This window comes from Prinia subflava, chromosome 1 (genome assembly GCF_021018805.1).
Source record: "Prinia subflava isolate CZ2003 ecotype Zambia chromosome 1, Cam_Psub_1.2, whole genome shotgun sequence".
NCBI classification, from domain to species: domain Eukaryota; kingdom Metazoa; phylum Chordata; class Aves; order Passeriformes; family Cisticolidae; genus Prinia; species Prinia subflava.
In genome coordinates, this window is record NC_086247.1 from 139,607,382 (window position 1) to 139,677,101 (window position 69,720).

The 69,720-nt window shown below is 39.5% G+C and overlaps 2 protein-coding genes across 8 annotated transcripts in view; both read right to left on the reverse strand.

Annotated features, from left to right (window-relative positions):
- Positions 1–319: 319 nt before the first annotated feature.
- On the reverse strand, positions 320–34,396 carry KIF5B (kinesin family member 5B). 2 transcript variants are annotated; one of them, XM_063414862.1, is made up of 26 exons: positions 34,023–34,396; positions 26,563–26,650; positions 24,944–25,017; positions 24,418–24,522; positions 23,968–24,016; positions 23,630–23,685; positions 23,431–23,518; positions 21,868–21,992; positions 20,204–20,308; positions 19,666–19,811; positions 17,727–17,875; positions 16,223–16,416; positions 15,225–15,293; positions 13,940–14,146; positions 12,005–12,148; positions 11,175–11,360; positions 10,203–10,320; positions 9,829–9,890; positions 9,611–9,720; positions 9,333–9,434; positions 7,239–7,299; positions 7,060–7,131; positions 6,787–6,891; positions 6,070–6,286; positions 4,244–4,373; positions 320–2,870 (listed from the first exon to the last, which is right to left on the reverse strand). In XM_063414862.1, the coding sequence occupies exons 1-26, from the start codon at positions 34,146–34,148 to the stop codon at positions 2,864–2,866; spliced, it is 2,895 nt and encodes a 964-aa protein (XP_063270932.1). In that variant the 5' UTR covers positions 34,149–34,396; the 3' UTR covers positions 320–2,863. The 2 variants fall into 2 exon arrangements, with proteins under 2 accessions (XP_063270932.1, XP_063270923.1); XM_063414853.1 differs by having other exon boundaries at positions 11,175–11,363.
- A 32,622-nt stretch (positions 34,397–67,018) lies between these two features.
- Positions 67,019–69,720, reverse strand: part of EPC1 (enhancer of polycomb homolog 1) — a 69,297-nt gene continuing 66,595 nt past the window's right edge. For all 6 annotated transcript variants that reach the window (XM_063414914.1, XM_063414925.1, XM_063414895.1 and 3 more), the window contains one exon: positions 67,019–69,720. This exon is cut by the window's right edge and continues 2,739 nt beyond it. The gene's annotated coding sequence lies outside the window, so the exon portion shown is untranslated.

The following is a 69,720-nucleotide window of genomic DNA, read 5'->3' on the forward strand; positions in this document are numbered from 1 at the left end:
ACAGAAATACTGGAAATGGATTAATCTGAATCAACCTGAATGAGGGCTCACCAAATCAGCAGACACCAAGTTTGAAAAAAGAGAGGTGCACAAAGCAAGTGACAACTCATGGTAATTCCTTTCCAACAATTTTACGTGGGTTCCGGAAACACCTGTTCAAGCATGTGGATAAAAGGAGAACTTCGAGCTTCACCATACAGAGAACTGACAACACACTCAGGAGTGCCCCAGACACAACACAACACACCTAGAGAAGATTGCTGCATCATCACATCTCACCACATGTCGAGATAATAAATGGGATAAATGCACAAAGAAGTCCAAAGATTTTTCTCCTCTTTATTTAAACACAAATACATTTACAGCATGCAGGTAAGTTAAAACTATATGGCGTCTTCCCCAAACCAATTGTTTTAATGCATCTTAAGTGTACTGAAGTTAAATCAGATTCCACAGGTAGACTTGTCCTCATGTCAAATTTAGAGTTACACACAGTAGTGAGTCAGCATTTAAGTTATGTAAATAATTTAGTTGTTCACCAGAAATAAATATTATTTCACCAAGTTCCTATCCTAAACCATCTTTTAAAAATATGATCTAGAGGAACATAAAAGTAAGAACCATTCAAAGACTGCAAGTTGAAATAGCAGTGTTGAACATTCCCCGTATAGACTGAGTATTTTCATTTACAAAATACAGTAATTGTCCTGTCTGGCTGACCTATGACAGCCAAACCAGAAAGCAAAGAAAGGTGTGTGGTTTTTTCCTTTTTTACATTTTAAGAGGCAGTTCTTGGTAAACTTCATAAAAGGTTTAAAATAAAAAAAAGTTTAAATATAAAAAAGGTGATGTACACTGAGCTACATACTAGTTACTATTTAATCTAATTTTTTTAAACACAGCAATTTTCAGCACCAAAACCCATGACAATTACCTACAGGAATGAAACCCCCATTCACAGGCATGAGAAAAAAATCCTGCTTCATTTGAGTGTGTTGTTTTGTTTTAATGATTGCACATTGACAAATGAAGGCCTGAAAACCTGTAGTTAACATTGAGAAAGATAATGGACAGTGCTGATTCCACGATGAGAAATTTAACTCAAATTATTTGTTGTTTTGGGTTTTTTTTCCTCAGTATGCTGCCTTCAACTGTGCTCTAAAACAACTGCAAATCTGGAGTGTTTGGTGGCCTTAGTGAAGAAAACTCTTAAAAGCTGAGAACTCCAAAATAGTGGAATTTCCAACTGATACACTCAACCTTTAAAAATCCAACTATTAAAAATTCAGACTACTGTAGATATAGAAAAAAAGTGGTTCAAGGTCTAAAATTTGACTATACTCCATCATAATATAAATATTTTGCCTATTTTAAAATAGAAAAAATGAAAGTGATTTGCTGTCTGAACAGTCACAGAGTTTCTACTGTTTCCACAATAACTGAATACCCAGGAAAAAACTCAAGCCAGAACAAAAAGCTGTATCAACCAGGTCTGAGAAACTCATTGAATTCTTACAGCAATACTAAATTTCTTGTTTCTTAAAGACCTGGTAAATAGTTTCTATACAGAAGGCCGTTCTAAAAATTATAGTGGCTAAACCCTATGAATAAGTTAAGGAAATTATACTATAAAACTTTAAACCCCGGATTCAACTCAGTGAGAGTACCGGAGCTCAAAACAAACAAACAAAAAATAAAAATAACAAAATCAAAATTAAAAAAAAAAAAATCAAACCCCCATGTTTTGTTTTGTTAGCCACTTTGCAGGACTTTATTGCAAAGAAAGAAAAATATTCAACAACTACTACTTTGGACATTTCATATACCTACTTACAAATGGATTACAAATACAATTCAGGTAGCACTTTATTTTATTGTTGTTTTAAACATATGCCTCTGGCATTTCTGGATACATCAGTTTTAAAAAGTTGTGTCCTTTATTTACGTATCTGAATTCATTGGCCTGTTGCTGAACAAGGCTTTTTAAATTGAAAATTAAAATTTCAGCCAAAATTTCCAGTACTGTATGTAGTGGAATATAAAGTTACAGTTTAGATTGCCCTCATTTCACTATTACAAAATAGCGAAAGTGAACGTCACAGAGACAGACAAATGGACAGATAGGCTCATCAGAATGAAGCAGAATGTTTTCACTCCACCAGGCTGTACTGTGTGCAGAACCAGGAACAGGACAGATGGGATAATCCACTGCCCAAGTCTTTTTTGTAAACTCAGGTTTACTCTTATTACTGTACAGTATTTAATTCTAAGTCACCTGGTGGCCAGGCAATTGATAACAGTTACAGAGCCTCGTTCACACTGAACTCCTCAGGTCAGCAGCCGTCCTCAGCCCTTCAGGATCCCCACACTGTACAAACACAGCTCCAATGCTCTGTGCAGCATCCCAGAAGAAAACTGCAATGTAGAGTGCTGCCCTAATTCAGTGGGACATGTAGTGTTATGTGAAGTGATAAAATGAAAGTATATTTAAACACTGTTGCACATTCCCTAAGACAATAAGATGTACACAAATTAAGCTAGAAAATTTGAACTAAGATTTGCTCAACGTACATTCAGCTTGGCACAGTGCAGACTAAATTTAAGACATGAAAGACAAACTGTGTAATAAGCAGAGCTACACTTTAAGTAACATGTCATTTTTCAAGACGCCAAAATTGCACTCTAGTTGGTTTTTTTGGGGAATCAGTTAGCAGAATTTGTAGACGGGGGAAGAGCTGTACAGGCCAGGTATAATTTATACAATTTTCAAAAAATAATCCTACAGTCCCCAAAAGGAGAGATTATTGTCATGGAATGACTCCCTCTACACAATATCCAATCCTCCTCATGCCGCACTTATTTTTCAGCAACTGTAAATGAAAAAAAAAAAAATCACAGAGTTAAGCCAAAAAACCAAAATTATTTACATTTAGAGTAAACCAAATCACTATTTACACGGCCTTAAAGAGCCCAGTTCTTAAGCCACTCAGATAAGTGCTAATAAAAACCCACTTTAAAATAAGAAATCTCACACCACAAAGCATTTAAGCAATGCTGTCTGCTATCAACAAATTGACAGCATGACAAACTGACTGGGTATGCAATCTTGACTGCAATAATGGAGTAAACATTACAGACAGAAAGCACTTGTAGCCCAGCTCCATTTTCCATGATTGCTGCTGCTTTTCCTGGCTAGTGGCAACTCCTTGGTCATTCAAGGCAAATGTTATTCAAGGTTGAAGTACCCATCAGTTCAAGCTCTTATTTACTAAGAGACATTACTGAACAGAACCAGGTACCTTAACCAGTACTACAGCCTAGTTTTCTCTGAACTGGAGAAAAAGCTTGGAAAAGCCGGTCAGCTAACAAAAAGAAACAAATAGAAACACGTTTCACATAAGCTGTTCAGGAGCCCTTCTGAACAGGAGCACCTCGATTTCAAGCATGCCACCCCGTTTTAGATGTATTTCAAAGAGAAGATGCAGATAACTAACTAAAGGAATGTCTAGAAGACATTTATAGACACATTCAAAAGTGAAGATGACAACAGAAAATATAAAGCAAAGCATTACTGTTAGGTGAACAACAGATCAACCCACTATAAAGCAGATATTAATTAAAAAGATGATTCTGTAAAGCAACTTAAACATTAAATATCATGCAACATGCAATTACTTTGGAGATTAGAAATGTTTTAAAGTAAGTGCACACTTAATTTCAATTACTGTAACTGCATTTTAGCTAGGCTAACATTTTAAGTTTACTGGATGAGGACATGAATTCTTCTGTTAAATAATTCCAAATCACTGACACATGAAGCAGTGTGCAAACACAGCAAGAAAAGTAAATAAATAACATGTAAAAACACAGTGAATTTTATTTCATCACTGAATGTTTTCCTGAAGAAAACCGTATTTAAAAAGATACTTAAAATGTCCACTCCTTTCCCAAACTGTAGCTACTGTCTTTGACTGGTAACCATCTCCAGCTGATTGCTTCCACATGTTGTTCTACACCTGGAGAACATCAGAATCACCATTCTACAGTAAATACATTTTAGAAGAAAAGCAGCAGCATCTTTAGTCTGGTGTACATTATACCATTCCACTGGCTATAAAATTCTGTAAAAAGGAGGAATTATTCTGACTATTCAAGTGACTTTATGCCACAGAATGAACTGTAATAAACCTAATACAAAATAGTTTGACCACACATTTTAAAAAACGCTACAAGTCAAACTCACACTTTGTCTTGCCGTCCACCTCCGCGCAGCACAACCGGCTGGCTGTTCTGAGTGAATGCACCTCCACCACGAATTGCACTTGGATGAGTTGGAGAAGCTGCTGGATGCTGGCCAGGGCGGATAGGCTTAGCTGCACGATGAGAAATGTGACTTACAAATATGTACACAACAATACCTTGGATTATTCAAATTTACTAACAGCATGGCCCAAATGTAATAATCACAACTGAATGCACTTTGAATAAGAAAACAAGTTTAGAGGATGACATTCTGAGAATGTAACAGATTAGTGTCAACTACAACAAACCCTGGAAAACAGACAAGGTTTTGCTTTTATTGTTCCCTGCTAAAGCTTGCAGAGCTTCTGATAAAGATTATCTTCACAACAATTATCTGTCCCACCTAATGAAGTACCTTCTATGAATTCTATTTTTGGCAATAAGATCTCAAAACAACACTAGACATTTTCCTGAGAGTTATGTATCAGTAAGGAATCGTTATACTTGCTGTCCTTCCCACATCTACTTGATTGATAAAGTCACTTGTTACTCTCCCTGCAGGTTGTTCTGTGTACCAATACTTCACAGATAACACTGCTCCATCAACCTACCACCACATAAAAATAAAGCTTGCTCTATAGCCAAAGTAAAAATCTGGCAGTTTTGACAGGTCATTCACAAGCTGCATACACTTAATAAACTGTATTTTCAATCAGTTTTGTACTTAGCTCTTAACAGAACATGCATGTGTAGGTCCTCACAAAGTTCTGTAATAATAAAGAGAAGCACTTAAAGTTTCAGCAGGCAAAAAAGAACCTACAGGCAGCAGCTGCAGTAGAGGAACACTTCTCAATTACTGCCTTATAGGAAGCTGATCATATAGGAAGACATGACTTGTTCATCTAGACATTTAATCACAAGAGGCTGTATACCTCAGGTGGGACTACAAGAGAACTGTTTGTTTTCTTGGAGACCACTTGAGAGAAAATTAAGACAGAAAAGCACCTGTCTGCAAGCTGCCACTTCATGAGACCAAAAAATTCTAACTATTCTGCAACAGCTCTTTGCAGACCTGCAGAATATGAGCAAAATTTAACTGCAATGCCCATTTCAGTTGCATTAATGTTTAAGAGAAGTGTATCGATGACTGAAGTCCTTTAGCTCCACAGCTGTAGTTTAATGTGCACAGTTAAGTTTCAGTTCAGACAGGCTACAGTACTCCAAAGGTCACACACCTTCCTGGTCCTCAGCACTCCACAGGAATGGCAGGTGGAGGAGCAAAGGAATATGACTATTCTGCCTCCACCTTCCCACCCCAGTTTTTCTGTTATTTTCCCCTAGAGAGGGCTGTGGATACTGTATGCTTTGGAAGAACTGAAAAGGTAATTAAGGACCTTTGGATATTGTGGGTTTGTCTCTGCTCTGTAAGATCAAGTCAATTTTGTTGTTGTTGAAGTGATGGGTTAATCTTTCTTGTTGCCTTGAAATATCTATTTCGTCTTAGAAACTGGAATGGAGTTGGAACGATCTAAAAGATTAGGACTCATATGCAGTGGACTGTTTCTTCTAGGAAATGTAACATATTCAGGCTAGAATTCTAGGTTGGTAAGCCTTATCCAAAGCCATTTAAAATAAGTAAAGAGCCAAATAACCATAAAGTATCACCTCCACACACAGTCTGTTAACTAAAATACAACTCACAGTAGAAAACAGATCACATTGATAGGTACAGTTTCAACAAGGGCTGAAAGATGCACATATACACAAAAACAAAACAAAAAGTAGGAGACAGATGAAGCTTTAGGGAGCAAGGGAGTCTTTACTCACCAATTTGTGCCGAATGTCCTCTTCTGGCCATGTTCTTGGATCTTACAGCTTCCTTTATACGATCCACCTCCTGCTGATACCGCTTGCGATCACGAGAAGCGTTCTCTTTGGCTTCCTTCAGTGCAGATTCCAAAGCTTTGACTCTTTCAGCTGTAGCTCTAAGTCGCTTCTCCAGTTTAGGAAGTTCACAGCGAAGATCAGCATTATCACGTACCAGCTACAAAGGCAGAAGTGATTATTTTCTTGGTATCTCTTCACAGGGAGAGCTAACCAAACACCCTCCGCACCCCTAGAGAGGCAATGCAGTGGGGTTACTGTATTAACTTTGTTTAAGCTTTCAGTAAATCTATGGACGTCGGTGACACTGAGACTGTCATTTGAAAAATCGGTTACTGCGGAAGGACCTGCTACCCAACAGAGGCACCTCTTTCTCTGAGACAGGCAAGCAGCCCCAGACTCCATATATGAAGTCTAAACATGAACTTGGGTCCCTTTCAGTTTAAATGCAGTTATTTTGTTATATACCCAGATGTATTTAAAACAGCTAATTCATTTATGTTACAGAATAATAGACTAAAGTTTTCCTGTATCAAAAGACTCACTGAAGATGTAGAAGTATTTACTTATAAAAGTTACTTTATGACCAATAGGCAGTTGCTTCTGTAATAATGAATCTGGAGTGGTTTTATTAAAATTTGAAATGAAGTCTTATTGTACCTGCTTGTGAACCTTTGTAAGCTGTTCAAGATTATTCTCAAGGAAGGAAATCTTCTGTTTCTGTGCAGCACTGCCTCCTGTATCATCTGAGTCAATCTCAGCACTCTGCAGTAACAAAGGCATGGGGAGGGAGACAGGAGGCTGAGTACACATCTGAACTTGCATATTAAAATCAAACCAGAAAAATTAAACCAAAGAATTATCAGTTCCTAATTTAGTTCTAAACTGGAATTCATGCAGCAAACAACACGTTTAACTACAGCACCACATTACCTTTTTCACTCTAGTAGCCAGATCTTGAACAAACAGCTTCCGAAGATTGTGAAGAGTCTGGAGTTCTTTTGCCTACAGTTAAGGACAAGAAATTAACAAAACAACCCAAACAAACTCTGAAAGAAAAAAAAAAAGACAAATATTGACATTTGCTTTGGAATATATGCTGATTATCTTACCACAGTCTCTTCCAAACCCTTTAAATCTTGCCTTGCTTGTTCCCGTCTGTCCTGCATAACCCTAAAAGAGAATAAATTATTCCTGAAATATCCTAGAAAAATTAGGAATTTTCTTTTAGAGGACTAGAGTAATCAACACGGTGTGGTACAAATGAAAAAAGTCTTTTGGTTGAAGTCTTAAATTAAACATATACCCAACAGATGACAGTCAGAAATCTGTATGGCATGGGGGTGGTGGGATTGGGGGAGTTGCAAAATGAAAAGAGGGACGTAGTTTTAATACTGAATACAAGCAAGTACATTCAGATGCATAAATTATGAAAGTTTCTAGAATAGTACAAGACAAGAGTTTCAGAGTCAGCTTCAGAGTGAATATTGGGTGAGATCTTACCCTACAAATGTTCTTAGCTCTGACCAGCCACAGTAAGTATCATGTGCCAGATCAAAAATTTTCTCTTTGTTTGCTTTAACACCTCACCCTCAATATGTTGGCAAAACCAGTATCATAAACAACACTGATTATTATCAGTGTACAGAGCTTCTGTCTTGCCAGTTAATGTGAGAACATTTCCTGTGCAGAAAATGCTCTTTCTCAGAACTGTAAGTCAGTGCAGTTATCAAGACAAAAGAATACAGGAAAGGAACATGGACTTTTCTTTTTATGACCTGAGATTAGAGTAGAAAGGCCACGGAGTGTAAGAAATTGAAGTGTTCCTGATAAATACTTTAAAAAGCTTCTTTTCCTCTTGAAATTTCTCCTCACTCAGACAGTTTCACTACTAGTTCACAGTTAAATGAGCAAACATTTGATCTAATAGAATATTCTAAATAATGTCACTATCATGTCCATTTTCCAGATGTCTCCAGAAAAATAGTTCCAGGCATCTAAAACAACTTCAAACTGAAAAAATTAAAATGAATAATCCACATTGTCCTCGGTCTGCCATTTGCCATGCACATTTATGGTATTCAGTGGAAAATAACTGGATTCAAAAAGGCTGGTGGAGGACACAGAATACAAAAACTTTTAAAACCTCTTTGCAAATCTTTTCAAGAGGAATGTTCTTATACAGCAAGTGCTTTGAAGTGGTCAATGCTAGATGTAGCTGAGCTTGCAAACTGAAATAGAAAGCAATAATGTGGTATATATAGCAAATCTTACAAGACAAGAAAACCGTATTTTTGTTATCTATTTGTATCTACTGTAGTTAATGTAAGTTTCGTAATCACTGTTGCATATATAAAAAACAAAGTAAGACGGATTTACGAGACCAGAGTACTGTTAAAATTTTAGTCAGTTAAACAGAATAATAATAATAAAAAAAGGCAAGCATTGCTTCTTAGTTACCAGCACAGATCAGTCAAGTCCCTCTGATTACTTCAAATTCCATGATAAAAATGTCTGAAAAATCACTGTGTGTGTTTTAAACATAGCCAAAAAGCACTTTTCAAAAAGTACTTTTAAGTATAATGTATTTTTAGCTTCTGTAAAGATAAACTTGCACGTGCCAGGAAGGGGTTACAACTGATACACTTTGAAAGCTTTCTGGTAGATTAAGGTCAGATTTCTAGAAGCTGAGACTTGTTTTTGAGCTTGACTTGGATACTTACCTGCAAGCAGAAGGTAACTCCATTTTTACACTAACTTTTGAGTCTCTAATTCACTAAGACATTTTATTTAGTTAATCAACGAAGTATGCAACTATTTAATTTTAAGAATAAACCAATTAGAGCCACCTAATAGGTTAAATCATATAAGAACCATAAAAATAATAAGGGAACACAAGAACCAGAAAAAGAGTAAGGGGAATTGTTAGAAACTCTTGCAGACTTACAGAATGCAGTATTTAACTGCAAATTGAGAAGTTAATTTCTCCAGTCCACAGCATAATAACAAAAAACCTTTTATGGCCTTCACATCTTTCATTAGTTCCTATTTTAAGTATTCATGCAGTGCAAAGGTTTTAAAAAAGGTTCAAGAAGGCCTCTTTAGTAAGCATAGTATAAAGTGAGAGGCACTGCATCATATTACGTCACTAGTTTACAGAGAAAGTGCCCCCACACACATTTGTTTTATGCATCATTATCACTTACGTAAGCTCATGAAGTTTTCTGCTTTTTTCCTGATCAGTCGCTTTCAGCTTCTCATGCTCTACTCTCAGACGTTCCTGTTCAAGCATCATCTTCTGATTTTGGCTGAACACAGAAAGTATTTGGTCAGCTGAAACTCTGAGACAGATATTCAGTAACAAAATGGAAGACAGTAGGACTGTTCTAGAGGAAACTCTCACCACTTCCTTTCACTGTACTGTGCTCCTGTACTTGCACAGTCCAGAGCCATTTGGTGCCACTGAACGAATGACAATACTTACTCTTGCAGCTCAGTGATGAGCTTCTCCTTTGCATCAACTTCGTCTCTCAGGCTACTGATTTGCTTCTGATGAGTCTCACGATGGCTCTGAATTTGCTGCTCCACAGCTTGCTATTAGAAAAAAGCAGAGAATATGAAATACTCTGAGTTACCACTAGACTTCAATCTGTAGGGATTTGGGTTGTCAGTTTTCTTGTTTAAACAATGACATTTACTTACCTTGACTTCATTTGCAGTTTGAACCTTATTCAAGTGCTCTTTCTCCATCTCATGGACCTTTTCTAGAAGGGATAGAGAGCAAAAACCACATTTCAGCCAGGTATCTACACAATCACATCCATGATGGCACTGATTTCCCTTGCCAACACCTTACACCACCCAAATTAATTAAATTAGTAACATCTTTAATCTTATCAGTAACAGTTCTTTCAAACAGCAAACATGTTTTACCATGGATTAATTCTACATGTTCAGTAGCACAAAGCCTTTCTATAACTCTACCCTTCAACCTAAACAGAACAGAGCAATACCCTATTTACCACTCTGTTGTTAAAATGGTGGTGGTGGGTTGGGTGTAGGGAGGCAAGTCCTACCCTGTGCTCGGAGTTGAACTAATTCCTCATTAAGGGAATCCACAGATTCTTCCAGCTGCCTCTTCTTCTGTTCCACATTCTGAAGATATTCAGTCAGTGACTTGATCTTGGCTTCATGCTTGTGGAATGAAAAGATTCATTTGCTTTGGAACTACGTACCATGGAATTACATCTGCATGAACAGTTCACACTTACTTTTTACAGAACAAGTAACCTCATCTCAAAACAAAAATGGTGCCAACTAGACTATTAGAAGAATGACTACTCAAGAATATCTGTAATGTAGCCTTTAAGACAATGTCTTTATTCTGGATTGGAATGAAATACATTTTTGGCTGGGACATGTTTTGAATGTTAAACACTAACAGAGGAGAGAGCAGCCAACTGTATTTAGAAGATTGTCCTGAACCATGCATCTCCTGATTTTAAAAAATACGATTATCTGTATGAAAAACAAAATACAGAAATATTAAACTGCATATCTAGATTACAGTTTTCAGAAGTGTTAGAAGTCACATTACTTATTTCTTCTAACAATCACACTAAATTGGCCTTTCTCACATTAGAAATTAATTTTATCTGCTATGCAAACCTCCTGGAATTTTACTCTGCTATTATCTCTCTGACTACTAGCTTGGGGCATTGGCAGGCGGAGTGCTCACTAGCCACTGCTTCTGTAAGACTTGTAAAGAATCCTGTGATGGAGAACACACAGGCTCCAGTATTTAATACAATTGCTACAAAAGCATTAGCAGGCTACAGATATATTGCAGAAATTCTGACATGCTGTCACACTGAATTACTTAAAAGCATCCAATCCAATGAGAGTACTAAGGAAACAGCTGAGTCTTATGACTGTTCACTCACAGTGTGCTTTGTTAGGTGCCAGAAAAACCCTGCAACTCTTTTTTCCCCAATAGGTTATTGAATTCAATTTATGAAGAATGCTGCACACTGTAGAAAAATATTTACCTGTGAGATCCGGAGCTGGCAGGCAGCCAACTCCTTTTCATTTTCTTCCATTTTCTTATTGCTTTCAGCCTGTGTGCCTTCTAACTGTTTGCAACGTTTCACCATTGTTTTTACTTCTGATTTCATTTTGCTAATGTACAGTCTTGCAACTGTGAATTCTTCATCTATCATGCCAGTTCCTTCAGGCTGCTGAAAAGGGGGGAATAGCACATTTAGAAAGCTCAGATAACAAAAGTGAACTAACAGCGTACTGGAGCATCTTAATGCCCAGGACACATCCCCAGCCTCAAGTGATAACCACAGAACTGCAAAAAAACCACCCTTACATTTTGGTATTTAAGTTTTCTGATTGATTATTCAGAAGGCTGCACAAAGAAAATGAGTTGCTTGAAGAAGGAAATACAATTCACAACTGACTTCTAATACTGTTTACATTCTTGCCCTATAGCTATCTTCTAGACTTATCTTTTATTTCATGTCCTCATCCTGTTTTTAATACTAGTATCATCCTGATCCTCACTGTAGGTCAATATTAGGTTTCCAAGACAATGCTGTTGATTAAGACCACTTCATACAGCAGTTTGGTAACATGAATGAGAACACTGCTTCAGAAAAAATCATGCTGCTCTTCCTTGTCTATGCATAACCAAATTCTGTCTGGGACCTGGTTAAGCCACAATATAAGCAATGGAGAAGCTTATGTCCAAATTATTAACATACATAAAGCTTCCTGTGGTGGTAATTTTTACCATACTAAGAAAATGCCCCCACCTATCCACAGTGTATGTGTTTAATACATGGCACTGAAGACAGCAGTGATTAACTCTTACCTTGACATCATTATTTCCTACTGCAATTCCAATCTCTGCAAGATCTTTTAGTAAGGAGGCCATCATCTCTGTTGCTCGTTTCTTCTGATGGTTGGTCATTTCTTTAAGTTTCTGAAGCTCGGCATCTATACTGGCTAAAGTGACCTATAGTAAAAGAAGTTACTCTTGATTAAACAAAACAGACTCTTGTTCTTGGAACTAGTCTCATACTATTTACAGAGCAGCAGCATTTCTCCTGAAAGAACTAAAAAGTACTGGGGACAGAGACTTTCAACTCACTAAACAGAATCTTAATGTGCAGCAAAATTATTGTTAACACTGTTAAACAGCATTTAGAGTTATATACAATGACATACTGTATATTGCAGGGAATCATGCTTATAGAAAAAGGGTAAATGGACAGCAAGTCCAACACTTCTCACCATATTTTCGTAAATGAAAACAATTTCAGTTTTATCTGCAGAACTCTTAACTCTTCCCTACTTTGCAAATCAAAAAAATGAGAGTACTCTCCCAGTACTGAGATTTCATAAGCACAATACTTGTTCTTGAGCACCTTTTCAGGTGCTTTGAGCTCCTGCAGTTGTAGCAGCTGCAGCTCAGCAGCTCACATGCTCAAGAGTCTGCTGTTTGTTGTCCAGTTTTAGAAAAACACCAGAAGTTCTACAGCAGGAAAGTTTAAGGCAGAGATGCCAAAGGATGGTTACTGCATGAGTTAGCAGTGCCAGATTGGAATGTCTTAATTTTATGACACCTCTGAACAGTTGTTTTCTTGCAGACTGAGTTACTCATGACACTCCATGGATGTCAGTTATAATATCTAGAATCACTACCTATAATTTAAAAAACCGACATCAATAAAGCAAACAACAACAAAAACCCAGCAAAAAACAAACTATACACTTCAGAATCATACCCACACACAGAGCAAGCCTACTCCAACAGATTTTAACTGCTGCTCATAAGACCAGACATTCCCTGACTTTTGGCCAAATCCTCAAGTGACATAAATTACCAGAAATGATTACTCAAGCTCAGAATACTCAGAAGTGTAAAGGGAAGTTTTGTGATCTTGTGAACTTTAATTACATCACTAATGTTCTAACAAGTCAAATCTTAGTAACTGAAAATTGAAAGCCACAGTCACTAGAAAACCCAGATCCTCTTATTATCATCTTCAAGAACAGAGAACAGTGAGACTTGTGCCATTAATACTGTCTGCAATGCCAGCAAACATACTGATCCTTTTTAGTACTTAGAATTTTAGGATAGTAGGTGGAGCGTTAACTGCTTAAAACTGATTGAGGTCTGCCAAATAACTGGCTACCAAAACTGCTGGTCAGTTCAGAAACTTTGCAGGTATGTAAGGAGGTGCACAGTATTCTGTGAGACTGATGCTGATTCTGTGAGATCTGTATTTTAATCAGGGTTAACTTTTGCAATACATCCTCGACCACTTCTTTTAGAAAGTAAACCAAACTGCTTATTTTTGAGGCATCAAGCTGAGTTCTCACATTACACACACACAGCAGGAAAATACACATTCCTTCCAAGAAAAGCTGTAGCATGCTCACTGCAACTTCAGGATCAGAAGAAGCAGATTCTTAAGTCAGGATTTCCCCAATTGCACCAGAAAGACAAAAAAAACCCAGCATGTAATAGAAGTGTTAGTTTTGACACCTAGGATACTTCTGAACACTCTTCAGGTAGTAAAATGCCACAGACACTAAAAAGACAAGTGATATCAAGGTCAAAATTCATCGTAAATTTTTTCTTAAGCTTACAGGTATTAGAAAATCATTTCCCAAAAACAAGTTTTAGACTTAGGCTATCATTTTCCCTTGTGAAAGACTTTCAAATGACTTTAAGAAATATGGGTAAGGCAAGCAAAGTGACACTGAAGACTGTTAGTAATTTCTTATCCCAATTGCATACCGATTTTTGATTGAGTTCATCACTAAGCAGTTCATATTCCTTTGCCTTATCTTCTACTTCCTGAGACTTCTGATCATAGTTGACAGCTAATTCTTCAAGGGCTTGTAACACCTCTTTCACTTCCTCTTTAGAAGCATCATTTTCAGCCTGAAGGCGATTCAACTCTGCTTGCAGGTTGTCTTGGTCCCGTCTGGTTGATGCCAGAAGCTGCAATATTAATAGAGATTTAATAAAAATACAACAGTAAATAATCATGAAGAAAACTCAACACATATCTTGAATTCTATTAATGCTTTCAGCTACTACAATAGCTTATATCTACATTACTAGTGGCTAGCTCCATGCAATAAGGATACTAAGAACAGAATATAATGAAAAAAACCTAAATTTACCATCTATATTCAGTTCTTTCAGTTTTTAAATATCTTAAAAATGGAAGTGATTACAAATGAAGATATATAGGAATAGCCATTAGAAATGCACATGGAATTTTGCAAGTTCACAAAAAAGCCACTGAACACTACTCATGAGTCTGAAATTGTCAATAGTCTAGGACCTAAACTTCCAGCATTTTAACTCTGTTAGCTGCTAAAGACTAACTAGACAAGGGGTACAATTGTAAAAAAGCAGATTTATTTATCTAAATCAGATTCAACAGTAGCTCCAACTTCCCTAGTTCTCAGCCCATTTCCTTCTGAACATGTACACATTTCTTTAAATCTCTGTCCTACAGACAAATAATTTTTCTAATATTTTGGTTAAATTAAATTATCATTATTGATAGGAATTTCCCCCACTAATTTATATCCCCGGCAACTGATGTGCATACTTGAATATTCTAGCAAGTATAGTCTAAATAAACACACAGATATTTCCTTTTTCATTATGGGCCAATACATTTCCCTCCTCTCTGTACAGCAACTGACCAGAAGTAAACCTTAAAAGAGATTTTTTTTACATTAAATGAAGTTATCTTCAGTCTTGACAACCAGCTAACTTTTCATAGGGAAGACAACGGTGGCTGTCTTTGCATAAAATACTTCAATTCTTTTAATCTTCACAGATACTTAAGATCCAAGTGAACTGGTTTCAGTTTGGCCATCAGCACAGTGTAAGTGGGAGGAATGAATAGGCAGAGCATTTAGATAAGGCACAGAAGAGAACTATTGCGTAGTAGTAAACTGTCATTCAACTCCCTGGTCATAAACTGTGACCTATTCCAAATACCTCCAATTTCTTTAAAGGAAAGACGAAAATCAAATAAAGATGCAAGAGCAAAACTCACCTCTTCCTGATCCAACATCTGTGTCTTCAGTTTTTCTACTAGTTGACTCTGCTGATTAATTTCTTCATCCTGCAGTTGAAATATGAACATATTCATAGAACTGACAAATACCACTCAGAAAAAATAATCAGAGACAGCAGGTATTAGATATCTAACTTTTCCCCATTCTGAGGTAATTACACAACAAAACAATAAAAGTAAAAAACAATCCTTTTCATTTCACTGGTTGATTCATTAGGCTCTTAATCTGGCATGTATGTGTAATACACCATGCTTCAGAGACAAGTCTTATGCCTGTGCTTTTCCAAGTCTTCTCCAAGTTGTTCTAACTTCCAAGAAACAATTAGTATCTAACTAATTTTTTTTCTATTCAAATACAGTACTACCACTGAAATTTGAGATTATTTATTTCAAATAAAATATCCAAAACATGGAAAGAAAATAATTTTGTCTCCCAGTTACTCATTTTCCCACTAATCCATTTTTTTCCAACTAATAAACGATACTCCCTTAGCACCAGATAAGGCAACTTTGATTTCTCCTAATCAGAATTAAGAGGAAGCACTCTCAGCAAATACTTGAACAAGCTGAGCTAACAAATGAATACTGGCAAATTAAAGACAGAATCACAGAATAAGCTGAGTTGGAAGGCCCATCAAGATCATCAAGTCCAACTCTCAGCCCTGTGCAGGACATCCTGTGCTCGAGAGCATTGTCCAAAGGCTTTTGGAACTCTTATCAGGTTTAGTAATGCCATGACCACTTCCTTGGGGAGCCTGCTCCAGTGCTCAACCTCCCTCTGGATGAAGAAGCTTTTCCTAATATTCAACCTAATCCTCCCCTGACACAACTTTAGGCCATTCCTTTGGGATCCAAGAGTGAAAAGATTTGTACCTGCCCCTTGGCTTTTCCTCCTGAGAATGCTGAAGGCATATTACACAATAATGTAGATCAAGACATATTTTCAAGAGATCTTACATTAAGTAAGAATGGCATACCTTGTCATCCAGTTGTTTGTAAAGTTTGGCAATTTCTTCCTCACATTTCCTTCTCTCAGCATCAGTGAAATTGCCAGTTACTCCAATTGTGGTAGCTGGTTTATCATTAATAATAGTAATATCCTTGTCCACTGCAAAAGCTTCTAAGTTGGCCTTCTCCTTGTCAAACTGTTCATCAACTGGTACAGTCTCCCCTTAAAAGTACACTTAATTTTAGTATAGTTAGCCATGATATATTTCCTACAAAATTACCTTTGAGAAGTATTACATATTTCCTACTGATAACATTACACATTTAATAAGCAATTGAGTTCATCTGATTACTTGGCAAAAAAAACCCTGACCACTTGATCATCCAAATTATTTCCTGCTTGCCACAAAACATTGTATTTCACCCAGTTAATCTGCTAGGAGCTCCAAACTACCATCAAACCTTATCTTCTAGAAAGTCACCTAACTTTCCAGAAGACAGAAAATTCTTTTTCCCTTGGTACTATTTTACTAGGTAGCCATATCTACTTTTACATTGCTTTGCTTCTAATTCAAAATACTTCCAGTTACACTTTTATCTCTTTATGTTCATAAAGCTTTTCCTGATGAGAACAACTTAACTTCACAGAGAAGGCGGCACCACATGCCAAGACACTTCTTTGGTAAATTAAACTAAATTCCTTAGTGCTTTATTCAAAATATTTGATGCAGTCCTTGGGAGGTACAGGCTCTTTCCAACACTCCAGTATCTTGTGTTAAGTACAATTCTTTCAGAATATTGACATTTCAGGTGTGGCCTCATACCAGCTTTATGAAACAATTAAAAAACCCCACGTCCTACCAAACCTATTTCAGCAAATCCATTTTTTTAGATTTGTATCAGGATGTGGTGCAGTTGTCCACAAGACTGCAAAATCATCTTCAACAGCTGCCAAACTCCAGAATATATCTGCATGACCTATGTTCTCTTTTCCTGAATTTATGGCTTCACTGTTAATTTGTTTTTTGCCAGCAGCTTGATAAGAAGTTAATCATTCAGGAAGAATAAACAGGCACACATTTGGTACCATCAGCAACTTTTGGATTTGGGTGGCTTTTTTGCCTATTCACGTTTGAGTTTTAAATGAGGGCAAGATCTTGTGATATTGTTTTGAATCAGAATACCAAAGCAGAGGAAACGTTTTTCTTAATTTCTGCACTTACAGACAATATCAGTTTTTTGTCCCTCAAAATAAATCTTCCACAATGTATGTAACTCTAGTCCTGCTAGAAAACCAAGTGCTGAACAGTCTAACAAGAATGCACCTTCAGACATCTTTGTCATAACACGATTATTAGACGTTATTTCAGTTGCAATAAAGCAGAAAATACCGTGTTCAAAAGTTGACTTAATACTATAGATTTAATATCCTTATTACTTGCAGAGTGCTCTTGGCTATTTCTGGGAGCCTGAAGACTCAGTGTGTGTTGTCTTGCCTAAAGTTTGCAGAGTAATACCAGAACTGCTTCTCACCGTTCCTCCATCTGTTGAGCTCATTTTCCAGCCACTGTATGGTGTTACGCAGAGTCTTGTTCTTCTCTTTTTCCTTCTCGTACTTTTTCTTCCACTGTTCTGCAGTGAGCTCCACGTTGACACAGACTGTGTTCTTAATGGTCTTTGCTCTACACAGACAAAGCAAAAAGCTCTGAAACTTCTTGTTTAAAGAAAGGAATTAAAAGCTACTAAACAATATGTTCACATATTGCTAGTGAAAGCATAAACATTGCCATCTCTTCCACAGCTTTATTTCTATTCCCTGACAAGTTACTATTCTTTCAATTGGATTGACATAACTGTCAAAGAACAGAGCAATACAACTTTCGGAAAGCTGAGAAATCTCAAGCTGGTTGAGTTGGAAAAATTAAGCTGCACACCTTCATCTGAAAGAACTGAGGGGTCAGGACAGTTGTGCACAGTTTTGAACAAAGGACAGTATTCCACATCTAGCAAACACTGTCCAATGGAGAGGATAACACTTCTAGCCATCTGATAAACCATCTGGCTTATCAAAGAAACAGCTCATTTCAATCACAAACTCCAGTTATTAGATCTCCACTAACGAAGAAGGTGTCATAAGCTACTTAGATAATAGCAGATGTGAGTCTCTACATTCAGGTGAATTCATTAAATTAGGTTTGGAGACAAAACTACAGGCACTGATAACATATTCATGAAGCAATGTATGGTTTTCAGTATAGTGCCATACCTCACTTGTTTCACTAGTTTTCTTGTCTGGTCTCCTACTACTGAGTATCCCACTCCAAAATTCAAAACAGGAAAAAAGCTTAATGGCAGTTAAACATCTCCCTTGACCTGCACTGACTCCTCTAAGTACCCTTCTGCAAAATCTTAGGGAGACATTACTATTAAAAGAGATACAATTTTCTTCTATATTATATGGCTATTCCATAGCCTTCAGTTACTACAGCTGAGGGCTTCAGCATAAATTTGACATCCCTAGAAAGCTGAATTATTATACTGGACTATCTGTGGTGGCTGAGAAAGGAATGCTCCCTCTCAACTCCTGAAGACATAAAGGCAGTGAAACTACATAGCTGCAGCTGGAAAACACTTTCCAATAGCTTGTTCACTAACAATAAAAGGAAAAGACCTCCTATCTTCTAAAAGGAAACCAAACACCTCCGCTGTTGCAGAATGCAGTCATTACTCCATGCTCACTAACTATTCATGCTCTGCCAGATTTCTATTCTGGTCTATTTTCCATAATACAAAACTTCTCAGAGAAGACCAGTAAAAAACTATCCTGTTGAACTGAAGTGGAAGAAGTACACTAACATCAAACACCAGATGGACTAGCAAAAACATTGACTGTTTTTGTAATGTGCCCCACTAAATGGTGTGATTCAATCCAGTGGTCAGGAACGGGAGTATAACAAAGCAGCCACAACAGTAGAACAGTAAAGAAGAGCTACCTAACTAAACACCCAATTGGAAATGAGTATGGATAAATTCAGTTGCAAATGACACAGGAATTTACAAGTATCATTCCCAAGTTTACTGGACTGTTATATACAGACCAGAGGACAGGCTCTCCTGGCAAATAAAGGATTCAACTTACCAGGGGACCTTCAACCTACCCTCTTCCACTTTAGGGAGCGCAGGGGACAGGGAAGTACTTATAGCCCTCCAAGATTATACATTAAACCACATTTTGAACCGAATTACAAGCTTCTTCTGAAAGTACAGTCTTCACAATCCTGGCTGGTTTAAAGATTTTTAATTTTTAATAAGGATCTATACTATGATACGAGACAGATCACAACACTTAGCCATATATAACACTGCAGGATTACAGAAAGAAAGTAAACATTCCAATTAATTTGGCTCGGGAATCTTAATGGAGCAACTTATTTCTCATTCTGCATTTATTCCTATTAAGTCCTTTACTCACCTTTGGCCGAACAGAAGAGTAGATTTAGTTTCAGATTCATTGTAAGAAGATGGAGAACAGCAAATAACAATAGTGGTTCTGCAATTACCCCCTAGTGAATCTTGAAGGATTCTGGTCATTTTGCTATCACGATATGGAACGTATGTCTACCAAGAAAAAGGTTAAATGATCAATCACAGGTTTTCAGATATTTAATTTGTTGAAATATGAACTAGACTTTTGCTAGGTATGACCTTATTAGAAAGACATTAATTTCTACATTAATTTATAAATCATAAGACTGAAGATGAATGAGATGACAAAATTGTATTTCTATGTTTGGTAACCTTTTGTGCACAAGGTAACTTTCAGTATGATGCTTGGGTCCTTCAGCATTAAATGTAATTTATTAATCTTTACTGTCAATCCAGTACAAGAGTAATGGCCACCTGCAATGCACTGGCTCATTTCACTGAGATCGGCAAGAATTTCTGCACAATGTGTTCAGAGATGCAAACTTTTAACCTTTAAGTGTAAAAAGACTAAAGAGAACACTTACACTGCTTTCAGCTAATGCTGAGATGACATTTCCAAGAGCAGACAAAGACTTGTTGATGTTCTTGGCCTCATCCAGCACAGCACCTTCTGCTCCAGTTTTACTAACCTATACAATATTTCAGGACATTACTAAATGCATATTCAAAAAGTACCTTCGACAGTTAAGAGATGCGATTAAAGAGAGTGTTAAGAGATGTGACAAACTTATGTGATTTCCCCACCTATAAGTCAGTCCCCCTAACTTTATGAAGTACACATAAGCAAACTCTTTTTCAGACTCTTCCCCCAATTCATTATCAATTTCTAACTCAAAACTCAGTGTCTGAAGACATTTCCCCTGGCTTTAACTGAAGTGAATGTTCTCCCTGCAAAGTACCCCTTTGAATAGCAGATGAACATACAGTTAATAACTTCCGTCAAATTAACAACTTCAAACGTTTTTTGAAGTCTGTAAAAAAGATTGAATTCCTTAAAAATAAATAAGCATTATGAATAACTTATTTGATAATAGCTATTATTTCATAATAGCTATGATGAATAGAGATCATCCTTAAAACCAAACTACCCCTCCCCTTTAAAAACCCTAACAAAACAAACCATAAAATCCAAACCACATACCACTACTACCCCTGGAAAATATAGCAGAAAATTTTCACAAGCAGAAATCTGTGAGAACAGATTTTAAGAGGCTGAATCTGACCTACATGAGTGCTCCACGAACTTAAGTAGGTATCAGCAGAAACATGAAAAAAATCTAACCAGATACCATCCTATTTACCTTACCTCTTTTGCCTCAAGGGCTGAATTTCACTTACAGTTCTATAACCCTTTCTTTACTGTTTCCACCAAGCTGTGACCATGACTACAATGAAACAATTCTACTTTCCTATGTTTAAACCAACACAAGGCATTAGAAAACTCCATATATGTCAAAGGGACTGGGGAAATGCACCAAAGTAATGTTTAAAACAAACACTGAAACAGACTACAGAGAAAGAAGACATGCAATCCAGTCCTTTTCTTTAAAAGAAAAAAAGACTGACTAAAGAAACACATTTCAGAATAAATATAGGATCAGAGACAACAATAAGGTCACAGAACAATGATGTAAGGAAAAACAACAGCAAGCAGAAACGACTGAAAGGAGGAGGGGAGGCAAAGACAGGGATAAAGTAAAGATGAAAAGAATGTCAGAAATTCAGCTCTTAGAAGACTTATTACAGTATGTATTTCCTTCCCTGCTTTAAGCTACCGATATAGGAAAGCAAGCTGTCAACCAATGTTAATCAGAATTTCAAATTCAGAAACTTGGTATCACTACATAAGAAAACCCAGATATTCTGCAATCATGAAACTTTATTCCTGTACCCGGCTAACCCACACATCTGTAATGCTTTTATTTTTGGACTCTCAGACACTGAAACTGAACTCTACCCTCTTTCCCCACCCTAGCCCAGATTTACAAACCCTCACTCTCAGAAATGCAAATCAGCTTAAAGTGGTAGTATCTAACAGCCAAGCCAGTCTAGAACTCAGAAACCCTGTTTCAAAGTCAAAATTAACATACCTCAGAGATGACAACTGAACCATCACTATTACACTAACATAAACTACTTGACTATTAAAAAAAAAAGTTTCAGAGCAGAAAAAGAAACTTATAATTACCTTCTCACTACCTGCCAAGTCCACAAGGTAAAGTTTTCCACTTAGTTTCTGTTCTGTTTGAGTATTCTCTTGTTTTACATTAATAAGAAAAATACTATGACTTCGGGAGCTGTGTTCATTCATATCTATAATTCAAAACAAACATGTTGTCAAAAAGTTTTGTACAATCAAACTCACTTAAAACACCACCTTCCCACAGTGCAGCAAGAGAGCCAAAGCTAATGAAGCTGTACAGTGTAATCTCCCAATAACAGCAGACTGAGAGGCAGAAAAACCAGTGGCATCATCTAATTGGGTAAGAAAGATCCAGTTTTCCCTTGGGCTCCTATTAATATCACATAGAGTTCACTCATCAGGTTTGCTAGCTTGTCAACCATGGATTTAACACATTAATTTACTTTATTAGGAAGTATGTTTAGGTCTTGATAGGAGAGTTTTTTGTAAGCTTCCAGGGCACCCCATTTTATCCTTCTGTGAAAATTTTAACTGGCTACAGCTTTTCATCCCTGTCTTGTACTGCCCCCTCTGCTGTGAAACATTAAGAGAATACAAGACTTGCTGAATTTAAAGTATTATTTTAGTCCAATAACAAAATTTAAGCAGACTGCAATGTGAATGAGAACATCTGCCCATTTCTTCTTCCTTTTAACTATAGATTACAGTTCTAGAAGTACCAGCTTACTGATGTTAAAGAAGCAAAGATCACAAAATAATATTCAATATCCAAATTTCCTTAGTGCAGTTTCCACTTGAACCTTCTTACTTAGGAGCAATGATGCGAAACTGCAAGACTGAAACATTCTTGAAAAGGAACATCCTATTTTTATTTTCGATCCTTAACCGAAGAATCAGAAGAAAACACTTACATTTTCTTAAGAACTGTATAATCTCTCTTCCTGAATAAAGAACTAAACACAGGAAGATTGCAAAACATCCTCACATTGGCTCTGAGACTTCTGACAATCATCTCAGTTGCTAAGAACTCAAGTCTTACTTTGCATGCACCTACATCTTCTCTTGTCTTTCCTAACCCCTCTGTCAATTCCAAATCCTGGTTCTTGGGAATCTGGAGACCTATGACATAGCTCCTTGCAACTCAGTTGCATGCTACAGCTAAAAATCTTGGGCTCTTGGGATGTTGCTTAAATCTGCAGCAGTCCTGAATTCTGATCGGCTGTTCTTAGAATATGCAACAGAATGATCAAACTGTGGACAAGCCACACTTACAGATTCCTAGGTTAATTGAAACAAATTCCACAAACTGGGATTTTGCACTACTCCTAGAGCAGAACTACACGTTTTCCTCCAGAGATGCATAGTTTCTCAGTGACAATTTACTTTCTTCTTTCAATCCCAGTCTAAGCAACATGATCTAACCAGAAATGAACTGAAATACTTGTTTCTGAAAGACATACTGAAACTGCTTATGCCAGACCCTTTCAAAAACCTGAAGGATTTAGGTTTTGTGCCCATTTAGGCACTATTTGTGCCTTACCTACTTTTTTAAGGTATACCAGAAGCAAATAGACAAATCACTAAAAGGAAACAGAAGATGATACTTACTTGTAACTGCTACGTGACGATTTGATTTTCCTTCATCTATAGTATCCATAACTTCTTCTGGACTACATACAAAACGCTCTGTGCAACCCTTGGGAGAAAAAAAGGGGGGTTGTGAAAAATAATGCCACATCAACAAGGCACAAGTAAATGGTGCACACTAGAGGAGTGCAAGAGGAAAATACATCACACTGATGCTCACCTTTACATAGGGAACTCTATTTTTGTCCTCATGAACAGAAAGATTGGTCTTTGAAACTGGAAGAGAAAACATTCCAAAGCTAAGGACAAACTGAATGAAAGCACTGCGTACAATGCACACCTGAGTCATAAACATGACCTCAGCAACACCTGACAAACTTAACATAAAAGAAAGCACCACCACTGCAGCTTCAGTAATATCATAGATGAGCTCCATGCTTTTCCATTATGATGAACCTTTATCATGCAAAGGTTTTTAGCATAATTAATACCTAAGTAACATAATATGTCCCTCCAGAGTAATTTATTTTATATGTTCAATACAAATAAAACTCTTACCATCCAAAAGGTCCCTTATTTTATCCAAGTATATTTCAAAATATGACACCTAGAAGTAAGAAGAAAAGAGATAAATTAGAAGGCAAAAATGCTTTGCTTTGTGATCACAAGGATTCAGCATGAGTACTGTGACCTCCCACATAACACTACATCCAGCTCAAGTTCTTAAGGCTGAACTAAAATACACCTTTAAGAAGAAACTGTTTTGATCAGAAGTTTCAATCACTATCAGCACTGCCACAGGTTATCAGCATAGTTTCCATCAATGCTCAGTGGAACAAAACTAAAGTGTTAACATAATTCTTTAGGAAAAAATCAGTTACTTCACTAATAACTCTGGTTATCAGGTTTTCAAGTTCCAGGATTTGAAACAGATACAGAATATCCATTTACCCACAGACTACCTTCGAGTTTTAATACAGATTAAAGTAAAAATAAAAAAAGTTTTACCTTAATATGAAACTCAAGATTCTCATCCATGGAGTAAATATAATTAAAAATATCTTGCACTATTCTTGGAATAATGCCCATTCCATCTGGGTCATGAAGCTTCCCCTTAAAAGAAAAAGATATAACAAAAAATTCATACTCAATCCAGCATTAGAAACAGTATTCAAACACAAAACATCTGGTTCAGGTTGACAGACAAAATCCTGACAGGTGTGATGCACTTCATGAAGTAAAGTGAACCATCCATTTAGCCCCAGAATTCCCCAAAAGTGAAAAGAACAGCCTCAGAATTCTCCTGAATTACTACAAGTAAAAATGCTATTGATATTCTTGTGTTTCTCATCCTGCTACTGAGGGTGAAAAAACCCCACACTAACTGCCATTCTAAGTCCTACAAAAATAAAATGCAGTATCAAAATGTTGCAAGCAGAAAACAAGCAGACATCTTCTTTCTACAAAGCAGAGACTATGCTAATGAAAAGACATGCCAGTGACAGTAAGAGAAAATTATTTTAACATTTCTTACTTCCATAGTGTGTGTCTTTCCAGATGATGTTTGCCCATAAGCAAATATTGTACCATTGTATCCCTCAAGTACATCTAAAGGGAAAGAGTATTTTCATTAGTGTTCATTTCCTTCATGCAAGCAGGCAGGCTGTAAAATGTCCTGCAAGTTAAATCACTCAATGTTTGGGAACCTTGTGCTAGGGTTAGGGGGAAGGAGGGTGATCCTCCCTACATCTTTTAAGGCATTTTGCCATCATTGCTTGTGTCTTAGAAGTTGGGTGATTAGAAGCCCCTGTTTCTTCAACAAGAAAAATCAGGACTTCACAGTTAGGAACAAAAAGGAAATTGATACAATTGCCAGGCTGAACAGATGGTCTTTAATACCTCAGAAGAAACCAAAAATGAGAACTCCATCAGGAAAGTTTAATTGTCCAATTCTGGTGAGAATGGGCAGTGCTCTAAGTGTCACACATCTTACTTTTAGGCCATAAGCTTCTATTTCAAATTATGAATGAACTAAGCAAAGTTTTAGATTGAGGGAAGAGGGGCTGGTAGGCTGGCTTATTTACATGGAAGTTACTGTAGAATCACACCCTGCAAGTAAATTTATTTTCCAAAAACAAGCATGAGGAGTTACTCCAAATGGAGAGGTCTCTGCCACTCCATCATACTCGTAAATCAATTTGTCTCACCACTAGAGCTCACTTGCTCACTTGATGCAGCACAGTTGAGAAATACCACACTGAGCTCAGAATTTTACATGGAGAAAAGGGGCAGCATTACAATTCTCAGCTAAATTCAGTTTCCAAGAAGCAAACTTCTGATCTGAGCCTGACTCTTATTTAACTCATTAATGTGTTAAATACTTGCAGCAGCATGAATTTGCCACAGAAATTTACTTTTCTAAGGATGAAAAACTCAGTATGTTTTGGTGGTATGTTTACCCAATATTCTGTTGTCGCTAATAGTTGGCATTTCAGGGATTTCTGACAAGGCTTTGTAAAGCTGTTTTGAAAGTTGAGTCAATTAGAACTTATTGATGCCCTCAAGAAATGAATCAATTTTATTTTCAGGGAACTAGCTGATTGCTTACCACAAAAACTTACTGTAGCACATCCCTCTTTGTAAGAAGACTTGACTTTCTCAAGTTACTAGGGCAAATCTGAGAATTCAGTTTTGGAGAAACTGTACACCCTGGCCTGCACAGCAATAACTCATATTTCACAATTTTCATTTCCTCTTGCATTCCTCCAAACAAACTTCTGTAAGCTGTTTTTCATTGGTAAATTTGGGGGGACATGGGAGGGTAGATAGCACTCCTTAAACTTATTAGTAACAGTTGTTATGATTAATTTCTGACAATGTATTGTAAATTATCATTGCAGAGAACTGTAAAAAAAACCCTTTAAAATGTAACAGGTAAATGTTACCAAACATTGCCATCAACCAAAACAGCAGGTTAAGCATTGACATAAATTTATTAGCTCAACTACAGGATGACTGTATGGTGCTACAATCCATGTTGGCACTTATTAAACGTTCCAAAGATAAAAGGCAGCAATAGAAGTACTAGTTTTCAACACTGAAATCCACAGGAATATGAGATTTTCTTATGGTAAATTTGCTCTTCCGCCTCACCTTTGACAATCTTTTTAGCACAGTCATTGTATACTTGTTCTTGAGATGTGTTCGACTGGAATACACGGTCAAATATATATGGCTTGGACTGTAAAAAAAGAAAAAAAAACAAAACAGAAGAGTTATCAAAAATGCTGGAAGTGGAACTGGAAGGTGTTTGTTAATAGTTTAGAAGTATTCTACACTGTCTCAGCCCAATCTTCTATTTTAAGCACTTGAAGACTTCAGCAATGAAATCAGCTTAAACAGCATTGCCTAAATCTTCACACGCTTGCTTACAAGGAAGGCCTTGAATTAAATATATTTGGTTTCAAAGCCTTATCTACACAGTTCTGCAAAACTACTCTGCCACATGACCTCAGGTCACTTGACGTACAAGGTAAGCCAACGCTGGTCTGTACATCTGAGAACCCCTTATTCTCATCTACCCTGGTAGCAGGCTTACTCTGGCAAACCTGAATTATTAAAAACATACAGCCCATGACAGAGTTATCTACCTTGGTAGTATTTCTTGAAAAAATCAAACCAAAAAGAAACATTTAACACAAACTATTGTGCCATATAAGATATCCTTAAAATAAAGCTCCCCAAGTAGAACAAAAGGCGATACTGGGAAAGGGAACTTTTCACAAGACTCATTTTGGAAAAGACTACGTAAGGAAGATGTGACAGAATTTTGAGAGGAATGCTGGATATTGCCTTGTTTTAGAGAAGAGATTGTCATAACAGCTCTCAGCAGCTGACAATCCATTAGGATATAAATGATTATGCTCATCTTACAAAGCTCAAATTTTTGTAGCACTTTCAGAGCTTGATTTTATAGGTAGCCAAACACATGGGTGAAGTTTACAAAGAACCTAGGTCAGTTAACATTGTTAAACTCCCTGCAACTGTTGAGTGTTCCACTCCACCTAAATTTAATCCATGAGGATATTCTGGAATTGCCTCTCTGGCAAAGAAACAAGTATGGCTTCCATCTTTTACCCACCCACATTTCCCTTCCCTGGCCTAACCTTCCATTTATCTTTTAATATCTAGCACCATACCAAACAAAGCTTTTTTTAGACTAAACACTTGATCTGAGGCCTTGAAATCGGGTGGATGAGCGCCCTCTCACAAAAATAATTACAGTGTTCACTGTACAAATATGTTCAAGAAACCACAAGACTCAGGAGGCAGAAACTGTCCCTAAGGGGCTGAAGTTTGTCAGAACACAGCAGGGAAAACACCACCCTTCTCCATTACTCATTTCAGCTTCAAAGACACCTCCAATCCCTCTGTTCTACAGGTAGAATTGAGCCCATTAGATACACCAGGAGAGAGACAACTAACAAGCTAAGGAACCCTGAGGTAAGAAAATGAAGACTGAGAACACATGACACAAAAAGGAAGATCCTGTAGAAAAGATGACACCATCTTTCTCACTAGCAGCTGTAGTTTCAAAAAGCCTCAAATGTCACAGATATCAATCAGCTACACTACACACTGCAAGTCAGCTACATCACAAAACGTTAACCAGCTCTGTTTCGTGCTCAAGTGCATATTAATATGCACTGAAATAAATCCATTGTGGAACAGAAAATTAAGCTGCAAGGCCTTCACTTGGGCAGTACTGCCTTTAATTGATCTTGTTTATTTATACAGCCAAAGCTGCTAAGCACATGACCAATTTCAATTTCCCTCAAGTTAACAATTGCTACCAATATACAAAACTTAATTTTGGCCAAGAGAATCCTCACATGGGGTTCTGTTGTCACTTGTCACTTTTCCATCCTTTGCAGATGGAAAGTGGAATAATTGCTTACATGTCCTCATTTTTTTTCTCACACCTATGAAAATCTATATTAGTGGCATGTCCCTGCTCCGTCATCACTGAATGAGTATCTAATCAAGTAGGTTTAGACAAGCAGCTTCCAGGATAATTATGCTTTAAGAATGCAAATTACTCCCACTCAGTATGGTTTCACATCTTTGACATCTACAATGCTGTCTCTTATCACTTCTCTCTACAGTCTACTTTCTGTAGTAAACAAAGCTAAAACAGTATTACACAGATTACCATGCCCTAGAAAGTCTCCTCATTACCTTTAAGAGATTAATCAAGAAAGATTAAAGTGTCAGATTTTTTTTCTGCACCAGATGCCTTTTCTTCCCCAAGTAGTAAACAATCAGACCCAATGATGAACCGAACACACAAAAGGCCCAAGCAGCATTAGGTGTCCCTAACAGGGGTAGCAGCAGTGTCACTAACACAGTATGAGCCTGCTTTGACACACTCCAGAAATGTTCAGAAACTGGTACTCAAATTCTATTAGAAATTTAATACATATGGCCTTGTAAGCAAGACATAAAATACGAGGCAAACAAGCAGAACTTCTGACTTCCTCTCTCACAATCTTTTAGTTCCTTGCCTAGCATTTCTTTTGTCTGTACTCAACCACAAGACAACTTCAGCTCTCGCAGCTGCCTTGTACTTGAAGGGATGTGGTCTCAAAGCAAAACTTTCCAAGTGCTCTCACAGCCTTCAGAAAGGTGCAGCTGCCAACATGATTTAGCAGCAGTTAAACTGAATCTTAGTAAAGGAATGATGTTCAAGTACAGTTCCATGGCTAACTTAAAGACTAGTCACCCATTACATAAAAGGATGCTCAGCCAGTCTAAATTATACAAATTTTGGACAATATGTGACTTTCTGTGGAAAAGCTTTTTATCAATATGTCCAATGAGGACTACAGAAAAATCTGCCATCACAACTGAAAGCTTACATCAGAAGTCTGAGAAATACTTAAGGTTATCTCCATAGATGTAATTTTAAAAACAAAAAGCCTTATTACTATTGCAACTTTCCACAAAGTACAGAACTGGTTATTCATAAGATCACCTGAGTTCACCCTACTTTTTATGCAGTGGTATCTGAAGCAAAGTCAACAGTGAAAATTCACATGAAAAATCAGTAGCACATTTTTCCTACCACAACATAACCAGAAGCTCTTTAGTGGTTTTTTTTTTTGCTGAAACGGAAACAGTGCCACAACACCTACCCGAGTAGGTATTCTTTTTGAATACCTACTCGGGTATTAACCTATTCTTGGTAAAAGGTTAAAGGTTAAATTAACCTATTCTTGGTAAAAGGTTAAAGTACTACATAATGGGCTTACTTTGCCTTTAAGATCTGCATCTATATTAAAGAATGTTCTTCCCATCAGCACAAAATATGTTCAAAGAATAATCCAAAATGGAATAATTTCTGGAAAGTATGATGTCAGATACCTGACTCACTTCTTCCTATTACTAAGCTAAGGTATTGCTGCTTTGACACACCTAATCAAGTCCAACACTGCCAATGGGTGAAAAGGAACAGCTACAAATTCAATTTTAGGATGAAGAATGAGGGTTTTCTTCTTTTCTTAGCCCCATGCACACAAAAGTGCAGCTGATACAGAACAGTCAGTGAATCTCAGCTCTTTTTCTCCTCCTTTTCTTATTTCTGTGCAAATATTGCAACTCAAGTATTAACTTTTACAACAGTTATTTATTGCTGTAGAATGACTAAAATAAGCCATTTAAAACACTGTGACCAGAAACTCAATTTCCAGAATGGAAACAATATTTTTAAAATAAATGTTTCAGCCAAACTCTACTTTAGTAGAAAGGTTCTTCTAAAGAGAAAAGCAAGCACTGCTGTTTATAAATCTGGTCACTGAATTTCAGAACAAAAACACCCCAGCAAATATGAGTGAGGTGTTTCTAGGCAAGTGGCACTGCAACCAGGGAGAAAAGCTCTTCCTTTACAGATTCCTGTAAACCAGAGTATGCCCCTTCTGCTAAATCATCACACCACTGTCACCTGAAAAGCATCTTTGTCACTCAACATTTAACAGAATAAAGAAAAAGAAATAGAGAGTAACACTGGAAGAATAGTAATATTTCAGCAATAGATTGCAATTCCTGACTCTTATTTAAAGCTCCACTGTAGACCTGATGCCTTTTTTTGTGTCTCTAATTAAACACTGCTTTTTTCACATTAGCAAATAATAAAGTTACTTTAAGAATGCATCTCACTCCTTGAATTTATGCAGTCCAGTACAGCCTTCAGCATTTTTCTTTTGAAAAACCTACTACTAAAAGCTGCAGTAGTAGTAAATGACCTTCATTTCCTGATTCTAACAGCTCTGTAACCTAGCCTTGTCTCATTTATGACCAAACACTAGTTTAAAAGATAATGAAAAAGAAAGCCAAATGTCTTAAGCTCTTTCCAGGATCATGAGGCTACATCTTACACTAAATAAAAACAGTACTTAAACAAATATGAAAATACAGACAAGTAGCCATGATTCTTTCCTAAAAGCCATACAAATAAGGAACAGACAAAGATTGTTACTAGAAACCATGTGGACAACAGAGGCAAACTGCCCATTTCTGTGCACACCCACACGGCCTCACCACTGCAGCCACTGGGTAGTGCTGGCTTTGGCTCAGGCTTCAGCTCCAAACCCCTGAGTGTCCCTGTACTCAGCAATGGATCCTTGGGGCAGTTTTAAGATGTACAAGACTAGGTATAGAAAGGTTTTTAAAGGAGATGTAAGGATACATTATGCAGAACTATAAAGCTACTCAGTTGCAAGTTGTTTTATATTTGATAAAACAAAGGACACAGTCCCACATCAAAGGGCACTTCCTCCCTGTTCTATCTCACTCAAAATCCTGAAATTCATGAGCTAACTGCTATCAATTTTCACATACCAGTACATTTCCAATGTTTAACATAAAAGTCATATAACAAATCATCCTATCATCTGTTTTAACAAAATCCTTATATTTAGTTAACAGGAGAAGCCATTGGCAAAAAATAATTAATAGAATATTAAGATGGAAAAAACCACCTGTAACTTAAAAAATAAAAGCTCTTTACTAGTTAAAAAGTTTCATCCTGTGGAAACAAAATACTTTATTTCAGCGTCTGCTCTTTAACGCAGACCAACACCATATGTCCCCTCAAACTGCAGTTACACACTAGCTGCAGTTAAAACTATGATTTTATCTAACACAAATCAAAATGACTCACTTGTCCAGAAAGACAACAATGACATTAATTCCACAGAAGCTAGGAAAAGAAGGGAAGATGGCTAGCTCAGCGATGATGGGGGAGTCAAGGAAGGAGGAGGGTTTGGTTATAGTCACTGCTGTTACTCCCCACCCTCCTCCAGAGGAGTCAAATCTGCAGTCTGGGATCAGCTGTGCCTCCGCCGCCTCCCAGTCTTCACCTCCCATGGCCATTACAGGCAACTCCCAGCATTGTTAGCGCAGCCTCCTCTGCCCCAGCACCAGCCAGGTGCCCACGGGAGGTGCAAGTCCTTCAGGCAGCTGAGGAAAGCAGCTATAAAAAACCCAAAGTGGCTCAATTACTGCTCAACAGGCTGCCAACGTCACAGCACCAACGCGGACAGACACCGAGGAGCTGAAGTAACCAAGCACAGAGCTCATGGAGGAAGCCTTTAGACACTGTTCCATGAGCACTGCCTCTGTTATCCTCCCTTGGGCAATTCTGCACACAGAAACAAGCGGTGCCTGGCTACAGGCTCAGGCTAGAGGGTCCTAAATTTGTAAAAACTCACTCAAGCTATTAAAAATAAAACAACCAAACACAAGTTATTGTCAACAGCCTTAGAGATTCAAGTCATAATTTTGAGGATATTAATCATATCCTATAGCCACCATTCCAAAGACAAAATCAGAGAGTATCAAACCTTTATTCAAATTTTGTAAAACAAGACACAAATACTGTCACTGGTACCAAATTTAGTTACTTTGGGGGCATTTTTCCCCAAGTCAGATACAGCAAGTCCTGGATCCAGGACAACTGGGAAATTTGTTGTGATTTTTTTCCAAGCAGAAATCAAAGTACAGCTGGCACCACTGAACATCAGTCCTGAGCAGAAAGCCCCACATGATCCCTCAGGAGCACAACATCAAACTGTTCTACTCTGATACAGAATCACCTCACAATCTCCATTGTAGATAATTTTAAAGTGCACTTAAAGAGTATTTTAAAAAGATAAGCTTTCATTTCTACTAGGACTACTGAAAGAAAATTTATTTTTTAAGTTAGAACACATTAAAGTTTCTACACTAAACTGTGGATTATAAACAGACTATGCACGGTCACAATGAATGGGCATTCACTGATGAAAGTGAAATTATTCACTCTAGTTAAATTTTCCACTTTCCAGGATTGGCTCCTTACTCTGAGTTTACCTGTACAGCCTCAGGAAGAAGTGATGTGCTCCAAGATAGTAACTTGCCAGCTGAAATAAGCCCAAATTATCTCATTTCACAAGCATGCTATTGTTCTTGTCACTCCAGACTCAGGGAATTCCATCTTTTATTGACAAGTTCAGCTGAATATTAACAGATTAAAGCACTAGTATTTAGTAACTCTTAAAAAAAGCATTTTATTATATTACCTCCTGCAACTTCAACTGTGCAAAAGAGCTATTGGTAGCCTCGAAAAACAAAACATAAACCTCCAAAAGTTTTAGACAGATTAACTGGCATCTAACTTACTTTCAGCAAGAATCAGCAGTCTCTCAAGAAATATATTTACATGAAAACAAAAATTAAAAGTTAACAAAAATAAAACAAACATTGGGGCTAAAGTGTGTTTGTACAATACCAACCAAACCAGGCAATAAACTACTTTATTTTTATATTCCAGCTCCACTTTGTAGCTAAATATGATCCACTGACGAAGAAGGCAAGGATTATTTTTTCCCCTGCAACACCTATATTGTTTTTAACAGGCCTTATACCTTGAAACCAGACTTCAGTTAAAATACATCTACGAACACGTAATAAGGCAAATGGTCTGCTTATTCTGATTTAACAACAGCAAAAAGAAGTTGCCAGTTGAAAACTGATGTACAGCTTTTGAGCACTAACTCTCTGGAGCCTGCACTGTCATTCCGCATTTCTTCCCCAAAACTCTCCGCAGTTTTTATCCACACAATTCTCGGATGGTACGAGAATTGTGTGCATTTCGAGCGCGTATTTAGCACTCACACGGCCCGGCCGGCGGACACGGTGCGGGACTCGCCCTCACTCCGCACTTCGGCACTTGGGCCTTTCGCTGGAGCCTTTGTCAAAGGTCTCCCGACCTTGCCCCACCGCCCTGTCCCCACAGCCCCACGCCCCTCTGCCCCCGCCGCCTCCCGCCCCTTGCCCGGCCGTGCCCATACCCACACCAGCCCACCCCGTCCGCAGCTGTCCCTGCCCCCTTTCCCCTTTCTCTCGGTCTCCAAGGAGGCCGCTCCCCTTCCCGAGGCGACCCCGCCCGCGGGCGCTCCCGAGCCCTCCCGCCTCACAGCGCGCCCATCCCCGCGGCGTCTGACCCCGCCGACCCCGGACACCCCCTCCCTCCCCCGCGGCGCTTCCCGCCTCTCCCGCCCGGGGCGGCCCCTCACCGCGATGACGACAGTGTCTTCGCCCTGGAACTTCGCGATGTACTTGTCGCCTCGGGCCACTTCGGACTCGTTGAGGGGCCTGAAGCGACACATCACTTTGATGTTACACTCCGCCGGGTCCGCCATCTTAGGCCACCGCCGCCTCCGGGGCGCTCAGCTCCGCCGCCGCCAGCTGCCGCCGCCACACCGCCCGCGCCGGGGGTCTCGCAAGCCGCCGTGGCCGGGAAACCCGCGCCCGCCCCGGCAGGAGGGAAAAGGGAAGGGCTCCTTCCTGGCCGCCGCCGCCGCCTCCCGCTCTCACTTCCTCCCCAACATGGCACCGGCCATGGCGGCTGCGGCCGCGGGTCCCGCCCCGCCCCGCCGGTAGGGCGGGCGGGTGACGTCACCCTCCGCAGCGCCCGCTCCGCCCCGTCCCCGCGCTGTGCGCAGGCGCGGCACCGCCCTCAGGCGCGCGGGGCGCTGCCCGCGGGGCCGCCGGGGGCGCTGGCAGGGGCGGGGCTGCCTCAGCGGGCGGGGCTGCCATGGCACCGCCCGCGGCCGCGGGTCGTGTCCCGCCCCAGCAAGAATCATGGAACCGTAGACTCGTGGAATTAAAGAATCACAGGGTTATGGACTCATGGAATCATCAAGGTTGGAAGAGACCCTTAGGATCATCATGTCCAACCGTCAACCCAGCACTACCCCTGTGGCCCCTAAAGCACTAAACCATATCACACAGCGCCAGATCCAGATGCCTCTTAAACACCTCCAGGGATGGTGACTCCACCACGTTCCTGGGTAGCCTGGCATCATCCACACAGAATCACAGAATCAGTTAGGTTGCAAAAGCCCTGAGGTCATCGACTATAACATATGAGCAAACACCATCATGGAAACTAAATGTCACATCCAGTCTTTCCTTACAACACATCCAGGGACAGCCACCACAGCTTCCCTGAGCAGCCCATTCCAGTGTCTAATAACCATTTTTGTGAAGAAATTCTTTATGCTGTCCAACCTGAACCTCCCTTGGGCCGTCTTAGGGCTAAGTCCTCTTGCCCTGTCTCTGGTTGCGTGAGAGAAGAGTCCAACCCCCACCAGGCTACAACCTCCTTGCAGGCAGTCCTAGAGAGCGATAAAATCACCCCTGGGCCTCCTTTTCTCCAGGCCAGACACCCCCAGCTCCCTCAGGCAGGTTATCAGCCAAGGGCGGCAGGGATGAGGCCTCACCAGCCTCCCTGGTGAGGAGCGTGAGGCACAGATCCACTCTGCCACCTCAGCTCCGCTGGCACTGGTGCCACAGAGGTGTCACGACATGGCCCTGTCACCAGCAGGACACCGGGCAGGGCAGTGCTGGGACAGCACGGTATGTGTGATAAAACTGAGGAGCCAAGAGTGAAGTAAAGGCTTAAAGCAGGTGGTTGAGATATTTGGGTGGCCTACGATATTTGGGATTTTTAGTGTGTTTACCTTTCTTTGCTAGCTAAAAAGGGGGAAATCCACATCCACGAGGTGTTACAGATGCCAGGGAGATGCCAGTATGCCCGTGAACCTCATTGTGTGCATCCTGGAGCTGGAACCCAGCAAGTGGGATCAGAGCACACAGAGCTCACAGCTCATGGTGTCGCCCCTGGGATGGAAACTCTCACCACCTCTTCATCCCAAATGAAGAAAAACAAAGAAAATCTGGACAGCAGGTTTCTAAAGCTTAATTTATTGCAAGTTTTGTTTATGTATTTATTGCAGGTGCTCTAAATCTAGTTGACCAAAACTTAGAGACTGTATCTAGACAAAAACATCAGGTAAACCATTCTGATAGAGAGCCCCTAGAGTCTCACACTTTTACAACTGTGCCTCTTATATCCACGCATGAACTTTCAGATGGGAACAAAGTACAAACTCACTGCTTGGCTGAGTTCAGTCAGTTTGCTGACAGAAATCATGATTTGTACTGGAATTGTTTCAAATAGCCTTGAAGTTAATTTTAAAAACCCAGAAAAAAATTATGGTGGCCCTTTCTCTTAATATATTTTAGTAGGTCAGAAAGGCTCAGAAGAGCAGTGTGCTTCCCTTAAAACTACCAAATTTTCATTATAAAAAAGGGGGGGAACTAATATGAATTTTAACAGGGACTATCTGTAATCAGATATCCCCCATTTTTAAGACTTCTCAGTTTAGGGATTTCAGTGATGTGTTTTTACTTAGGATAGGTATGCAAGCCAAACACTCAAAATTGCTCCACATGATAGAAGAATAACCTAATAATCTAGTTGCATTTATAGGTTCTTTTCACAGAGTAATGCAAAAAATATTTCTGTGCCTAGTTTATCTTATGAGGTAAGCTAAGTCTTCTAAACTGAGTTCATGTTGTAACAAGTTTATTTTTCCACTGATTAAAATGCAGCAGGACTGTGCTGTCATATGCAGGACAGCGACAGGGACATGTCCACACCTATGAGCACATGTGGAAATCGTTCTCTGGAAAAGTCAAGATAAAGGCTCAGTCTGTAGAAGGTGCAGTGCTAGTCCACAACATCTAGCATATGAGATATACACAGTCATCTGTCTACCATTTTCAATAAAATGTTTTAAACATAATTAATTGTGATTATTTTTACATGGCAGAAAACCTGTTTTAGTTGGTTGTTATTCTAGAAATTATTACAATGTATCTCAAGCAGCAAGGTGTATTCATGCTTCTATCTTATCTGTTTCTGGGATTATTCACAAGCTTATGGTTTGGAATGTTCTTATGCAGCTGCGGGATTTGAATCCTCAAAAATTTCCTGTGACAGAAGGTTATTACTTTTGTGAAAGGAGTGTGAATTATTTACTACTTTTTCAATTAATTTACTTTGGTACATAAGGAAAAAGAAATGTTAGCTGCATAATAAACAACTTTGTGGTTATTACTCACAGAAGTACATTTCACCTGCTGAACATCCTTTACCCTAATGTATTGAAGAAACTTCTAGTTCTTATTATCCATAAGCAAAGGGGATGTACCTTTAGCCACATTTACTGACATGTACTGCCCAATGTAAGAACATCTCAGTCAAAGAAGAAACCACGTAATGAATGACAGCATTCTCAAGAAAATAGGTGCTTGGCCTTGTTTACCTGTTGAATGTTTGACAGAGCAGACACTCCACAAAGACAACACAGACACATGAGTAGATAATTACTCATTTTAACTATGTTGAAACAAAAAATGTCAGCATGTGTGAACTCTGTACTAGGAACTGGCCACTCTGAAGCTGTTGGCTCTGTGTGATCTGCTAGGAGAACTAGCTGATGGTGTCCCGTCCCAGCTTTGGGAACCCTTGGTTAAAGAGCTCTGCTGAGCCACACGTGTGCTCTCAGATCCCTGTCAGGGACTCTGTCATGAAGTTTCTCTTCTCTGATCTGTTGTTCAAAATAGCAACCGCTCCTTGGCATGACCTACTTAAAGGCTGACACAACAAAGCCGTGCTCAAAGAGGGCACTGTGTTATCTCTGCTGGCGCCAAGATGTGGCAGAAGAGCAGCCTTGAGGACTTGTGTTTAAAGATGTGGGCCCATGAGAACAGGGCAGAGACCAAACATCCGGAAAAGCTTCCCATTTTGTGGCAATAACAGAATGTGCTTCTTTGCCAATTGAGAATATATTTGCTGTCTTTGTTGTTGTTATGTAATGTCTGTAGCATACATTTTTTGACACTTAGGATAAGAGAAATTTTAAAAGTAATATAATGAGAAAAAATTATGTATCAGTTGTCATAAAAAGTGAATAGTTCTGTTTGCTGTTTAAGCCTAGTATGCCCCATGTAGCTGACAATAAATTTGGTAAATTTTCTCAGTAAAGACCAATATGTTTTATTAAAGTAATTTATGTAAGGAATTTGTATTGTTAGTTCACTAAGCATGTTTCTTTCCCTTTATGATCTGTGCAATAAACCCCTACAAATTATTTTATGATTTATGGCTCTTTTAGATCTTCAGTCTTTCCCAGCAATAAAAACATGTTAAGCAAATGGAATTGGCAAACCTAACCCTTACAGGGAAGCTATATCGGGATAATGATGTAATTAACCATCAAAATTGTTCCAGCAGAGCAGAAGTGATCTTGATTTGGTTTTAAAAGAACATTACATATTTGAATAAATCTTTAAACCAGGTGTTTGTGGAGAAGCAAATTAAAGCTGCTTCCTCCTGCCCTTTCAAGAATTAAATTCTGAGATTCATCGGCTGACAGCACTTGTTGACATTCAGTGTACCTAATGCAAACACAAGTACTCTTCTCATTTTAATTTGCAGTGTGCTGGGAAAATACATGACATGACTTCTGAGAATTTGAGGTGCATTCCAGGTCAAATTTGTTCCAAATTTGCAAGTCAATTTGCAGGACAAAAGAGCGATTAATCTGCCAGATATAGTGTACCTCAAACAAAATTCTCTGTTGCTTGTAGCACACTCTGTAAATAAAGGCTATTAAGATGACTTATGAAGTCTAGCAACATTGCCTGACACTGGAACAGTGTAATTAAAATTAACAAAGTGTTATGGTTCAAACAGCTTGTGTAAATATATTTTGAATAATTTAAATATTTAAATATGTGTCTGGTCAACTCAGCTTGGGAAGTCACTAACTGATTTATTGAGATTAGGAGGTTGGTGGATGAAGTTGGATGGCCTGAGATACTGTTGGAGTCCAACTAGATCATTTGAAGTTCTTATCTGATTGCAAAATACTAAAGCTTCTTTTCATTCCAGCAAACAATATGATATGGAATGTATCTCCTGTCCAAATCAAGTTTGGGATTTTATGTGAGCTAGAAGGATGAAAGGTGTGTTGAGAGTCCTTCTGCTGATACATAGGAACTTCTTTTTGGAAAAAATGTAATTAATTTAAAAATCAGTTTTATTTTATTTTTTAGTTGGAAATGCATAAACCCCGAAAACCCTCTAATTTGTTCCTAATCAGCAAGATCATATTTAATATTCTGATAGCGATAGACTAATTAAAAGCAAAAGCAAGCTCTGGGAATAATGTCACATTTTAGATGTTTATTTCAGCTAATTTGTGCAAATTCATGCAAAAAAATCTGTCTGCTCACTACCTAAGCATTGACTCCAATTCTCTTTGAAGTAGAAACACACTTTTGGACCTTGTTTATATTCTTAACCATTAAAAGCATCTAGCATATGTTGTCTAAAATGTCCTGTCATAGATCTCTATTCTCAGTTGCTTTTCATTGTTTATAACCCTTACTAAACTAACCACTGGATTGTGTCTTAGCTTGCTGGGTGCCTGCCTGAAGCAAATTTTTTATAGTTGTGCAAAAATTGATTACTTATTTATTTATTTAAAAAATTAAATTATAAATGCCTTTTTTTCCATCTCTGTTAAAGGAAACTCTTAGAATTCTTTCATGTGAGAATTAAAAAATGCAACCTAAAGACTGAAATTTGGTGGGGAGACTTTTGATTGTCAAAAGCCACAGAAGGCTTTGGGGGAAAAACCTCATATTAACCTACTCTTTAGAGTCCTGCAGAATCTTTTATTGGAGCTAAAACCCCCAGCCCATGCCTGCTGCTGTCTGTGCTTGTGTGTGAATCACTGAACAAATGATCTTGCTCTGTATCTCGGCAATGGGGGTTTAGCAACCTTTGCTTTTTCAGTCTGTCTGTTTGATCCAGGAGCCAGAACTGAAGACAAGGAGCAGAATGTCTTGAATTCAGGAAGAAGATGCTTTATTTACCGAAGGAAATGAAAAAAGTAATTGGGATAGAAGAGGCAAAGCAGAAAACTGAAGTTTGGGAACGCAGAAGAATCATGCAAAAAAGCTTATGATTTCTGCAGGAGCTCTTTCAGCATCAGGAATGGGATTTATCCCTCATTTTCTACTGGCAGCAAAGAAATATGGAACAGGCAAATGAAGCTTTGCACACTCAGAGGGACACTATCCTATAGTTGCTATAGGCTTTATTAGTGGAAGGGGCAGGGACAAAGTGTGATCATGAGAGTGTCTCTGTGGGTTATTGAGCTGCTCCAGAAACAATCCGGGTCAGGTGCTGCAGAACAAAATTCATACCAGTACTATAATACAGCAATATATAGAAATAGAGAGAAATTTCCAAGCTTTTTAAAAGACAAAGATATTATGCACTGAACAAGCTTTGCAAAAATTAGCATCCAGAGGGTTCAAAAAACCATAAAATTGTTCTTGGCTGATCCACCTGTAAAGATCTGGTGTTGACAGAAGTAGTGGTCTCACAATAACCTGATTTCAAACCACTGGTGGCTGAACATCATTGCTTTGCACCTCAGGTTGCATACAGAAATGGCAAGAAATCCCACTGAGATGATCATTCTGTTACATACTTAGCTGGTGGGGAAACTACCATTTCACAGGAAGCAGCTACTACAACCTTACCTGAAATGTGAAATAAAAGTCAGCTTTAACTATGTAACACCAGTGTATTCTGAATGCAACTTTTCTTTGACTCCATTTTGGATTTACTCTTCTTTTTTCCACCTATTTGTTCTCAGTTTTGGTTTTTTCCTTCCCTTCACTGCAGCATTTTTCTTCTGAAGGAGCATATCCTGATAACCTTGCCTGGAAGCAGCAAAATTATGGATAAAAGGTTTACATGTGAAACTGAAGCCTTGCTTATTTCTCCAAAATGCAGCCTTGCTTTTTTCCTCAACTTTTAAATGGCAAACAAAAATTTAGGGAGCACAAGCTCACAATGGTGAGCTTGAAAGGATGCACAATTTTTGGATCTATTCTTGACTGTAAAGTGCCATTCACAGCTCTTCATTGGTATGGTTTATAGATAACCTTGTTTTATTAATGTAAGTGCTTTTATGTGCCAAAAACCCCCGCCACTCTCATATAATTTATGTTAGATCATAACTAATTTGCAGTTCTTCAGACCCCAAACTTGGAGAAAGAAGAGTTCAAAAAGTAGGCTGAATGATAAGGAAATGTCAAGCTATGTATTTTATGACCATAAATCTATTTGACATGTATTATCTATCAAAATCCATTAGTCATATATCCTGTGTACTTCCAAGCAGATCAGAGTCTGTCCAGTGGTCTTATATAGCTGGCTATAAGGGTGTCAGAAATTATATGCAATGTCCCATCTTGAGTGTGGAAAAACATCCCCGAGGCCCCTAGGGTTTTTTGGTTTGGTTTGGTTTGGCTTTGGTTCTGGTTTTGTTTTTATTCCCCTGAAAGTTTCTGTCTTGAGGTTGTGTGGGTAGTTCAGCAAGGTCTTATTTTCAGTGGTTGAAAAAAGGCTTTTGATGGAGTTTAAGGAGTCTTCTCTGACATTTTTTCCTCCACTGTTGTTAAGGGTATTTTATTGGGTCCTCGCAAAAAAAAAAAAAAAATCTAAATTCATATGTTTTCTGATTTTGTCTCCCACTAATATTGTTCTGAAAAATTATACCTGGCTAGATCTTTTTGTCCAATTCATGCATCAAAAACCATCAAACATATGTGTTTGAGTGAGTGTCAAAATAGTGTGTTTTTCACAATCATTACACACACACAAAGTGACTAAAATCCGTATTTATTTTGTAGGGTTAATTGTGTTTAATAAGATAACCATAAGATAACACAGCTTTTTAATCATCAAATTTGAAATATGCTTATACTCAAATTAATGGTTAAAATCTCTTGTCAAAATTATAGTTTATGAACCTCTATTTTAAAGTTTTGCAGAAATAGTGTTGGAAGAGAGGAATCTAACCTTTTTTGTAGTTCTTTTATCAACAGAAATTTCTCAGTTCTGACATTTATCATTGGTGACAGTACATGAGATAGGCAAAACAGTTGACTTTCAGAATTCATTTTAAAACTGCCAGGCTGAAATTGCTCTTTCAAGTTGCATGCTGAAGAAACTTCTCAGGCAATGGTAGACACACTATTCATGAGAGATGAGAGAGTGGGACAACTGCACCTCAAAAATCAACCTTTCCTGTGAGGTTCCTGCTGACCTCACACAGACTCACCATGCTGACTGCCAGTCCTCCCATAAATGGATGTGTGCTGCCCTAGGTGGAGGGAGTGAGGGGGCGTGAGGGAGTGTGTGCTTGCATGCACACGTGTGTCATAGTGCAATTCATGCTGTTTTCTCCAGCTCGCTCACATTTTCATCAAGCTGATTTACCATGCTGGCCACAGGAAACAGTAGAGAAGTTACACCAGATTTTCAAGATGTTTAGTAAAAATATGGGTTTTGTTTTTTTTTTTTTCTTTCTACCGCAGAAGTTTCCCAGCTCTTACAACACGGATTTAGTGTGTGGGAAAGCAGCAGTTCTTAGTGGTTATTCAGGAGCTTTGGTGCTAAAGTGCTGATTTAGCACACTAAGGAGTGGCTGAGTAAAGCAAAGAAAATCAGGTAAGGGATGAGACAGGTACTAATCACTTTTTTTGGCAACAACTAAAGGGCTTTTGTCCTCCTAAGTAAACTTCTGCCTCATCCCCTTTTCATTCATTTCATTTCATTCACTTTTCAGCTTTAATACAGCTCTACACTGTCTGTCCAGCCCTGTAATGGTTTTTGGTGATACGTTTCTTGCTTCCCCAATGTCCATCAGGCATCTCAAACAGTTTGAAAAAGTATAGCTACTAATAAAACCTTTCTTGCCCCACATATTTACTTCTCTCTTTCTCAAGTAGCTTCACGACATTAAAGGTCATTAGTTTTGTGTTTCATGATTTGTATGACTTTGCTGCTCTTTATTTATCTATCTCTGCCTCTGCTCATGATTCCTGTTCTCTTTTCTTCGATGTTGAGCATAGGGTACAGTTTCTCTCCATGAGTTGCAGCAATGCTTTCTGTTGCATCACCCTAGGTATTAAATAACCTGGAAGAACGACTTCTGTCATGATGTCTACCAAAATGGTGACCAATATGGGCAAAGACAAAAGAACAGTGAGAACAAATTATGAAAGCCCTTTATTTCTGATATTAAGAAAACATGGGTTCATCTTAAAAGCCATTAATCCTTTTGACTGTGCTAGTTTGTGTTCTTCTTTATCCAGAGATATCAATGGCCTTGTTGTTTTCCTAATTGTTTGTAGAATATTTTAAGGCATTGCAAGAAACAGAGAGAAAAAATGGAATAGTGAAACTGAAATTGCCTTTGTGATTCCCACGCCTCTTGAATAATTGTATTCTGATTTGTCCATATGCATCTCTTTCAGAAACAATGGTGTCATCATTCCTGGCAAAGAATACTTCCTTCCTTGGTTATAGCTCTGAAGAGAGGGCTTGTACTTGGATAGAAAAATAAGGAAATGGATTCCTCTGTTGGTGTAATCCTCATTTTTGGAGCCCCCCAAAAGCATTAGACCTGTCACCAGCTAAAAGGGAAGAATTCATAATAAACTTTTCAGTAAGGTTTATGTCTGTTAAAATAGAAAACAGTGCCCCTTGCAATTGCTGGAACTTACATAGTGTGCAGATAACTAAAATTTTCTTTGTGCCTTTTGCTCTGACCAACTATTTAGCAGGCAGCACACAGGGGTGATAGATCACTGCATTCCTCTGAATCCAGTTCAGTGATGTGGGATTGAAGAGTTTGTGAGGGTAGGGTGGAAGAAGAGGGTTGGGAACTTGGAGTGAGGCAGCTGAAGCTTTAGCATGTGGTTCACTGGTCATTGCAATTTGGCAGATGAGCCTGGGGAAGGTTGGAAAGGACACTGGAGATTTGAAGCCTTGTGTGTCCTTTAGCTCTCCTTACCTCATGCACCCTCCGCCCCCTATCCACTCACGGCTCTGTGGAATGGTTGCTGCACATGGACCTCATAATCAGTGAAGTACTTTTAGAATAAATTGTAAAATAATTTTACAGATAGACTTGAAAATTCTCCAGAGTATTTTCTAAAGTGAAAATTATTTGAAATTCATTTAGTTAATGTCAAATTTATAGTGTGAAACATCAGTGGTCCTTGTATGCTGTGGTCAGTTAGCAGCCTTGAAACAACTGTCTTTATGAATATCTGAGTCCTTTTTCAAGTGTTTTCCCTGGAATAGGCCTTTCTATTTTTCTGTTAGAGAATTCCATCTTTGTTTACCTGTTAATTCTAAGCCTCATCAAAATAATCTCCCTTTTTACTTACAAGTCAATAATATTGGTGTTTTGCATTTTCAACAGTTTAACTGTTCCTGTTTTCAGAGATATCATCGGCCACATTAACAATATGCTGAAGTAATTTTTATGTAGAAAATTTCCACTTCTATTATTATGTGTATTTGTCATTGTTGAACAGAAAATAATTTGTATTTATTTATTTGTAAATATACTATCATTATGTGTGATATGAAAATCATATATCAAATTTTCACTGTTAATAAAATTGATGATCAAGTATCCAGAGCAGATATAAATCCCCAAATTCACTTAAAAATGGAAGAGGATGGAATACCTTTTTAATCCTGTCACTGTTTCTGAAAATCCTCCCTCCTGAACACCATCATCATCTCATGGATCACAGCGGCTTAGGTGGGTACCCAGTATGTCTTGAAAAAAATTATGCTTGTATGTGTTCTGCATTTAATCTAGGACTTATGAGTTCAATTGTAGCAGTGTTTTATGCATGAATTGATGATCTGGAGCAGCTGTCCTTTCTGTGTGAGGATTACAGATCACACTGACTACAGATACATCAGCCCTGCTTCCATTGCTCCAAGGCACAGCCTGGTCTACACAAAACAGCAGTGGTCAGTATTATTTTAGATGTATAATATCTAGCAGAATGATGGAAGGGTTAACACAGGAGTTCATGCTGTTTAAATTTAAAAAAAAAAAATCACATTCCTGATGAATTCCCCAAGGCTAGCTTTCCCTGGGAAAAGGTAGACAACAATGGTACATTGTTATAAGAAACTCAAAGTGTTTTAAGATGGAGGTTGATAACTTTATAGCTGGGGATCCCAAAACAAGATAAGAGTGGCTGTGGAGTTAGAATTAAACCTTGAGATCACTGCTCTTTTATATCAATTTATTAGTAGGGCTGGTACCCAAATGCTTGTTAGAGAGGGGATTCTGTGTGTTTGTAATGCTTTAGCCTCCCATTACAGGACTTTGTTTTTAGCTCTGGCAGTCAAGTGGGTCCAGGGCAGAGTGCTCAATGGGAGGCACTGCTGTTGTTTCTGGTGTTAGGAGTTCTTGGAGCATCTTAGGATCTTTTGGTCAATTTACTTCCAATTCTTACTGCTATAAGGGTGTTTGGAAGTGACCACTCCTGTTTTCTTCTCAAGGTACCCCAGATGTACAGCTTTACTCCTTTTTGTTTGTGTCTCAGGCCCACAGGGGATCAGGAATAGCATTCAAACTGAGGTGTGGGGCTGTTCATGGAGCAGTTGTATGGATCTTTTAAGACAGTATATCTGTTGCAGTTGTTCTTGGATTGCCTGGGACATTGTTCAGTGACCTAGTAGTCTTTTTCAATCCTCTGTTACTATGTTCTAGACTGTGCTGAGACCTGAACCCAGAGAATAACAAGCAGTGCTTGTAAGCTTGGAAGGCTGTTGGTTGTGCCTCTGACCTGCTTAGGGCTCTTCTTCTTGCTCAAGTTAAAGATTTCTCCAGAAATCCCTACTGAGCATTTTGTGGATGTTGAATATGTCACAAGAGCTGGTTTTGGCTTCGAGTGCACAGTACATTTTTCCTTTCTCTTCTTTGTATCTAGATGCAGGTAGTGGCACAGCTCTCTCCCTGAGAGACAGGCATGCCCTTTCTTGTACTTCCCAGCTCAACAGCATGACTTGTCTTTAAAGAAGACAAGTACTGGCATGTTGGTCACATCACATTAGAATTAACTAAGAAGTCCAATGTGATATAAGTTGTCATTAAGATCACTGAAGGTTTTACGAGGTAATACAAAATTGTAGAGGAAACTCTTTCAGGAAACCTTGTGTGCATTAATTGAAAGTACAGCAGAGTGCTCACACCACTGTGTTCTAATGTGTGGAAGATTTTTACTTTGAAGAATATTTCTTCTCTGAGAAAAAAAAAATTATATGACCCTGACAAATTTTTACTTAGCAAATCCATTTCTTTGTTCTGTAAGGATTTCATCTGCACACACAAGCAACAAAAGTAATTTTGCTTCTTTTTTTTTTTTATTCCTGCTAGACAGGGTAATTATGTCTTAGGTAATAAGCTGAATTCTGTTCATTTTTATACATGGCCAACAGAATTTACTGCATTGCTAGCAAGGGTATTTATGTAATTTCATGAGAACACAGAAAAAGGAGCAAAGGTTTGGTTTGCTTCAGACAGGCTTCCCGTGAGATTATCAATGTTTATTGCTTTGATCTTTCCTCAAGGTTCAACATTAAAAGCAGCAAAATCATATAAACGAGACTTTAAAGTTGCTGTCAACTGGTTAATTGATTATTAATTTTTTGAGATTACTTTGCTCCTACAAAGAAAAAGCAGCCAAAATACTAATCTTTTATCTGTGGAAACACTGGTCTTCTGCTAATAACTTTTTTCCTAAGAAATAGCAAGGGGAAACAGATTGTCTAAGGATACATCATACACCACAATATACAGGAACCTTGGTATTCATGTTCTGTAGTCTGGTTGGTGTCCAGGAAAGTCTCTTCATCATTCTGACCAAACAAAGCTGAAGTTCTGTCTGCCAGAGAGGTGTTAAGTTCTTTTTTTTTGACCTTGCCTTGGGCAGGAGGATTTCTGGAGTGTTAAACAACCAGAATAGGTTAAAACCTAGAGCAGATTTCACCTAACCTGTTTAAGAATCTATAAGCTTGCACATGGTCTAGTGTTCCTAGTCTCTTCATGTAGTCTATGAGGAAATTTAAATAGCCTAGAAGGTGATTTATGTCACTGCCAGGTAGGTCAGATGAATTATCTTCTGGAGAGACCCATGAACCTTTTATTGACTGTGAAAGAGCCCAAGTAATCTAGATTAGCTTTGGATATCCAAGATCTAGATGCCTAAAACTTAGATAGGATGAGGACTGAACTGGACTCCTAAGTCCATTTTTAGTCAGGTGTTTAAGTTTACCCACAGAACCCTTAAATGTAAATTTGGACCCACCTTAAGCAGACTTCCAGAAAACTTCAATAAGGTGTGCAGCAATGTGCAATCTATTGATAACAGCAATGCATCAGTCTCAGAACAACATTTCTAATCACATGAGAGTCTCAGATGTGCTGCACACATTTAGCACACTCCTCAGAGCAGTTTTTTCCAAAGCAGAGGCTGTATTTGGCTCTCACTTGAAGGAAAACATTCAAGTGACGTAGAATTGGATGGGATCTCTGTATCTTGCAAAGATCAAATAGAATCCATTAAAGCATTACTGATTCGAACTTTGTGCTGAAGTGCTGTCTGTGAGAGCTCTGTCATTAGCTCTCTGAAAGGGCTGATTAGACTCTGACATGAGTTGTGAGCAGAGAGAAGCTACCAAATTGCATTAGTGTGCACAGTGAAAGGCACTGGGCATTAGCAGAGGGCAGGACTAGATCCTCTCTGGAGCTCGCTTCCAGCCTCAGCAATTCCATGATTCTGGGATAACTGCACTTCTGGCACTCATGTACATCCCCTCCTCCCTGAGTTCTCAATTGCTTTGCCCACCCTATTATTGCATTTTCTCTAAAAACAAACAAACAAACAAAACACGCCTAACCAAAACTAGACTTTTAAATATTTTAAAGAAACCTTCTACTTTTATGTCAAAGAGACAAATTTGGCAGTTGCCTGTGGTATATTTGAAAGAAAAGTAAGCAGCAATCACATTCAAAATGGAATCCTTTAAAGATTGACTTACCAGCCTGCCAGTAATGGGCTGCTCTGTGCTTTCCCCACCAGGTGGGAATAGAAACATCAATATCTATGAATGCATGAGAGATTGAGTGGAAACAAACCCTAAGGACAGAATAGTGTGGTGAAGTTATCTACCCACACAGCAGTAAAAAAAATTGATCTTCCAGTATTATAAGTGTTTAATTGACATTTTGCAATGATCAAAATCAGACATTCCACCAGCAGAGCACAGCATGCATTTTTCCTTTTCATTTGTATGCTGTTTTATGTGATTATGAAAGTGATCAGCTTTTTTGGGAGGGATAATAAAGATAATTACATGGGGAAAAAAGCTACCACATCTTATTTGAGAGGGTATTTTTGCTCTTTTGTCTTTAAATACACAATTCATTTTCATAAAATGAAGCTTATAAAATGGTCCTTACTACAAAATGAAGTATTTCAATAATTTAGAACCAAATCATAAAATTCTTAGCATATGCAATCAAAATTAAATTTAAATAGAGGGGCAATATCAATATTTTTAAAATTTCTTCAGTCTTTTCAAGTCCATTTTTCCCAGTAAGAGGATGTTTTCACTGCTGAGTTGTAAGTGAAAGTAATGAATTCCACATTATTCAAGATACAAGATTTGGAGGTAGGAAATTGTTTAGTATTCTTATTCCAGACTCTCTAAGCAAGCATTCACAGTCTGATTCATCTAAATGCAATAGTCCTCATTCAAACCATCTCCATGATTTTTTTTGTCCCATTTTTACCCTGCAGCAATGCTTTTGATTTCCTAAAGAATCAAAGAAAGTCAATGAATAAGACTATGGAAGTTTTATTTACCGAAACCAAAAGATAAAAGAATCATTTTGGTTGGATGGATTTCCTTTCAATTTTTTTCTGCTTTGGCGTATGATGTTTTTAGATGAGTCAAAGTGATGATTGATTAATAAGTATCATCTCTTAACATTATGTGCATATGATGACACTCCTGAAATTCAAACTCCTTGACTGCATTACACTAACTTATATTTTCAAATAATGTTAATGGAGCTCCATGTCACAGAGATAATCAATCAGATGACAGATGATTTGCCTTCCAACTAAGCAAATGAATGCAATGGATGTGTGTCATAGATGTTCTGTTATTCCTGAGGTTGCCACAATAAAATACTCTTTAACAGAATGCTTAATTATTTTGTCAGAACAAATGTATCACTGACAAAACTTGAAACATTTGTTCTAGCAAGCCATATAATTTCAAGTCACAAACATGAGGTCTGTATAACTGACTATATTATATTGTTTTGGCAATATGCTGATTGCCAGGTGTCTGACAATCTAGCACGGCAATTCTGCACAGACTGCCATGAGTCAGTGAAGGAAATAATTTCATTCAATTTGGAATGCACAGACTGTTTTGTTTTGTTTTCTTTTCTTTTCTTAGGGCATGTATTTTAGCTTCTCAAGGTGATATTATGATTGTCATCTCTGATACTGCAATTCAGGCTGGGAAAGTAACAACAAGAATGTGTAGACTCAGCCAAACACATAATTATTCTGTGTGCCCTGCATCCATTCTGTTTTGAGCAGCAAACCCAAGAGCTGGCTTTTTACTTTAGCTAGTGGCTACATCAGGATGCGGGTGAAGAAACCTTTCAATATCAAAATGATCATATCAATATCATATATTAATTAATAGCATAAGTCTACCTGCAGGTCAACTGAGATACTTTGCAGATGCGTTTTTCTCTTCCCTTGTATGTCTGTACAAAGTTTGTAAAGCAATACAAGGCCCATCAGTGTTGAGACTGCTGGGGTATTCACTCAATCTTAATGAAAAAAGTATTCCCAGTGCCTTTACAAGGCAAGAACTGCTATTTACAGAGGCATTAATGAGCCTTTCCAGCACTTTTCTCCCTTGCATGCCATTTCTCTGCCTGGGTTACAAGTGCAAAGACAAATTCCCAGTGGCACAACTGGCAAAGGATCAAACACAGAGCCACACTGCTGATCTCTAGTTAAAGATGCAGATTGACTTATTTTAATCCATTTATTGAGGTGTTACACTTTTGCTGATGAAGTCTTTCTTTAACTTAACATTTCTCAGTGATTTTCTGCTCAGTGAGATAATATCCAAACCCATAAGCTTTTCAGAAATGGTTGCAGAGTTCTGCTTTATTTGACCTGCAAACACAAGCCACTAGGCATAGAGCTGGTTGGGGTTTTTTTACATCTTGTTTTACTTTGTCTTTTCTGCCTATTACTTTGGAGAGCAAAACATCTGTATTACTGAAACAAGTGATGAATCAAAAGCAGATCACATATTGCTTGTAAGTATTTAGCAGACATAGCAGGTTCACTTCATGTGACATATACACACTTGATTTTTATTCTGATTTATTTAGTTTTATTTACATTATTTCAGGTTTTTTTAATCAGAGGAGAGGTGTTGAACAGGACCCAGCTTTTCTTTTTATAAGGCCAGGATTAGTTTCATCATGCAGTAACTGAAATCAAAAATTACAATTGTTTGAGGAGCTTCCTTTCATGCTTAAACTGTAAAACAAAAAAGCCACTTTCAAATTTCTAAATGCCCAGGTGCTTTGCAATGGAAAGTATAATTTATGCCCACAGAGACACTTACTAAATTTCCCCAGATCTTAGTTTGGGCACAGTGGGACTGAAAGGAATGCCACTGATCCAAATGCCCCAGAGCACAGCACAGCTCCAGTCTAAGGAATGGAGCTTTGCAATTTGCAATGTTCTCCTCCTGACCGCACCCCATGGTCCCATGCATTTCCATTTTGCATGGGATTTTTGCCTGAGAAGCAGAACAGAACACTAGAAATTCTCTTAATATTATCTTGTTCATTTTCTTTTTCCTTGTCCTGTCTTCATCCCAATTACATCCATAGAATTCACTAGCATAGAAAAAGAAGTGTTGCTATCCTGCTGTCTGAAAAGAACTCAGCATTGCTATTCTGGACTGGATCAAAGTAATTTGAGGAACTAATCAAAGCTAGAACTAATTTCTAATTGAAAGAAGAAAACAGTTCTGGCTTCCTTGGTGACAGGAATATTCCTGCCTTGTAATGCTGAAATGGACTTCAAGGAAGATCTATCTTTGGGTGTATTATGGAAATCGTAAAGATGTTTGACTTTGCTGACAGCAGAGTCACAAGAAAAAATAAATAAAAATATCCTAAGTGGCCTGTGTGGTAATTATAAACACATGCAAAGTAGGGTTCTCACTGCTATCAGTCCTCCTCCTGCCAACTGACTCATCTGGGCATCAGGAAGGTCCTCTCATGTGATTTCTTTTGGAAGTGCTGAGGTGTTTTCTGGCTGTTGACAATTGTCTCTTTGTATGTTGAGCAAACCAGGATATACTCACAGTCAGTCAGCTGATAGAGAAATGATTTTAAAGTTTTTTCCTGGGTTGAAAGTTGGAGAAAAAGTTATTGTCAAAATTTTAGAAATTAATTACTTTTTTCTCATTCAAGATAAAAAGGAAAGAAAAGAAAAATTAATCATAAAATCAGTAAGAGACATTTAAAGTCAGATAGATATATTCTATCCCCTGCAAAATATCCTGAAGTATGGCTTAATTCTAGAAAATAAAGACAATTCTTCGAGCAGTATCATGTTTCTAGAAACAAACACTTCATTTGCTTTCTCTAGTGAATGTAGTGTTCTCTGGAAGGGCACAAGGACTATGAGTTCAAAAGGAATGAAGAGGACAAAAAGGACAAAGAGGATAAGAGGTTTTGGTATCGGCTCACCTCTCACAGGGGTAAAGAAAGGAGTGATACTGCCAAGAAGAAAACGGTATAAAGACTCCCACTGATGTGTGAAGTATCTTTTCAGAGTCCAAAAGAGCTTTAGTAATGAAGTCTGGGAAGTGCAATAATCCTGCATGCCCCATGGCCAAGGAGAGAGAGAGAGCAATGGGCAGGGTGAGGGCAGGGAGACCTGCCAAGCCCTCCTGCTGGACCCACATCTATCCTAAGGCTGTTTAGCAAACAGCAGAAGTTGTCTGGGAACAAATGCCCTCAGCATGTCTCTGTCCCCACCCACGGAAAGGAATCCTGCCCTTGGCACCACACTGCCAAGAGATTGGGAGAGCTCTCCTCCACTTGTTCTTCAGCCTGCTCTGGTGACAGCCAAGACAGAAGTCAGTCCACGGAATGCAGATTTTGGAAACTAAGCTACAGTAATTCAGAATTTTACTTCCACTCTCCAAATATGTCTTTCTAAAGCATGTTTTTCTATTTTAAATTTTAAATTTTGTCCTAGTGCCTGGTCAGCAGTAGATTTCATCTGTTCAAGATATCAGGAAACCTTCTGACCTCAATTAATGCTTTGAGGAGCTAAGCTATTAAGCATTTGAGCCATTACTTTACCATCATAGGGACATAAATATATGTTAGAAACATGTGCTTTGCTAAAATGGTCTTGGAGCAGCTTCTGCATGCCTCTGTCCCCCCCTGAATCTCTCTTGCCGTTCTTTCTGTGCTGGCATTCCAAAGCTGCTGATTCACAGCCTACATCTGGTCCTGTAGCATTCTTGCCAACTCAGAGCCTGATGGATTATTTGGACACTTAACTTGCTCAAGTCATGCTCCCTCTGTCACTGATTTGTTTGACATCCTGTGTGTTATAAATACATTTCTGCAGGGCCTTTCCTCACTATATTGGATTAGCCTATTTGATTTATCAGAACTGAGGTGTTTTCTTTCCTTCTTTCTTTCATTCTTTCTTGCTTTGGCTCTGTTCTGCTGTTGAGGGTGAGAAGAGAGTTGCTGATTCTCATACAGAGGCCTGCTGGCTTCAGGAAGGGATGGGGTATGTGAGGACATCTGCTTGGGAAGAGTGACTAGACCAAGGACTGGGATCCAACCCTGTGAGCAGTCACTGGAGAGAGCAAAAACTGAGCTTTCCAGACGTGTTACTGTGGAGAGCCACCTGGGATTTTTGAAATTTAACATCAAGATATTTTTAGACTGACATATTTGCTTAGTGTTGAATTGTGTCTGTGTTAATTTGTAACTGCTCATGAGTTCTTTGGTTATGTAATACAACTTGGGCACCAAAGATAATAGGTGAGATCATATAGCAGCTGATTTCTGCCTAACTTGTGGCTGTAAGGAGGCTGGATCAGCAGAACAGTGACTGTGCCTCATTGCATGCATTTAGGAGGGATGCCTTGCTTTGAATTCCTGCACTAAAGCATGTGAACAGTTACATGTCTTGCCATCCTATGGAGTTCATCTCCACTATATCACAAGTGGCCAATGTCCCATCCTGTTGAAATAAATCAAAATTTGCAAATAATTTCAATGTATCTAGGATTAGTTCCAATGAAATATATCCCTTACCGTAACCAAGGCTGTTTTTTCCTCTTCAGCAATTTCAAAGGGGGTTCCTCATTGAAAAAGCTGCTTAGGGCATGAATGGCTTTTACAGAGTGAGGTTTCCTCCACTGAAATGTTTCATATGGGTAGCATCTGTGAAACCTGCTTTGTCAATGCCCTTTCCAGCTTCACTAGGCAGAAATAACTTCCAAGAGTGGGATGTGAATTTAATGTCTGTGCCCCTTCAGTCTTTTTTCTGTTGGAACTTATACTGCCCATGTGGCTCTGCCATTGGTGGCAGGGGCAACGTGCACCGGGAACAGGACAGGTGACACCTCAGTCACTGAAAAACTTTGCACAGCACTTTCAGTGAGTGCTGGCTGTTATTCAAAAGACAAAGCCAGCTGTCTTTCAAGAAACCTGCCTATAAACACAGAAAGCCACCATTACCGACTTGTAACAGCAGTTGTTATATTGTGTGCAGATGGAGATGGGATAGACATTGGCTGTAGTGATCCTTGTCAATAGCTCAAATAAGCAAAATAATCCAGATTTGACAGTCTTGTGTTCCTGCAGTTCAGTGCTCTCAGCTGCCTCCAGCCCACAGCAAGATTTGCAACATCAGATTTTTTCATTCCAACCCATCATTCCTGCAGTCTGACAGTTGTGTGGGGATTTTCACTTTCAGGGATTTTCTTGCTAAGAAGTAGTCTCAAGTCTTTGAAAAAACTGCTGAATGTACACCCCACTGGCTCAGAGTCAAAAGGTGCAATGTGTGGGGGTTTGTTTTGTTTTGTTTTGTTTTCAGTCATAATTTTTTTGCTGAGTTCAGCCTAAGGAACTAGAAGTATGAGGTCAGACCTATCCTTCAAAAATGTAATGTGTTGATTCTAAGTTAACTAAAGTAGGAGGCAAATGTAGAGATCCTTGGTCTGGTTCCTGTAAGCTTTACACCTCTGCTGCCCTGCCTCCTCTCTGTGCTTTTCTCTTCCCTGAGCACATGCCCTCAGGATCTCGACCCTGCACTGTGTCTCACACCACAGCACAGAGCAGCTGCTGTGCCAGGACAAATCTACCTGCTGACAAACTAACCCAGGGCCAGCTCAGGAACTTGCCCTGCATTGCAGACAGCAGCTGAGTTTCCCTACCTGCAGGCTGAGCACAGATTTTCAACTTCCTTCTACACACTGTCTCAGAGCAGGATGCTATGGGAAGCACTATGATTTCCATAGCAGGAAACATCCTGGAGGTTTTCAGTCTCAATTATTTAAAGCAATTGTGACATTATGACCATAAATAAAGTCTCTATCAGAAGATGGTGCTGAGCTGAGGTCACAATGATCCCATTTGCCATATCCTGAATAAAAGCTTTCAAGATGAAACTGAAAAAAAAAAGGTACTTGTGATGCTTCACCAGTACTGAAAACAACCCAGTTTAGTGCTGGCTGTGGCTGGTGAGACAGCTCCTCTCTCTGAAGTGTCCTGATATCCCTTGTGATATTCCCTACACAGGGAATGGTGACCCAGCAGGGCCTGCTGCACATCCTTGATGGTGGCCAATCCTTTTCATCCCACAGTGACAGCTGCTATCACACAGTGCAGCTCCATTGGAGCCAGTGCAAAGGCAGTCTCCTGGCAGAAAGGCAGACTTCTGTTCTGGGTACTCTTTCCCCTTCTCTCTGTACTTTTCTGACTAGAATTCCCTTGCTGTACTTTCACTGAAGCTTTCTCAAGCCTGAGAGTTGGCCAAAAAGCCACGTTCAGAGTGAAGTGATAGAAATTTGTACCTGGAAATGTAGTGGGAAGGACAGAGAACAGCACAATTTATCCAAAATGACTATCAAAGAGAAGCATAAAAGCCAAACTAGGTTAGAAAGATGAGACTTCTGGGTGCCAAGCACGTAGTCACTAGAAATCTTCTGAGAGTTATGGTATTGGTGTTTTGAAGATACTTGAGGAAATAAGTACCTAAATGGAGGCAGATGCTAAGTCACTGTAGGAGCACAGAGTGATGACCATATGAGAAAGGCCACTAAGTCCAGTGGCATGGATGTAATTCACTCCCAGGCACTGCTCCAAGCCAAGGTCTGACCTCTGCCAAATTATTTTGGGCCAGGCTTCTGTGGTTGCTGCTGAATCTGTCTTTTTCCATCCTACAGTAACAGGCTTTTTAGCCTCAGCAGACAAATGAAACTGAACTAGCAATTTATTTCAGGGAACAGGCTTAATGTTCCTGACAATAGGGAAAGTCACCAGCTGGGTTATCTTCTGCATCTCATTCAATCAAATATTTTCATTATAATGTCTATTAGACCAAGCATAAATGAAAGGTGAATTTTCCCAGTACCCACAAAACTCCATAGCAACTGAAAGGGAAGCCAGATATCACACAATTTTTTTCATTTAAAAAATAAAGTCAGTATCTAAAAATGCACAAAGCTTTGACAGGTTTCCATACTTCAGTGAGTGCAATTTTAATGGTGTTTTTATATGAATAAGCTCATCACTGAAAATTGTTTGTTCAGCTGAACTGGCGGAGCTGGATGTATTATAGAAAGATAGATTATGAGATGCCTACCTGAAACTTCCAGGTGAAATGTTGAATATTTTACAGAAGGTAGTACATGAAGACATTCAACACCTTCAACAAAATTGTTCTTGCTGCTGAGAGTTCTTTCAGGTCTACCTTAGGATCATGACAGGTAATGACATGCCCAAGGGTCAGCAAGATTTCTCCTATTGCTATAATTTCAGCATTGCATTCTATGCAAAGTTGTTCCTAATTCCAATTAGATTATTTGGTTTTCTAGTGTGTCACTAACCAGTAGAGTTTTTGTGCATATTATCTTCCTTGCTGCTTTGCCCTGTTGCTTGCCTCTTTCTGTGGATCTTTGCTGAATCTACTACTTCTCTATAGAGTGTTCCATATAATTATCTTGTCACCCTGGTTTACAGGGAATGAAAGAAAGTAGTAAATCCCTGAGAAATAATGTTTGTCATCACTTGACTTACTCTGAGGGAAGGTTTTATTTGAGACCATGAGCAAGGATATAATTACATAGCTGGATTCAGTGCATCATTTAACCCATCTTTTTGGTGCCCTTACTTACACAAAACAATTCTTGTTTCCTGCACCTTCCTGATGCAAAGGTGCAGGATTACTTTAGTACTGCTAAATCTGAGGTGGGAAATGAAAATGTAGATTCCCAGTTAAAGGGAGCTGGTATGTCTGTGTTGGCTCTGAACTGAATCTTCAATGCAGAGCACTGAAGCACACTTATGTTATTTTCTCAGGACTGAGATTGTATCACTAAACCTCACATCTGCTTACAGAGGTCCCATTTAATTGCAGTTGTGGTGATTGGTTTAATGCCTATGATGATCTGTGTCTGTCAGGGCCTGACTTGAGACAAACTGTGCACTTTTTTGCTACCGAAGAGCTAAAAGATGTCCTTTGATGAGCTCTGGTCTGTGCTGCAAGCAGACAAATGCCCTCGGGGCAAGCCCCTGTTGTCCTTCTGCAATGCCTTTGAATCTTCTGAAGTCTCCAAACCAGACAACTTAACTATATCAATGTTGTCTGTATCAAAAGAAACAATAAGGTAAAGCAGAAGGCCAAGAGACAACCAGGGGAAGTGGCCAAATCTAAAGGAACAGCAGGAGAAAAGTCAGTGCTTGGTGAGCAGCTTGGGAGAGGAGCTCTGGAGAGAAACAAGGACAAACAGTTGGAAATATGAGATATAAGGAAGCCTGAAGAGGGTTTGGCTGATGGCATCTGAAGGCTGTCTGCAGCCAGAGCCGGGCACTCCTCCAAGGCACCGAGCGAGGCGCCTGACACAGCGCTCACCCCGCCGTGCCAGGGGCTGCGCTCCAGAGGAAGCGCCGGCGCCGAGGCAGCTGCCAAGGAGGCTGCGAATTCCCATTCCCCCGGCTTGGTCGCTGTGTGCCCACATCCGTCTCCTCTTCCTGGGCAATCTTCTCCCCGCACCCTCTCCCCATCCCACAGGGAGGGACACACGCCTCTGCAGGAGGGACCTGCCCTCCTGGCACCGTGATTCTCCCGGCCAGCAAGGCTGTGCCGGTGCTCACCCACACGAACCTGCAGAGGCATTTGCTGCTGACTGCTCTTACAAATAAAGGAGGATGGTTATGGAAATGAAAATGGAATAGATGATTTCTTGGTGGACACGCTTTGTTACCCTTGCTTTGTAAGATACAAATGACATTGATTATCTCTGGAGCACAAGCAAAATGTTAAACCAACCAAAACTCAGAAGGTTTTTCTCCTGAAATTCTTCATTTTGATCATACTGCTGACAAAATACCAAAACACACCACAGATTCCAACTCAGTGTGGCAGTCTCCTGGGCTAAAGCAATAACTACTGCCATATGATTTGAGCTTTAAATCAGGCAGGTTTTGAAATGGAAAGTTATGCCTGTTCTCCTGACGATATCAATGAACCACAAACTATTTAATCTAAAGAATTAAACAAGATCTGAAGTCCCAGCAGATGCCAAACATCAGATTTATCTACACTGTACTATCTGTCCAGATTTTTGATGTGGCTGGTTTCCTTTGAGCACAAGCATACTTTGAGAGAAAGATTTATCACACTGAGTCGTGCAATTATAAACAGAATGAAAACTTTCAAGTCTTATGAAATACATATCTCAAGTATGTACATATCTCAAAACTCTTTACTCTTAAGATGATGCCATCTGTGTTCTCAGAGAATACTATAGAAGTGCATTTGTTCAGATGATTTGAACCCATTTTATCCATAGGCTCAGTTATGTAATCAAACACATTAAACAAATTCTCTCTTTTTTTCAACTTGAATTCTTTGATGATAAAAGCTGTTTTATCCCAGAAACTTATTAAGCCAGAAGGCCAATTTGGAAAACATGATTTCTTACATGCTGTGAAGAAACTGGACCATGATAGTTTATGTTGCAAAGCTGGGGCTTGGCTGGTTCTTGGTGTCTGTAGAAAGTGGTAACCTAGTGAACCAGTCTGTATTGCCAAAAAGCCACGATCCTGCTCCATTGGTGTGTATGTCATCATCTCAGGCTTTTATGGAGACTAAACACTTTCTCAGGCAGTAAATTTTGTTCTGGTTCCTGGACCTTGTGTTCATGTCCGACCCAGCATTAATTTTACCTAAGAGTAGTTGTTCACTTCCATTACATCAGCCAGGGCCAGACTGTTAAGATTTCAGATCACACATTCAGTGAAATTCACTTTAAAATCTTGCCAAAATTATTTACAACCATAGTTTCAAGGGTCTGCTCCTCAGATAGATCGGTGCTAGCAGTCACCTTTGAAGTTCCAGTAAAAGCCACACTGCACTGGAGGAGTACAGGAAAGTGGCTTTGGGGACAGTGGCCAGAGCGGTTTTGATTCAGGGGTGGAGGAATTCTCTTTTGCCTCCAAGTTTAGATTTCTCTGCACTCACTGCAGCCTGAACCTGAACTGCCTGTGTCCCTGAGTTAATCCTGCCTTCTCTTTCTGGTGGTACTAGGGCTGCTCCATGCTCAGCTGGAACAGATCCACTGGGATCTAGGGAATGTGGCATTTCCCAACACAGTGTGTTTATGTTGTAAGGGGTTTAAGGGAGCACAGAAGGGACCCTGAGTTTTTCAGTGGGGTCTATGGTCACCCACTGTAGAGACCTTCTCATTTTCCCCTTAAATGAAAACAAACCCTGCAGCCAGGTCAGTGTGTCACTGTCAGATGCATAACAGATACAACCTTCAACCAAGCAAAGCATACTTGTTAAAATAGCTTAGAAATTATTATATCTTTGGTGGTGTACACTGTCCTGTTTTTTATTTAATAACTTTAAAATATATTTAATAATAACATTACATTTAAACATATTTAATTTTATTTCTATAACTTGTACAGAAATGTTCTGTTTCTGGGTAGATTCAACTTCACCAAATTAATGTAATAACTATGGATTTCTGTAAGAGCAAGAGGTGTGCCACTGAGCTTGAAATACTAAATATTGTCTTCCCAATTTGACAGTTAAAATATATCTCGTTTTCTGAATGCTTTTTCAGTTATCTTTCACTTTAGCAGTCAAAAGAATTAGTTTTGGAGGTGATTTGTTCACAGATACAGACTCAGCTGAATAAAAAGCTGAATTATGCCTTGTTCTCAATGAACATTTATGTTGCTGATTAAGGGTAGCTACAAGGACATGAGCTTCTAGTCCATAATTTCATTAGTGGACTGTACCCGCAGTAGTGGATGCATTAATTTACTTTCCCCAAGATTCTGTTTTTCATGCTCTGTACTGAGACCAATTATTCAACTGTGATTCAAGCACAATACACTAAGAGATGAGGCAAATTAAAAGCAGTGATGGAGCAATTTTCAGGACTAAGAACATTTACAACTCCAGGGGGCTTGAAGACTGACAGCTGAAGGGGAAAGGTAGGTCAGAAAAGTTTTTTTTCTCCCAAAGTGCACTGCAGATAATACTAAGAATTGCAAGAAGTTCTTAACCTGTGAACACAGGAACAAAGTATAGCCCAATTTTAAATATTTTTATGTTGCTATTATCAATTCATATTATTTATATATGTGTAGCTCTGAAGTGTTTAAGTCATACCCATTTTTTTACTACTTCATTTTATTGTACAATGCAGTTCCTTTGCTAGAGAGTCATAGGTGAGCAGAATTTCTGTTCTTTATCCATGCTAGCATTGGGTACTCAAATGCTAAAGACAGTCAGCTGCACTACAGAGGTGTGTTGAAAGGCTTTTGCTAAATATGGATTAAAAGGTGAATTACCTCTGCTTCGTGTACCTGAAGATTACAGTAATCCCTCATGGCATGCCAATAAAATCCACTAAACCCACAGAGTTCTGGGCACTGCTGTGGAGAACACAACTCCCCTGCTCATCACTGGAACCCTGGGTGCAAGCAGAGCAGGGAAAGCTTGCCTTGCTTCCCTTCCTGCTGGAATCCTCCTGAGGAGAGTGGCTGTCTCACAGAGAGGGAAGGCAGCAGCATCAGATGGGGAGAATGAAAGGAAACTGGACAGCAGAATCTGGCAGAGATTAAAAGATCAACAGTTGGAAATTCGTCACTTTTGATAATCTCTTCAGATTGCTCTGCATATGCTGGCTATATTCTTTGCAGTTTTGATAGAATAAGAAAATTAACACCAGAAAATGGTTGGAAGTTAGATAAAAAATAATGGGAATCCATGGAACTAGGCAATACAGGGTAGCAATGACAGGTACCTCTGAGGCTGAGAAAATGAATCATACTGGAAATATCACCTTCTATGTAATTTTGCTATTAGATGTACCAAAGAAGTGTTGTTAAGGTCAGTGCCTGGTATTTATGGCTGGGGATTGATTTGACCACAAACTCTTCCATTTTGTTATTCTGCCAGCAGTTAAAAGTACACATTGTGCTGCCAGAAGAGTAGCTACCCAGGCCTCACTTCAGGCACTTTTCTTCTTGGCCTGTCTTGGCTTGAACAGTGTAAAATAGCTTGTAGCCAGAAGCTCTTATCCCATTTAGTTTAAGACATTTGCTATAGAGCTGGGAAAGGAAGGGATTGATAACAGAGACTCAGAGTTTATATGAGTAAAACACAGGAAATTTTACCAAAATGAATTTTGCACCAACAAGGGTTAGATTTTTTTAAGGCTAGTACTCATGGTTTTGTAATGTACAGATGTAATTCCTGATTTTACATGAGGAATTAAATATGGTTTATCATCTGACATTGCCAGAAACTTCACAGATTAAAATAAATTGGCTTGGCATGGTGACCAAACTCTCTAAAAGAGGTAACAGTCCCTCTAGTTGCAGTAATTAATTATGCAAAGTGTGCTTCCTATTTTGCTAAAATATCTCCTAAATCTTGCAGATTTCTTGCTTTTCGTTGCTATATTTGATTCTTATATTTACATGTTAGGAGCAGAGAATTTATTTCCTGGCACCGATAGACTTGTGTCTTTGTTTACTGGCTAGCTGGGAGCTATTTGTAAATATTTCTACACCACTAACACTTCCTATTTCCAGAGACATCACTAAATACTGGAATACCAAATTAGCAATTGCAAACCTGCTAATCACTACAACAGTGTTCACCACGGCTTTCTTTAGCCCAGACAGGTTAATCTCCCTGTGCTGCCTCTACAGCCAGGAGGAAATTTCTATAGCAAAATTTGGAGCAGAAACACAACGTTCAAGTGCTCTGAACAATTCTGGGGAGTCGGCTACAGGGGGTCTCCAGAGACAGCTTCCCTGGGCTACAGGAATCCCTGCATTATACCCCATGATTTTTTTTCTGTTTAAGAAAATAAACTCTAACAAATCAAAACAAATAGTCATGCAAAGGACAAAAATGAACAACAGGAGAAAGTTGCTGATCTCATGCTTCCCTGCAGAGAAAATGAGGAAAGGGTGGAGAATCGCCCAGGCACTTTCTGATTATCCTGTGAGATAGGATGGGAACAATGAGGTGGTTGGTTTGAGCCTGAACAGAGCACTTTGTTTTTGGCACTTCAACAAATGTTGGCAGCATTTTCTTTTTTAATGTCAACATTATGTGTATAGCTTCAAGGTAAGAGTTCCAAGTCACTCAAGTTAATTGATACATCAGGGATGCGGAACTGGAACACAATGTCCTTGATGCTACTTAAAAGAATTGCAGAACTGTATGTTGCATTTGCAGGAGGGACTAGAAAAATCTGAATGCACTACAAAAGTGCTGGATGGAAATGGGGAGTTCACTGCAGCCCTTCCCTTTGATGCCTGTCAGATGGATTGAAAAACTCTGAAATTATATCTTCTGCACTAGTTTTGATGATTAAATACTGTCCTGCCTCCCACGATGGATCTACTTTTGTCTTATGCAGAGCTGTCCTTTTGCTGGCTGCAGGAATGTTTCCATACAGGAGTACTTTGTGCTCTGAATTCCCAGCTGTCTGCTGCAATGTAGCCTCAAGGCTTCAAAATTTGGTGCGAGATGTCAGAGCAAAGCCAGGCCCCCGTGCTCAGTGCAGAGAAGGAACGCTGCCTACCAGTAGCTGCTGCTCATGGGATCTATCACCTGCCCATAAACTCAGGCTGCAGCTGAACATCCATCTGTGATGAAGGCATCACAGATGCTCAGGCCACGTCCTCTTCACCTCTAACTTGTTCCTGTAAACTCCTGTCCTTGCATGGCCATGCAGGCAGAGCAGTGCCTGAGCCACCACTGCCAGCGGCAGCACTCGCAGGGGACGGGGAGTGGATGTTCAGACAGGCCCCAGGTAAATGCAGGCTCCAGAGAGAAGTGCCAGGGCAGCCAGCCTGGCCTCCAGCACGGCACCCCCACAGACTGTGTGTCACATCTGTCAGCCTGCTATGGGAATACCCAGGAGTGGGACAGGGGATATGTTTATACTTGAGCAAACCAAGCCCTTCGGCGCGAACAATAATGGTCGCTAACAGAGCACTTTTTTTTTTAAAATCCTATAAGATATGTCTGTCAAAACCATTTGGTGTGAAAAGAGATGTTGCTCGTGTTCCAGTTGAAAGTGCCCTGACTGAGAGGAAAATTCTCCTCTGAGATTCCATGCTTTACAAGAATCTAAAGAGGCTCTTTAGAGCTCCCAAACCCCTGACTCTGCCCCCAGAAGTAACAACTCTGCACAAACTTTACAAACTTTTCAAAGCCATGGTCTGGTCTGTATCACTGCAGGGGCATTTCTGCAGTTTACCTAATCCAACAAAGGCAGTATTTGTCTTGCTACAGTCAGGTAGGGAAGACTAGTAAGACTTGTCCTAACTGTATTTTTATAATCACACACTTCCTGTGCACAATGGTCACTGGGTGTAACTGTAAATAAGGATTGCTTTCATCTTCAAGTTCAAAATGATGAGGTTTCTCCATGGCTTATGCAGTGATCGTGCACTGAGACACAGGGGGATGACAGCTGCCAAGGCCAGCCAAGGGCTTGGTGTTCCTGAGAGGGTGGCTTCAATTAAAGTATTTTTTATCTCAGTGCTACTCTACTTCTACAGTATAATTCACTTTTGCAAATCAAAACTGACTTTGTTACAGTGTACTCGGCTAGTGAGATCTGTAAGATCTTTAGTACTTGAAACCCAGAGCACTTCCTAAGTTTTGACACCAGTTTCCAGGTTTTAACATTAGTTATTGTTCTCATGTGAGCCATACTCCTGCATTCATTTCACTGGAAGACGTAGCAAAGGGGAGGAACTAACCCAGCACTACCAAGGGAAATCTTGTGACACCTTCAGCTGAAGCTCAGAAGATCCTCCTGCCATTTGTACCTCTCATTTTCTTCAGTCCAGTTCTTTATTTATGCAAGCTGTATGTTCTGCATAGACCAATTACAATATTAAAAAGTGGAGAAAGGGTGACAGTTGCCTGTTTTATTTGTTTATAAACAACATAACTGGATGTGGGAACCTCCATGGCTCAGAGGGGAGCACACGGGCTGCAAGGGAGATGCCTTCAGAACCTCTGGAGGCTGAGCTGTGAGCACACTCTCCAAAGGCAGCCATGGCTCCTTGGTCTCTCTGTGCTGAGATATTCCAACATGAAGTGATGTGATTTGAAAGGTAGGGAGCTGCAGTCTAACAGTTTGTCACTCCTTAGAGGTTACAGCTTGTCTCCATGACTGACAGGCCAAGGCCAGGATTCTCTGATCCTTCCACAAATCAGCCCTTGCCTCTGAAAGCTCCTTCTGACTTCAGTTTCAGTGAATTCAAATGCAGAAAAATCCCTTCTCCAGGGATGGGGGCTTGTTCCTGTGACCAATAGCTGCTCCTGTCCCTTTGCCTCAGCACGACTCTGCTCCCACTGGCCTTGAATCACGATCACCTTCCTCCCCCAGTTTAGCAAAATGGGTATTTGAACAGGGAATCTTTAAGCTGTAAAGATCTTTCTGAAACGAGACAAAATTGGGATTGATATCAGCAACTGTACACTTATACTCTGTGCTGGCTTCAAACCATATTTAACTTTAACCATGTTTGTTATGAGAGGGTTTGTAGCCAAGATTAACTTAAAAACACAAAAAGAATCCATAAAAACATTGTAGAGCTCTGATTTATATATAAATATATGCTAAATAAGTGAGCTTTGAGTGCTGCTTTCACAGGAACTAATTTTTAACCTTAATCTTTACTCACCGTAAGAGATAGGTTATTTTTCAGATGTATACACTGATTTTCAAAGAAATTGGTCATACATGGCAAGCAAAATTCATGCATGATGTCAATGTAGGAAACACCTTGGTATAATTTCTTTTCACTTTTCTAGTACAGCTCACACAATATTTTCTTTGGTGGCACAAAATAATTCTATGCTACATTAGCTATAAAATAATTGCTTACAGAAAATGAAACCATAGTTTTGAATGCTACAGATCAGCACCAGGCGTGCATGACAATCCTAGTTAGACAATATTAACTTGTCCACAAAGCGCCCTGGATTCACCAACACTTACTTAGATGTTCAAGCCTTAACAAATTTCACGTGACTGAATTAGTGATTTTTGAAAGGTAATCTGTAGCTGGGCTGGAACCTATCCAGAATGAATCCTGGTATGTTATGCTGCTGCATGCTGGGAATCAGCACAGCTGTTGATTTCTCAAAAATAAGAAATTAAATAGACCCTGTGCCAGTGCTTAGTCACCCCCAGTGAAAAAGTGTTCCCTGCTGTTCAGAGGGAGCCCCTTGTGTTTCAGTTTGAGCCTCTGGTCCTGTCCCTGGGCACCAGGACCTGCTGCACTGTGCAGAGCACTGGGATGCTGTTTGCTCTGGCAGCAGCTGAGCTGGTGTCAAATACTGCCCCAAAGCCTACAGGCTACCTGGGAAAGAAGCACATTAAAGCTTTTACTGATGAATGAACTCACAGGAAATGAGTGCAGATCTCCACCCCAACCTGTGTTCCATCACTGCAGGCTGGGTTGGCCCAGTCGGGACTGTCAGACCTGCTGTGGCTGCTCCTGACCTGGGTCTGCCACCTGACGTGCTTGGACTGAAATCTTTCTGAAAACTGGTTTGTTGTGGACTTTGAGCTCACAACTCTCTTTCCTGACACTCTTATAGAGGAGTGATTTTAGGTGTCTTATTAGTCCTTCTGCCTTCTGGCCTTATTTAGTGCAAGCAGCCAAGCTCCTGTATACAAGCTACTTCCAATTACAAATTAAGCTGAAATTCAGAGCAAGATTGCATTAAGAAGTAACTAACAAAAGACAAAGAAAAGCAACAGGCAGGAGGGAAAACAAAGTCACCTGCTTTATCTAGTGGTATCTCAGTGCAAGGGCAGGATAGTGAGAAGGGAGAAGGCCTGGCCTGTCCCTGATGGCTGCTCTGACGGACATCAGCAGTCAGCCTTAGGAAGTAAAGCCAGGAAAGGTGCAAATTCAGGAAGATTTGAGGTCAAATCTGTACAAGGATTATTTCTGTGGGACTGGCTCATGATGTTAACGCAGCCAAGACAGACACAGCCCCAGAAGAGATGTAAACAGACTTCTGATGATGCATGCTGCTGCTTTCTCTGGTCAGCATTTGTTCCATTTTTCAAGCCTAAAATTCTAAGCAACTACTGCTTTATCTTAAAGCTTGATTAAAGCTGACCATGAGTAATCTGACATACACTATTTGTGCTATTCCTGAGGGGAACAAATGAATCACTCAAGGGAACACTAGGGAACTTTCAGAGTCTCAGTGTGCTGGTTTTGGCTGAGGTGGAGATAATTTTCTTCACAGTAACCAGTCCAGGGCTGTGTTTCAGCTTTGTGCTGAGAACAGTGTTGATAACAAGGGATGTTTCTGTTATTGCTGAGTGGGGCTTGCAGTGTCAAGGCCTTTTCTGCTTCTCTCAGTGTCTCACCAGTGACCAGGCTGGGGGTGCACCAGGAGCTGGCAGGGGACACAGCTGGGACAGCTGTCCCCTCCTGACCCAAGGGATATTCCAGGCCAAACGATGTCAAGCTCAGTGTATAAAGCTGGGGAAAGAAGGGGCAACATTCTGAGTGATGGTGTTTGTCTTCCCAAGTCACTATTAGGTATGAGGGAGCTCTGAACTCCTGGAAATGGCTGGCTAGCCCATGGCGAAGTGGTAAATAAATTCCTGGGTTTACTTTCCTTTGCTTGTGTGTGCAGCTTTCGTTTCACCTGCTAAATTGTCTTTACATCGATCCAAGGTTTTTCTCACTTTTACTTTTCCAGTTCTCCCCTCACCCCACCATGGGGGTGAGCGAGTGAGTGGCTGTGAGTGCTGAGGGGGTCAAACCCCAACACTCAGCACAAAGGGTGCTCTGGGCTCTTCAGGGTCCTGAGGGCAGTGTCTGTCTGCTGGCCTGGCAGGCAAACTGGGCACAGCAGGATCAGTCTGTACCTCTCTGGGAAGCAATAAGAAAATGGGAACGTTATCTGTGACTGGATTCAGTGGAAGTTTCTTTTGTATTATTTGTACCTATTGTCACTGCTGCCCTCCATGTGTCTGAGGCTGAGGGTGGCTGTTGTCTCGAGGAAGTGCCTCAAGGATGGGGAGGGTTTCCTGAGAGGTACCCACGAGCAGAAAGAGCTCACAGGAACAGTGGCTGAGCACCAGGTTAGTTACAGGTTACTGTCGGAAGGGATGCCAAAATCTTGATACATTAGTGATTTTCTCTACACCTGACCTCTAAAGAATCTGTAAAATCTGTGGGTTTGATCTGTTTTAACCAAAGGCTTTTAATCTACTGCTTTCCTTACTGGGAGCTGCTGTAAGTAAAATGTGCTTTTTAAGTCTTGGGTCCAGAACTTCTAAAAGGAGTTACAGGCTTTTAATACTTAATTGCATTTTGATAAAAGATTGCATTGTTATGGGCTTGCCTTTTTTTTTTTTTTTAAGTATTTTTTATTTCTGCAAGCATTTTTACAAAAAACACATTATATAGAAAAATAGAGCTTCTTAAAAGCCAAGTATTTTAAGAATTATTGGGGCATCCCTAAAGTACCATCTCCCAGAAGCCAGAACAGCAGCTCTGTGCCAGAGCATCAGCACATGGATGATGCTGACCCCTACTATCTCGTTTGTCTGTCTCAGTTCCTGCTCCAATCTATCATGAAAACATCAACTAGACAAGTATGTCTGACAGCTGCAGACTGATTTACACTGGCAGTGCACAGAAAAACCACAGAGGAAAGGACAGGAAGTCTACAGACTGCAGTGAAAATGATTTTATCTGTATCAATGCCAGTGGCTGATAATCCCTGAGGACCTGAAGATAACAGCATTGATGAAAGAGGATTGTTGCTAACACCTCACATGTCTCATCAAACCTGTCTTCTACTGGACCAAAAAAATGCTGGTCAAAGCTGACAACTCTGACATAAAAAATCCTGAGCTGCTTTTACAGCAAGGTCTAACAAAGTGACAGAGGGATTTTAAATGAACACTTGTCACACTGAGCATCATCTCTGGCTGAATGGTACTGAAATTATTTGTGTTTACTGCTCAGCACTGTCATCAGTGGAGGCCTGGTAGCACTGAGTAGGACTGAACTGCTTGAACAGACACTAGGAAAATGGGAATCACAGTGGAACCTAGGGAAAAAGAACATGTGTCTACCTGTGTTAAATCATTGCAGTCCCTTAGTGGACAACCAGTAACAGCTGCAAGTTCTGTAACACTAACAGTGCCCTTCAGCTACTGACAGCACAGGCTCCAAAAGGTGAGCAACTACAGCCCACAAAAACCCTCTGCAATCACAGTTCCAAAAAGGTAAGGAAAACACCATTCTCATCTGCACTTAGTCTAGATTTCAGGACATGCCTGTTTAAAAAAATGGCTATAATCAGGCTCCAGCAAGATTGGAGACGGCTTGCCTGTTATTACCAGCAGAAAGTCACAAATCAGTGGTATATGATTAGGAGGGATGACTTCTCTATCCAAGTATTTGAAAATGTTTATACTAAGAAGCAGGAAAAAAAAACCCAAATCAGCAACATAGGGCTTTGGTAGTTTCAGCAAAGCACCACTTCTATGATTTTTAGCTTCACAACTTGTCTATTACTACCACTTCCTAAACACCAGTTCTAAGCAATACTTGGATTTGGATTAACACACAATTTATAAACTGGAATGGAAATTGCTCCTAGCATCCCTAATCACCATAATAATTCCAGATCTGGCAGAGCTCTGCAGTGGGAATGAATGACACCCTCTTTCAGTCTTCAGGGTGTAGTTCTTCCAGCAGATGTGTTAAAACAGGGCAAGAGGAAAAGATTATAAAGTTTTAACAGAATGTAGGATGTGGGTGGTTTTGATGTTGCATGTGTGAGGAGACAATGCATGTGCAGATGTGGCACATCTCACTAATAATTCAAGATGGGGAAGAAAAAGAGTTAATGCTCAAATATTTGCTTTCCCTAATCCCAACTGAAAAACTAGCCCCCATTACACTGAAGAGTTGCAGCCAAGTTCCCAGTGCTGCCCTGAACATCTCAATGAGCACTCTCTTCTCATTGTTCTCGACCACCACCTAACGGTGAGGCTCAGGCTGGGCCCGCCCGGCTGCTGCGCGCTGCGGAATGCCACAGGCAGAGCTCACAGCCCCAGCTCAGCAGAGCACAGGCAGGATTCTGCCAGGAGCAAACCTTCCCTTCCCCTTCCCACTGACCCTCAGGACAGTTCTACAGGCTAGGGCAGAGCTGCTCTCCTGCATCACTGCTGCACCTCCAGCAGCAGGGTGATTTGGTAATTTTTTTGCAGAACTGAACTGTGTGACCTGGATCCGCACTAACAGGCCTCGCTCACTAATTGCTTAGGACATTCTTATCCTGGAGCCTCATTCCTGTAGATTACTGAAGCTTAGTACTTACTCTAAAATAACTTGCTTTATCTGTGACAGTGCAGAGCAATCTCCCAGAACAACGGCAGGCTGGCTTCTGTTCCTTGCCCCGTGCTCCTCACACCGATCACGCAGTGCAGCCGCTGCTCCCTCGTCAGTCCAGGCTCTCTCCAACTACTGGTGAAGAAATTAGTTCTCTAAATTAGTTCTCTGATAAATAGATTCTAACTCTCTTTCTTCCCCCCTGTGGATTTTTTACTTACTTACTGGGAACCTTTGGGGAAAAAAAAAGTTCTTCTGCTTTGACTACCTTCTCTATGAAAACAAGCTGTGTTAGTCCTAGTTAAATGCCAATAAGCCTGGCACACTCTCTCCCCAGGACCCATCCATGGAAAACACTGCTGAAGGTTCTGACTACCCCCACAGTAAACATGCATGCCAACAAGTAGAAAATATTAACATAAAATACTCAGTGAGAATGTAACCAGCAGTACCCAAAGCACACAATTTTAATCTGCACCGTTTTTGTCAGTTTGGACTCCTTGTCTCTCAAGTAAGGGACAGTAGTTGCAGTTTTGGCTGAGGTTATCCACCCACTCCCACTCACCCTGTCCTGCAGCAGCAATCCTTCATCCCCTATTGCTAGTGTTTGGTGGGAATTCTGTATGGACTAACATACCTGTACTAAACTATACCCTACTGAGAACCTGTGTGTCTGAAGTTCACCTCTCCAGTTGTTCAC

Excerpts from the sequence above, each read along its gene's own strand:
- KIF5B (XM_063414853.1), bottom strand. The coding sequence starts at position 34,148 with ATGGCGGACCCGGCGGAGTGTAACATCAAAGTGATGTGTCGCTTCAGG. Across the intron at positions 19,812-20,203 it reads CAGCATTAGCTGAAAGCAGT|ACATACGTTCCATATCGTGA; the intron begins GTAAGTGTTCTC and ends TTTTCTTGGTAG. Across the intron at positions 7,132-7,238 it reads AGGGTTTGGAAGAGACTGTG|GCAAAAGAACTCCAGACTCT; the intron begins GTAAGATAATCA and ends CCTTAACTGTAG.